This window comes from Sapajus apella, unplaced genomic scaffold (assembly GCF_009761245.1).
Source record: "Sapajus apella isolate SASKATOON/1434 unplaced genomic scaffold, GSC_monkey_1.0 scaffold69, whole genome shotgun sequence".
NCBI classification, from domain to species: domain Eukaryota; kingdom Metazoa; phylum Chordata; class Mammalia; order Primates; family Cebidae; genus Sapajus; species Sapajus apella.
Window position 1 is genome coordinate 8,578,410 of NW_022437009.1, and position 68,355 is coordinate 8,646,764.

The window sequence follows — 68,355 nt, forward strand, 5'->3', positions numbered from 1 at the left end:
TAACAAAGTTTAAAAGTAACGTAATTACGTTCCAGAACAAAGCTTACAAATATTTATAGTAAGCCAGGCATAATGGCACATTCCTATGGTCCCAGCTACCTGGGAGGCCGAGGCAGGAGGATCACTTAAGCCCAGGAGTTTGAGTCTAGCCTGGGCAACATAGAATCTGTCTCTTAAAAAATAAATATAAACATTTAAAAAAGAATATTTAGAGGAATACAAAAATATCTAGCACTAACAAGGTAAAATTCACAAGGCCTATCATCCAATCCAAAAATCATTTGGCATGTAAAGGAACAGAAATGTAATTCACAGTGAGGAGCAAAATACAAAGAAGCAGACCCAGGAATGACACAGTTCCTAGAATTAGTAGACAACATTTAATAGTAGTTATGTATTCTATATGTTCAAGAAAGCAAAAATAGAGCATGTTAGATAGAGACATAGAAGACATAAAAAAAGATCTGAATGAAGTTCTGGAGATGAAAATGACAACATCTGAGATTCAAAATGCAGTAGATTAAATACTGTGAATAAAAGATCAGTAAACATGAAGACAGCAATACAAATGATACTGAAAAACATAAAAAGGAAAAATAATATTTTGGGTTTTTTTTTTTTTTTTTTTTTTGAGATAGGTGTTGCTCTGTCACCCAGGCTGGAATGCAGTTGCATGATCTTGGCTCACTGCAACCTCTGTCTCCCAGGTTCAAGTGATCCTCCCACCTCAGCCTCCAGTGTAGCTGGGACTAGAGGTGTCTGCCACCAAGCATAGCTAATTTTTGTATTTTTTGTAGAGACTGGGTTTTGCCATGTTGCCCAGTCTGGTCTCAAGCTCCTGAGCTCGAGCAATCTGTCTGTCTTCACTGTGCCTGGCCTAAAAGAATGTTTAAAAGCGAGACCGGGTGTGGTGGCTCACGCCTGTAATCCCAGCACTTTGGGAGGCCGAGGTGGGCAGATCACAAGAGGTCAGGAGTTCGAGACCAGCCTGGCCAACATGGAGAAACCCCATCTAAAAAAAAAAAAAAAAAAAAAAAAGTGAAAAAGCATGGGTAGGCTATGACACAACTTCATTCAGCCAAATATTCTTGTAAATAGAGTTCCCTAAAAGAGAGGAGAAATAGGGATGGACAACAAAAATATTTGAAGAAGAAATGGTTGAGGAATTTCCAAATTTGATTAATACTGTAAAGTCAAATATCCAAGTTTAACGAACCCCAGGCAAAATAAACAAAAAGACTCATGAATAATTACATCAAGAAACATCATTATCAAATTGCTCAAAAGTGGAGATAAAGATAAAATCTTAAAAACATTCAGAAAAGGCGGGGCATGGTGGATCACGCCCATAATCCCAGCACTTTGGGAGGCTGAGACAGGTGAATCACAAGGTCAAGAGATCAAGACCATCCTGGCCAACATGATGAAACCCCGTCTCTACTAAAAACACAAAGATTAGCTGAGCGTGGTGGCGCATGCCTGTAATCTCAGCTACTCGGGAGGCTGAGGCAGGAGAATTGCTTGAAACTGAGAGTTGGAGGTTGCAGTGAGCCAAAATCACGCCACTGAACTCCAGCCTGGTAACAGAGTGACTCTGTCTTAAAAAAAAAAAAAAAAAAAAAAAAATCAGAAAAAATCCTCTACATTACATATAGAGGGACAAAGAAGACATTATGTCAGAAATAATGTAACAGCATCTTTAAGGTACTAAAAGAAAAAAATTTATGAAAACCTAACAAAAATATCTTTCAACAACAACAATTTCAGATATTTCAAAACGGCTTTTCCAGACATATAAAAAGTGAGGGAATTCATAGCCAGCTGAGCTGCACAACAATAAATGTTAAAGTAAGTTCTATTGGCAGAAGGAAAACAGTATCAGAAGGAAATCTGGACCTATACAAAGAAACAAAGAGCAATGGAAATGGTAAATATATAGATAAATGTAAAAGATCTTTTATTATTTAAAAATCTCTTTAAAAATAATAGACTGTGGAAAGATTTGTAAGATGAAGTAAAATGTATAACAATAACACAAAAACCAGGAAGAGGAAAATGGATGTATATTGTTTTAATATTCTTATGCTATGTGTGAAATGATATAACATTATTTGAAGGTAGCCTGTATACTATAAGCCTTTTGTTACAAAATAACAAAGCAAGAGTTATAGCTAATGAGCCAACAAAAAAATAAAACAGAATAATTTAAAATACTCAATTTTAAAGACAAGGCAAGAATGTCTCCTATCACCACTGTTTTTCATTTTTGTACTGGAAGTCCTAGCTAAAGCAATAAGACCAGAAAAAAGAAAACAAAAGATATAGAGATTGTGAAGAAAGAAACGAAACTGTCTATTTTTGCAAATGACATTATTATAGAATATTCCAAAGAATAAACAACTACAAAAAAACCTCCTGGAATTAATAACCAATTATGAGAAAGTTTCAGGATGTAAGATCAATATTACAAAATTCAATTTCTTTCCTATACAAGGAATAAACAAGTTGAATTTTGAAATTAAAAACATAATACTTATATTATCATCCCCAAAATAAAATACTTAGGTACAAATCTAGCAACATAAGTACAACACCTATGTGAGAAAAACTATAAAACTCAGAACAAAAAATAAACACGGCCAAATATATAAAGAGATATTAGAAAGAGATCAAAAAAGAAAAAAAGAAAAACAAAACAAACAAACGAAGAGAGATATTCAATAATCATGGATAGTAAGACCCACTAATATCAAGATGTCATTTCTTCCCAACTATATCTATAATTCTGAAAATTCCACCAAGTAGTTATTTTGTGGATATTAACAGATTGATTCCAAAATTAATATGAAGATACAAAACCTCAGAATAGCCAACACGATATTAAGGAGAACAAAGTCGCCGGGCGCGGTGGCTCACGCCTGTAATCCCAGCACTTTGGGAGGCCGAGGCGGGTGGATCACGAGGTTAAGAGATCGAGACCATCCTGGTCAACATGGTGAAACCCCGTCTCTACTAAAAATACAAAAAATCAGCTGAGCATAGTGGCGCGTGCCTGTAATCCCAGCTACTCAGGAGGCTGAGGCAGGAGAATTGCCTGAACCCAGGAGGCGGAGGTTGCGGTGAGCCGAGATCGCGCCATTGCACTCCAGCCTGGGTAACATGAGTGAAACTCCGTCTCAAAAAAAAAAAAAAAAAAAAAAAAAAAAAAAGGAGAACAAAGTCAGAGGACTGACACTACCTGACTTTAATCGGCCGGGCATGGTGGCTCACGCCTGTAATCCAAGCACTTTGGAGGCCAAGTCGGGTAGATCACCTGAGGTCGGGAGTTCAAGACCAGCCTGACCAACATGGTGAAACCCCATCTTCATTTAAAAAAAGAAAAAATTAAAAAAAAAAAAAACTATAATAATCAAGACAGTGTGATATTGGCAAGCAAACAGAAAGGTAGATCAGTGGAACAGAATACAAAAGCCATAAATAGACATATATACATATGGTCAATTGATTTTTGACAAGGGAGCAAAGGCAATACAACATCTCCATTGTAAGAAATATAGTCTTTTCAACCAATGGTGATGAGCAAATGACATCCACATGCAAAAAAGTAAAATAAAATCTGGACACAGACCTTACATCTCTCACAAAAATTAACTCAAAATGGATTATAAATGTAAATGTAAAATGCAAAACTATAAGACTCCTAGAAGGTAACACAGGAGAAAATCTAGATGACTTTTGGATATGATGGTGCCATTTTAGATACAACTCCAAAGGCATGATCCATGAAAAAAAAATTGACAAGCTAGACATCATTACAGGTAACTTCTACTTTTCAAAAAACAAAATGTCAAGAGAGAATGAGAAGATAAACCACAGACTGGGAGACAATTTTTGCAAAAGACATGTCTGATAAAGGACTGTTATCCAAACTATGCAAAGAACTCCGAAACCTCAACAATAAAAAAATGAACAACTCAATTAAAAGATGGACCAAAGACCTGAACAGACAGCTCACCAAAGATGACGTGAGGATGGCAAATAAGCATACGAAAAGATGATCCATTGCATATGTCACTAGGAACTGCAAATTAAAACAACAACAAGATAGCACCACACAACTATTAAAATGGCCAAAATTCAAAACATTAATAGCACTAAATCCTGGTGAGGATGCATTCATTATTGGGGGAAATGCAAAATGGTGATGCCACTTTGGTAGACTGTCTGGCAGTTTCTGACAAAACTAAATATATTCTCATATATTTATAAGCAATCATGTTTCTTGGGGTATTTACCTAAATGAGTTGAAGACTTATGTCCACAGAAAAACCTACACATGGGTGTTTGTAACAGATTTATTTATAATTGCCAAAACTCGGAAGCAAATAAGATGTTCTACAGTAGGCAAATAGATAAACTGTGGCACATGCAGACATTAGAATCATAGTCAGTGCTGAAAAGAAATGAGCTATCAAGCTATGAAAACACATGGAGTGCCAGGCGTGGTTGCTCATGCCTGTAATCACGGCACTTGGGAGGGCCAAGGCAGGTGGATCACTTGAGGTCAGGAGTTCAGGTGAAATCCCATCTGTACTAAAAATACAAAAAATAAGCCAGTTCTGGTAGCATGTGCCTGTAGTCCCAGCTACTCAGAAGACCAACGCAGCCTGGGCAACAGAGCAAGACTAAAAAAAAAAAAAAAAGGAGAAAACTAAAATGTATATCACAAAGTGAAAAAAGCCAATCCAAAAAAGCCACATGCTGTATGATTCCAAATATATGAAATATATGACACTCTGAAAAAGACAAAACTATGGGCAAAGAGCAGTAACACTAAGTAAAACATCAGTGGCTTCCAGGGCAAGGAGAGATGAAATGTTGGAGCACAGAGGATTTTTAGTGCAGTGAAAATATTCAGTATGATTCTATAACAGTAGATACAGGTATGATGCATTTTTCAAAACCCAATGAATAAAAAAAAAAACAGTGAACCCTAATATAAAGTACAAACTTTGGGTGATAATGATGTGTCAGTGCAGGTTCTTTCTTTATAATACATGTACCACTCTGGTGGGGGATGTTCTTTCATTGTAACAAATGTGCCATTCATGGGAGAGCATATTAGTCTGTTTTCATGCTATTAATAAACACATAATAAAGACTGGGTAATTTATAAAGGAAAGGGGTTTTATTGACTCACAGTTCCGCAGGGCTGGGGAGGCCTCAGGAAAGTTACAATCATGGCAGAAGGGGAAGCAAACATGTCCTTTTTTACATGGCAGCAGGAGAGAGAAGAATGAGAGCCAAGCAAAGGGGGAAGCCCCTTTTAAATCCATCAGCTATCGTGAGAACTTACTCATTATTACGAGAATAGCATGGGGAACTACCTTCATGATTCAATTATCTCTCAACAGGTCCCTCCCACCACACATGAGTATTATGGGAACTACAATTTGAGATGAGATTTGGGTGAGGACACGATCAAACTATATCAGAGAGGTTGTGTGTGTGGCAGGAAGGTAGGGGGACATATGGGTACTCTGTACTTTCCACTCAATTTTGCTGTGAACATAAGATTGCTCTAAAAAATAAAGTATATTTTAAAAAATTATTCAAAATGCTTAATTCTAAAGAAGGCACAAAAAGAGGAAAAGGGAACCCGAGAACAGATGACATAAGTAGAAAAGAAATGCCCAGATGATAGATTTAAATCCAATCATATCAATAATTACATTAATTCTAATTAAAAGACAGAGATAAAAATCAATTCTATGCTGCCTCCAGACAGATTAGTTTTGTTTTAGTTTGTTTTGAGACAGAGTCTTGCACTGTCGCCCAGGCTGGAGTGCAGTGGTGCAATCTTGACTCACTGAAACCTCTGTCTCATAGGTTCAAGCGATTCTCCTGACTCTGCCTCCTGAGTGGCTGGGACTATAGGCATGCAGCACCATGCCCAGCTAAGTTTTTGTATTTTTAGTAGAGACAGGGTTTCATCATGTTGGCCAGGCTGGTCTCAAACTCCTGACCTCAAATATTCTGCTTGCCTTGGCCTCCCAAAATGCTGGTTTTACAGGTATGAGCCACCATGCCTAGCCAAAGAAATTAGTTTTAAATATAAAGACACAAATAGGATAAAAGTAACAAGATGAAAAGTCATACAGCATGGTAACACTCATCAACAGAAAGTTGCAGAAGTTCTATTAGTATTAAACAAAATAGATTTCAGTGCAAAGAACATTACTAGGGATAATGAGAGTAATTTCATAGTGATAACAGGGTCAATTCATCAAGAGGAGGACTAGTAATTCTGAACATTTATGTACTTAATAACAGAGCTTCAAAACTGTTAGAAATGCAAGAAGAAACATACAAATTCACAATTATAATGAAAATTTTAAATCCCCTCCCTCAGTAATTTGAGAACAAGTAGACAGAAAGTCAACAAGATATAGAAAAACTGGATAACGCCATTAATAAACTAGGCCTAACTGGCAGTTATAAACCTATCCACACAATAACAGTAGAATACATATCCTTTTCAAGTGAACATAGGGCATTTACCAATTAAACATAAGTTGCAATACATTTAAAAGGATTTAAATCATATAAACTGTTCTCTCAACACCTGAAATTAAATCAGAAGTCAATAATAATAACAGGAAAATCCTAAAATATTTAGAAATTAACACATATCTAAATAATCTACAAGTCAAAAAAGAAATCAAAAGGTAAATTAGAGGCTAGGAGCAGTGGTTCACACCTGTAATCCCAGTACTTTCGGAGTCCAAGATGGGCTAATGGCTTGAACTCATGAGTTTGAGACTAGCCTGACCAACATGGTGAAACTCTGTCTCTACTGAAAATACAAAAATTAGCCAGGTGTGGTGGCACGCACCTGTAATCCCAGCTGCTCAGAACGCTGAGGCAGTAGAATCACTTGAAGCCAGGAGGTGGAGGTTGCAGTGAGCTGAGATTGCACCACTGTACTCCATCCTGGGTGACAAAGTGAAACTGTCTCAAAAAAAAAAAAAAAAAAAAGGTGGGGGAGCAAATTAGGAAGTACTTTGAAATAAATAAGTGTAAAGTAAAAATATAACATAAAAATTTGTAGAATACAGGCCAGGCGTGGTGGCTCACGCCTGTAATCCCAGCACTGTGGGAGGCCGAGGCGGGTGGATCACGAGGTCAAGAGATCGAGACCATCCTGGTCAACATGGTGAAACACCGTCTCTACTAAAAATACAAAAAATGAGCTGGGCATGGTGGCGCGTGCCTGTAATCCCAGCTATTCAGGAGGCTGAGGCAGGAGAATTGCCTGAACCCGGGAGGCGGAGGTTGCGGTGAACCGAGATCGTGCCATTGCACTCCAGCCTGGGTAACAAGAGCGAAACTCTGTCTCAAAAAAAAAAAGAAGAAAGTTCTCAAATCAATTTCCTCAATTTCACTATAAGAAAGAAAAAGAAGGGGGGCAGGGGAGGAGAAAAAAAAAAGAAAGAAAAAGAAGAGTAAACTCAATGCAAGCAGAAGAGAAAAAATAAAGATAACAGAAATCAGTGACATAGAAAACAAAAGTATAATAGAGAAAATCAATGAAACAAAAGCTGGTTATTTGAAAATACTAATAAAATTGATAAACTTTAGTCTGATTGATCAAGGAGAAAGACTAAATAATATCAAGAATTAAAGAGAGCACATCACTACAGCTCCCACCCACACTGAAAAGATAATCAGTAAATATTATTTACAATTTTTTGCCAAGAAATTCAACAATTTAGATAAAACAGAAAAAAATATTTTAAAGACAAACTGGTTAAAGCTAAATAAATTAAATTTATAATTACAAATTTTCACATAAAGAAAATTCCAAGCCCAGATAGGTTTACTGATAAATTTTATCAAACATTTAAGAATGAAAGATTACCATTTCCAAGGCTGGGCGCGGCGGCTCAAGCCTGTAATCCCAGCACTTTGGGAGGCCGAGGCGGGTGGATCACGAGGTCAAGAGATCAAGACCATCCTGGTCAACATGGTGAAACCCCGTCTCTACTAAAACTACAAAAAATGAGCTGGGCATGGTGGCGCGTGCCTGTAGTCCCAGCTACTCAGGAGGCTGAGGCAGGAGAATTGCCTGAACCCAGGAGGCGGAGGTTGTGGTGATCCAGCCTGGGTAACAAGAGCGAAACTCCGTCTCAAAAAAAAAAAGATTACCATTTCCACATAAATGCTTCCAGAAATTGAAGAAAATACTTCCCAGCTTGTTCTATGAAATCTACTCTTTATGACAACCTGTTTAGTTTCCAAAATTGCTTTGGTACTGAAATCAGACAGACTTACAGGAAAAAAAAAAAAATCATAGGCCAATAGCCTTCATTAGATAAATGGGGAAAAAAATCCTCAAAATCTTTTGCAAAGTTGAGTCTAACATTATATAAATAGGATAATACAGTACATAGTGTCCAAGTGGGGTTTATCCCGGAAATGAGAGGTTAATTCACTGTGCAAAATCCAATTTGTAATCCATATATTAAGATCTAAAATAATAAAAAACCATATTGTTATGTCAATAGATGCAGGAAAAAATTTTTGACAAAATCCAATATCACCAATATAAACTCTTAGTGAAGTAGGAATAGAAAGAAACATTCTCAATGGGATATAAGGTCACCTAGGAAAAACCTACAACAAACATCATAGTTAATGACAAAAGACTGAATGCTTTCTTCCTAAGATCAGGAACAAGTAAGTAAGCATAGCTACTCTCACCATTTCTATTTAACATTGTACTAAGGTAAGAAAAAGAAATAATAGACATTCTGATTGGAAAGGGATGAGTAAAACTTTTTTTTTCTTGCAGATTAAATGATTGCCTATGTAGAAAATATTGCATAAGTTCAATATACAAAAATTAATTGTATTTCTCATTCTAGTCATGAACATGAGAAACTGAAATTTAAGAATAATACCATTTGCAATAGCAACAAAAATATACAAATAATGGCAATGAACAATACTTAATAATACATTTAATAAAAAGTATGTAAAATCTGAACTCTGAAAATTACAAAGCATTGCTGAGAGAAATTAAAGAGGGACAAATAAAGTGGAGAGATACGATGTGTTTGTTTGCAGATTATAAGATTATGTGTTGTTGAATTGGCAATTATCTCCTAAACTGATCTGTCAATTTAACACAGTCCAAATTCCTAGAAGGCTTTTTCTGAAGAAATTGAAAAGCTGATTTTAAATTTATGTGAAAATTCAAAAGACCTAGAATAGCCAAAACAACTCTGAAGAAGAACCAGGTTGGAGTACTAACACTACCTGATTTAAAGACTCCATAAAATGACAGCAATCAAGATGATGTGGTATTGGTATCAAGACAGAGAAATGGATTGATGTAACACAGTAGAGCAAAAATAGAAATAAACACATACCTATATGATCAATTAATTTTCAAGAAAGGTGCCAAAACAACTGAATGTGTAAAGAACAATCTTTTCAACAAATGGGGCTGAAGCAATTGACATCCCATATGCAATAAAATGAACCTCAACCCTTACCTCACACCATATACAAAAACTAACTTGGAATATAACATTAACTTGAATATAAGACTAAAACTATAAAATTTCTGGGAGAAAACACAGGAGAAGGGCTTAGAGGCCTTGGGTTTGGTAAAGATTTCTTAAATATAATGCAAAAGCACAAAATATAAAGCAAAAATAAATAATAAAAATGAAACATTTTGTCCTTCATAAGTTACTCATAAGAATATAAAAAGGTTGACCACAAACTGGGAAAAAAAAGATTTGCAAATTTTTTTTTTTTTTCAACAGAGTCTTACTCTGTTGCCCAGGCTGGAGTGCAGTGGCGTGATCCTGGCTCACTGCAACCTCAGCCTCCTGGGTTCAAGTGATTCTCTTGCCTCAGCCTCCCAAGTAGCTGGGACTATAGCTGCATGCCACCATGCCCAGCTAATTTTTTTTTTTTTTTTTTTTTATTAGAGACAGGGTTTCACCATGTTGGCCAGTATGGTCTTGATCTCTTGACCTCATGATCCGCCAGCCTTGGCCTCCCAAAGTCCTGGGATTGTAGGTGTGAGCCACCGCACCCAGCTTGCAAATCTTATATCTGACAAAGGACTTATAACTAAAATATACAAAGAATTCTAACAACTTCATTAAGAATATGAAAACCCAATAGAAAAATGGGCACAAGATTTAATAATTACTTCACCAAGGATGATATACAAATATCAAAAAAGCACATAAGAAGATGCTCAGTTTCAATGGTTAGTCGGCATATGCACATTAAAATGAGATACCATTATGTAACCACCAGAATGCCTAAAATGAAAGCAACTGACCATTCCAAGCACTGGTAAGGATCTATGTGGAGAAACTGGAACTCTCGTTCATTGCTGGTGGGAATGTAAAATGGTATAATCATTTTAAAAGAAAACTTGGCAATTTCTTGAGAAGTTATACATCCACTATATGATCCAGTCATTCCATAATCAGGTATTTACCAAAAAACATGTCCTCACAAGACTTCTTCATGAATATTTATCGCAATTTTATTTGTAATAGCCCCAAAGTGGAAACAGTCCAGATGTCCATCAATAGGTGAATGCATAAGCAAATTATGATAGATCCACACAATGGAATCCTGCTCAACATTAACAATGAGTGAACCAGTGATGCACATAACAAATGGTTGAATGCCAAAATTATTTAGAAAGTGCAAACTAATCTCTAATAACAGAGAGCAGATCAATAGTTAAGGGATAGGGTGGGGAGGTGTGGGGAGAGATGGGAGGGACGAATTGCAAAGATGTATGAGAAGACTTGGGAGCGACAGCCATGTTTATCGTCTTGACTGTTGTGATGGTTTCACAGGTGTATACATATGCCAGAACTTATATAAGTCAAACTGTGCACTTTAAATATATGCAATTTGTTGCATGCTAGTTAGACTTCAGTAAAGGTATAAAACAAAAAGAATTCATTTCAGATTGCTACCTACCAGCACACAAACATATAACTGAAACAAAAATACCATTACTATGTACAATGTAATCTGACATATCCATTCTACTCCATTTAACTGAAAATATAATGTGATCATGATCTACTAAGTTGATTTCCGGATTCCTGAATGAGTTCATACCTGTAGCTTGAAAAACACTGTTTTCAGATATATTTGAAAAATGAATGCTTCCACCCAAAACAGTCTCTTAGTTACATTGACAAGCCCCTCTGAGACAATTTCTGTCTTTACTACTAAATTTCATCTCCCCTTCTATCACCTGGTTGAGAAATTATACAGCCTTAAAGGAAAAGTCCTAATCTTCCAATTTCTTGCATTGGAGACTGAGATTTACTCTCACCCTTTGGCCATCAACACCTTATTATCTTGTTGGGGACATTGTTGATTTTATGATCTTGTAATAAAAACTTTTTTCTGTGATGACTCTAGTCAGGAGGAACAAAGAGGGGCTTTTGGTGAACACTGAGATGGCAGCTACCTGACTGCACGGGTACTAAGGTTGCCAAAGCCTTTGGACTTCACTAACATGGGTAGCAGCTGCTATTAACTCTCATTTCCTCCATGAAAGAAAGCAAGCTGGCTCTGGCAGTGAACCCACTCTTTGTGACAACCTATTTAGCTTCCCGAAGAATTTGCTCTTGGTTGTTGTTTTTGCCTGTGCATTAAAGACCATAGGGAAAGACGTTCCTGTTTGTCCTGTTTGCTAATATACAGTACATTAACAGCAGTTAACTGTGTCTGTGTACAACAGGGCCCAGAAAAGAAGAGAAAAAGGCATTAAGCTAGAGGAGGGGAACTGAACAAAAAAATGATAAAGAAACTCGGGCTCGGGTTAGTTTCAATTCTGCTATGAATGAGTCTTCCTGTATGCAACTTGAAAATTATGTGCCTGGTGGTCTGTCTTCAATTACACATCTCTCAGTGTCAGGGGTTGTGAATTCATTTGCAAATTCAGTCCATTTTATGTTCATAAAGATTTTAATAAATTAATCTGGAACTGAAAGGAAATGAAACTCAGGCAGAAGTTTGAGTTGTGATTCTGCCCTCAGCTCTTTTTAAACAATGGCTGAAGATAAGCAACACAAAGTGCTGCCATTATTTCCCAAGACCATGATCTTCTCAGTGGTTCCAGAAAAACCAATGGAGTAGATGCTGAAACGAAGCCTCGTAGCACACTCAGGGGACGCAGGACTGTAAATGAGAGCTTCAATTCCTAGTTGGGAAAGGATGGCCTAGGTCACTGTTGATTTAGCTCCAAAAATCTTACATCTAGTTGTGCTCTGTTAAGTAGCCAGAGGTTGTAAATTCAGAATTTGAACAGTTGCGGGAGAAGAGAATCAGAGTGCATTAATGGTATTGCTTCCAGACAAGTAGATTTCAGAATCTAGTTCACACCTTCCTTATTTAGGAACTAGGAGAGAGTATGATGTAATGATAATACTTGGACCTTGGTGTTAGGCAAAGCTTGGTTCAGATTCTACCTCTGCTGCCTGCCCGTCCTGTGACCTTGGGAAAATTGCTTAACCTCTCTGAACTTTAGGCTGCTCATTTAGATTACTGTTTCTCAACTGGTAGTGATACCCATCCTCCAAATTCTCCCAGGGAACGTTTGGTAATGTTTGGAGACACTTTTGATTGCCATGACTTGGATGTGGGGGTTGCTACTGGCATTTAGTGGGCAGAAGCCATGGCTGCTGCTAAACATCCTGTAGTGCACAGACAGCTCCTCACAACAAAGAATCGTCCAGGCCAAAATGTCAGTAGGGCTGAGGTTGAGAAACCCTGGTTTACAGATAATGTATGCAAAGTGTCTGACTTAAAATAGGTATAGGTAGATGCTGAATGAATGGTAGCTACCATTTTCAAATGATCAATTCAGTGTGGCTGATTAAAGCCCAGATTCTGGGGAAGGGAAGACCATCTCCGTCTGTCTTATAGTCAGAAAAAGTCCCTAACAGTGGGAACTGCAATCTATCAAACAGCCCAGGTATAGCAAAAAGGTTAAAAGTGGTGGCTCTGGAGCCAGCCTGCTTGGGTCCAGATCCTGGCTCTACCATTAACTACACATGTGTTCTTGAGGAAGTCACTGAACCTCAGCCTACTTATCTACAAAATGGGTGCAAAATAATATCCGTCTCACAGGGATGTGTTAAGATCCAGAAAGAACCCAATCTGCATAGAAAGTCCTCAACTAGTGTTTGCTGTTATTACTGGGGGTGTTATTATGAAGCGAATGCTAAGAGGGGCACTGGTTTTATTAAGAAGCTCTGAAGTGTTTGATGTGAAGTGTGAAGGAGAACACACCAAACAGAAATAGATATTAGTTGTTGGGCAAAGTGCCAGGTATCTATAACTAGCATCTCATTGAACCCCCTTCATAGCTCTTTGAAGCGGCTTTTATTAACCTATTTCAGTCGCACTTTACAGATGTGAAAATAAGCTCAGAACAATTAAAGTAACTTGCGAGAACTCACACAGCCACTAAGTGGCAGGGCTGGGGTTATGAATCCTAGTGTGACTCTGGTGTGCATTGTTCGTGGATTGAAATTCAGAAATGCTCTACACAGGGCAAATTCTCAGAATAGGAAATATTTAACCAGTTTTCTATATGTAAGGAAAGGAAGACAAATTTAAAACGAAGCCTCTAGCTCTAGTAGCTTGGCTGCAACAAATGGCCTGGGGTATGTAGAGAAGAGAGTGACAGGCAATCTGGACAGCAGGATGCCATTAACAGGAGCTGTCCTTGATTTTTTTTTTTCCATTGACAACAGCTAAATCCAAGGAAGTCACCCTGCATTGCCATAGTAGCATAAAGCTACTTAGGAAGAACATTTCTTGGAAACGTCTGAGGCCTGGTAGTCTAAGAGAAGGGATGTGGACTCAGTCTCTCCAGGAGAGATTTTACTGAGGGTTCCTCAAACATCCTGCATCCCACTAAATGTTTCATGAGGCTAGCATGTGTGTGTGTGTCTGTGTGTGTGTGTACACATTCCCAAGCAGCAGCTTGTGCTCCTGCACTTGGGAGGGAGAGAGTGAGTAGGGGGAATGGGATTGTAACAGCCTGGGACTGAGAAGCCAGCAGAACCAGGAAAGGTTCTAGGTGGTTGCTGTGGCCTTCCCCTAAACAAACAGCTCTGTTTGGATAAGGGTGGGAATGGTGCCTAGAAAAAGCGGAAAGGTCTGATTTATCCCAAGACTAGCTGTGTTAAGAGGTTTATGCATCAACACTCTGGGCTGGGGCTTCGGAGCAAGTGTTGTCTCGTGGATCCGTGGCTTTCCAGAGGGTCCCCTTCACCTTATCCCGTGTTGGAAGTCATCACACACTGCTCACACTGGGACAGCCCACCCATCTGGCCTGCACACCCTCTTTCAAGCTGAGGTCTTCTTCAGATTTCAGCTTTGGGGCTTACTGCCTGGAATAATGGGAGTTGAGGCTTTATCAGAAACCCTGGGCCCCACTCACCCAGCAGAAGCTGAGGAGGAGTCAAGAACAGGTTACAGGGCTCGGTCATTGTCACTGTGTGTCCTGTGTGTTCTGTTGAGGGGGTAGGAGGGTCTGTTCTTCCCTGGGCAGAAATGCTCCCTCAAGTTCACTAACCTGGTTGTTTAAATATAGGAGAGGAAACAGATGCTGGCTGGGGCGGAAGTCTAAGGAGAAGAAGGGGTCTTGGCCGTGGTTTGCTGAGGCTGATAAGAGCATGAGATGCGCTCCAAGCCCGGCCCCTGCTGATTTGCTTTTGGGCCTTTCTGACGTTGTCCCGAGCTGTCGCCATCAGAACTTGGCTTTTCTGCAAGTTCCTCCTCCTGACTGACCTGGAGGGGGACTATTTTTAAGTTGATCTTTGTGACTTCCTTTTGGCTGGCATTCCCACTCCCCTCTCTCAAATTCCCTGAGAGCAGCTTCCTGCTTAGGCCAACTTTAGCACAAAGTGCTGCCTGCAAGGCCCCGGGAGGTGAGGGCTGCCTGTCCCCGGACGGTGGCCCTGCCGACGGGCGTGCTGAGGGCTCTGTCCTGGCAGCAGAGGGCAAACCCAGTCCTCTCATGATGGGGCTCTGCAGAGGAGTCCCAGCCTCCCAGGACCGGCCTCGGATCAGGAATCACGCGGTCCCACCAGCAGCTCCCGGCCGCCCCATGATATATAACCGGTAGGAACGCCGTGGTCAGTTCCTCCAGTCTGGGCCGGGGCTGTGCTGACCTCTGCGGGCTGCGGGGAGCTCCCCTCCCTCGGGCCTCTCCGGCTCCCCGAGATCCGGAGGAGCGCGTCCGGCCCGCGCAACACTGGCATCCTCAAATTGTGTCTCGGATGAATCAGGTCGACAGTCCCGCCCCCTCCATCAGCCGCAGTGGAGCAGAGGAGAAGAGCCGACGACGCTGCGACTTCTGGGGGGTTGCCGGGGCCACAGTCCCCGGCGCCAGGGCCCCCTCAGCGCTGCTCCTGCGCCGCCTCTGTGTCCCCGTTCCCAGGCGCAGGGGAGTGGCCAGAGCAGCCGCGGAATCCAGACGCTGCCAGGAGGCCCGGCGCGCATCGCCTCTGGCACAAGGGACAGCTGGCTGCTGCAGGGACCTCCTTCCTTGTCATCTGCTGAAAGGGGACTGGCAGTGTCCCCAGCTCCCGCCAGGGAACACGAAGCCCCTGTCCTCTCCCAATCTCTACAGCCAGGGCAAGAACACGCCTCTCAGCGGCGACTCCCTCCTCACACAAGCAGGGCTGAGAACTGCAGCCCACAGTGTGGGACTGGCACTTCCCCAAGGCGCAGGAGAAGCCAGGCTCAGTTTTTAGTAGGTGGGAGTTCTGGTTCAGCCGCCCCAGTGAAATCAGGCAGGAAGAGCCAGTCGATCACCCCCTGTGCCCGCCAGTGTGATGCCCAGAGCATCATTTCCAGGTTAGTCCGGGTCGAGAACTAGGTCTCACTCTAGAGATCCCCTCTGCAGTGGAAGAGCTAAAGGCTGTCGTTCTGTTGAATTCAGGACTCTAAACTCTCAGCCTCTGTTTCCCATCTGCAGAAATGAGCAAATCCCACCTCTCAAGGTTGCAACTGGATTCAATGAGGGGTTCCAGGCAGTGTCACACAGGCGGCTGGGCATGGGACTGCCTGAGGTCCAGGCCGGCTCTACCCTTTGCTAGCAGTGCAAACTTGGGGCAAGTTACTCGACCTTATCAAGCAATAAAATGAAAATGGCAGGCTCTGTTATATGGCTATGCCAAGGATCAAGCCTCTGACAGAGTATTCCAAGGTTAATGAAAGATTAGAGGATGTGCTAGTGTGATCCAGGCCCAGAGAGAGCCCTGGAGTGTTACCGTTATTGTGTTACTGCATTGGGAAGTCTCAGCATGGTGCCTGGCTTTAAGAGAGGGATGACTCTTTTTACTGTGACTTTAAGGGAGGCAACATGGTATGGCGTGTGTGTGTGTGTGTGTGTGTGTGTCTGTGTGTGTGTGTCTATGTGTTCTCACACTGCACACACACTCATATACTAGCAGTGGGGTGATGGCGGTTCTGGGTATGGTTCAGACTGCTGGTGATTTTTTTTTAAGATAGGTCTCAGCCTGTCACCCAGGCTGGAGTGCAGTGGTGACGTGATCCTGGCTCATTGCAGCCTCAACCTCCCAGGCTTGACCTCACTGACCTCCCAAGTAGCTGGGACTACAGGTGCAGGTCTATAATTTTTTATGCTACACCCAACTAACATTTTCTGGTTTTTTTTTTTTTTTGTAGAGACAAGGTCTTGCTATGTTGCCCATGCTGGTCTTGAACTCCTGGGCTCAAGCAATCCACCTGGCTCCACCTTCCAAAGCACTGGGATCACAAGTGTGAGCTGTCGCACATCCCAGACTTTACTTGTACATCTGCTCCGTCTTTGGGCCTTTGTCATCATCTCTGAAACGGCAAGTTGCTCCTATTGTTTTCTAAGAGCCATTTTGGCTTTACTGCACAAGAGTTTAACATCTTAAGTGGCCAGGCATGGTGGCTTACGCCTGTCATCCCAGCACTTTGGGAGGCCAAGGCGGGCAGATCATGAGGTCAGGAGTTTGAGACCATCCTGGCTAACACGGTGAAACTCCGTCTCTGTTAAAAATATAAAAAAATTAGCCGGACATGGTGGCATGCACCTGTAGCCCTAACTACTTGGGAGGCTGAGGCAGGAGAACTGCTTGAACCTGGGAGGCAGAGGTTGCAGTGAGCTGAGATCGCGCCACTGTACTCCAGCCTGGGTGACAAAGCGAGACTCCGTCTCAAATACAAAAACAAACAAACAAACCAAAAGCCATCTTAAATGATAGTTATAAAAGGTATGTGCCTCCTCCGTTCATTTGATCCAGACACAGCAAAGAGTGAATGTTTGGAAAGTAAAAGAAGGGGAGGGGCTGTGAGGCCTGGGTGCCCATGCGCAGTTTTCTGTCGTGGCTTCACCCTTTGCCCTCCTCCCTGAGATTCCTGGACCTTCCTCCCACAGCCCCTCCCACCAGCTCCCCTGCAGCCCCACCCCAGCTAGGGGCTGCCCTGCCTCCCTGCAGATGTTTCCAGTTTGCAGACTGCATGGAGTTCGTGTTGGTCATTTGTTCCATTTGCTCAGAAACAACAGCGAGCATTATTGGCAGGAAATGAAGAGGGTGCCAACTCCAAGATAACACAAAAAGCCCTAGTCATGGCACTGGGCGTGGGTGGGGTAGAGGGAGGAGCATCGGCTGGACCATCTGCAGTGACCTAGGGTTCTGCTGAAGTCATGGTCACTGAAGCAGTGTCTAACTTTCCTCTGGGAATAAGCAGGCCAGTTGACTTATCTTAGAGGGACAAAGACAGAATGAGATTTTATCTTGGAGGCCTGGGAGAGACCGGAGAGCCTGGCTCCCCAACTCTGAGGCTAAACTCTCAACCTAGAATAAATCCTTTTTTTGTTTGTTTTTTTGAGGCTGAGTTTTGTTCTTGTGGCCCAGGCTGGAGTGCAATGGTGCGATCTCGGCTTACCGCAATCTGCTTCCTGGGTTCAAGTAATTCTCCTGCCTCAGCCTCCGGAGTAGCTGGGATTACAGGCATGCACCACCACACCCAGCTAATTTTGTATTTTTAGTAGAGACGGGGTTTCACCAAGTTAGTCAGACTGGTCTTGAGCTCCCGACCTCAGGTGATCCACCTGCCTTGTCCTCTGAAAGTGCTGGGATTATAGGAGTGAGCCACCGCGCCCGGCTCTACAATAAATTCTATTTCTATACTCCTTTGAAAGCAGAAACTATTCCAGGGTTAATGAAAGATTAGAGGATGTTTTGTATTTCAGGTCAAGGGAAAATACAAATAAATGTAATGCAAATTAAATTACTGGCCTCACGTGCGCTTGTGTTTGCCGACGTGCAGTTGTTTGGGCTGGAGCGGGCTGTAATATCCCCCCTTGTTGCTGTTACTCAGCAACCCTCACACCCTCAGCAGGAGGTGGCCCCTGGATAGTGAGTAGTGTTGAGTGATCCACCAGGCCTTCTAAAATGAGTGACACTCAAGAAGCAGAAACTGTGATTATTGCTCTGAATACCCTAGTTCTCGATATCTGGCCCTTGGAGGGCTTTGCCTGCAGCAACTGAAGGGGTCTGGGTGGCTGTTGGGGGCTGGGGCCTGGGAGACTACATGTCTGAAAGCTGTGAACCATCAGACCTGGGCAGCTTTTCCCCGAGGTTCACAAAGTCCACCCAGCAGGCCTGCTTGTGCTGATAAACCACTGCTTCCTGGGAAAGGTGGAGAAGGGAGAGGAAGAAGGTATAGGCTCCCACAGTCTCTTTTGGAAACTTCTTGTTTCTAAAGCTAGAGGTACCACTGGGGCAGCTGGAACAGGGATAGAGCACCTCCAGAGAAAGACTGAGACCATCAGCTCTGCAGAAACACAGGGGAACACATCCCTGCGGCTTCCCAACAAGCCTGTATCTCACAGTTCAGTAGTCCACAGGGTGGTGAGTATGGAATGATTTTCCTTGATTTCAACCTCTACCAAGCACCTTGTAGGTGGAAGTGGAGCACCAGCTGGGCACTGGAGTGGCTCTGATTGCGAAGCATCACCCCCTGACGCTACCCAGCTGCAGCACTCACATTCCTGGTAGCTGCCCAAGGTGGTGGTGCTGTGCCAACTGCCATGCCTAGGTTACTTCATCCAGTCAGCAGAGAGGTACCTTATTAAAGGGGGAAATGAAGACACAGAGATTGAGCAATTTGGCCAAGGTCATCCATTCAGAAACAGAGTTCAAAATAAGAAAGATGCAGCATATTCTGAAACACATGGCTGGAAGCTGATAGTGATTTCTCCTGTGGAGCACACTGGGGAAAGTGGAGTGGGGCGGGCCTGATGCCCAGTGAGGAGGCGTGAGAGTGTGTGCTATGCTGAACGCACAGGTGGTGGCAAGTGTCTCACTGCAGCTGGACATCCATTAGGCACAGCTTGAGAGGGCCTGAAAGGCACTGCCGATGTGGGTAGTGTAACTGATTAGCACCCACCATTCTACCCATTAGCATGGGTTGACGGGCTGACTGGTAAAGGACAAGTGCAGTGATGAAGAAGGAAGGGTCAGCCGTGTGCTTGATCGGAGGGCCCTAAGCATTTTAGCCCAGGTTTCAGAAAATGGAGACACAGTGACAGAGGAGCCAGTGATGGGGGCTTGCTAGCAAAGAACCTGGCTGCATTTCCAGGTTTGACCTTGAACTAGCCACTCTGGGCCTCTGTTCCCTCTGGTGTTCCACCTCACTCCAAATGTGTTGTGCCCTAAAAACCTCATCACGAACACAGCGATTTGGGGCAAGATCAGTGGTCAGGGATCAGGAGTAATGTGCCAGACTAAGCTGGCAACGAGGGCCAGAGGTGGTTCCAGGTCTGGCAGATAGAATTGTGAACAAGACAAGCAAGGGGACAGACCAAAGGCAAATAAGTGAACAAATGAGCTCTGATTGTGAAAGGTGTGGCATGGGAAATAAACAGGATGGAGAGCGCATATGCACGTGTGTGTATGTGTGTGTGTATGTGTGTGTATGTGTGTATGTGTGTGTATATATGTATGTGTGTGTGTATGCGTGTGTGTATGCGTGTGTGAATGTGTGTGTGTGCACGTGTGTAAGGGGCACCAGTTGGGATAGATCACAGAGATGAGGGAATGAAATGGGTTGTTACGGTAAAAACGCTGAAATAGCAGCTGTAATGTCAATAGTAGACATTCTGTCTGTGGGTTACTTTAACTGGATCCAAATAGGTCACATGGTGTTTTCTATCTGTACTGGGTTGCCATTCAAGTTAGAAGATGCAAAAATTTTTTTTTTTTTTTTTTTTTTTTTGAGATGGAGTCTCGCACTGTCACCCTAGCTGGAGTGCAATGGCAAGATCTCAGCTCACTGCAACCTCCACCTCCCAGGCTCATGAGATTCTCCTGCCTCAGCCTCCTGAGTAGCTGGGATTACAGGTGTGTGCCACCACATCCAGCTAATCTTTCTTTGTGTGTGTATTTTTAGTATTTTAGTATTTTGTATTTTTAGTAGAGACAGGGTTTCACTATGTTGGCCAGACTGGTCTTGAACTCCTGATTTCGTGATCCGCCCACCTCGGCCTTCCAAAGTTCTGGGATTACAGGCATAAGCCACTGCGCCCAGCCACAAAAACCTATTTTTTGTTGACAAAGAGGTCTTCTAATATCCCTTCTGATTCCTCACTGAACATAGAGAGGTATAGTTAGCATTCCTACAGGTAAGGAGAAGACAGACCTGAGAATGATACATAATACATCCAACTGCAATTTATTGCAAGTCTTTTATGTGTCAGGTATATTTTAGACTTTTCATGATTTGGGGAGAAGGAAGTAGGAGGAAGATACAAAAATGAATAAAGCATAATTTGTTCACTTAAGGAGCTTACCAGCTAGTGGGAGAAGCAGTCATGTAAATAAATAACTACAGAATTGTGTAGTAAGTGCTCAGAGAGAGGAATGTGTAAGCTGATGTGGGAGTGCAGAGGAAGAAGCCATCAACTCAGTGTGACAGTAACTTCAGTCCTTGGTGGCAATAGATGGGGTGCGCATCAATAAAAATAAATTCTCCCTGGGGGAATCACAGCATTATGGTTTACACAGTTCCATTCCTAAGAGAGCATTTCCTAAATATTGCTGGATGTGGATGCCTGAGTGCTATATTAAAAGAAATCACTTCAAATGAGGGGACACTGCCAGTCTTATTTTTTTTTCTTTCACTGAAATTGATAATCTAAAACATTATTTTCAACCGCTTGTGGGAGAAAAAAATCCTCACCCCCAAATCAATGGGGTATTGACAGGCATCCCTGCCTGACGGAGTGGACCAGTCAACTTGCAATAGGCCTGGAAATGAATGGGTACTCCCAACGTGAGTTCTATGGAGTTATTTCTTACACCTTGCATACTGCCAAGAACGATGAGTAACTCCTCATGAAAAACAGGGCCTGACAGAATTACTAAAACACTGGTCGCCAAGGGATGATATGGGGTTCACAGACATCCTAGAAAACCTAAGCAAAGTGTGATTACTGAGGCCGAACATAGGCTCCGCCACTCCTGGCTGCTCACACACAAATGAATGAGACAAAGCTCTGCCACTAACCAGATGAACAAGGCAGTCTAGTTTATTAAGAAAAATGACCATTTTTCTAGCACTAAAACTGCTTGGAGAAATTTATCCTATGAAACTTTATGCAAGAGACATAGCAGCAGATAGTATCTTCGATCATGGTCTCTTAGATCATGTCTCGAAGCTGAGACATACTTCACAGGGCAGTTATTTTTATTAACCTTTCATAAAAGGCGGAGGGACTAAGGTCATCTGGGAAGACATTTCAGCAGGGAACGAAAGTAAAACAGTTTCGCAGTGTCGTCTTCTATTCAGAGACTAGGTGCAGGAGTTGCTGGTAGGGAGTGCAGAGGAAGGGCCTGCTGGCTGCTCTCCATGAGCCTGGAATAAAACTCTTGGCTGAGCTTTGAGAGGGGCTGGAGAGTACACAATTAACTCAGAATACACTGCCTTCAATAGCTGGCCCAGCCTGTGAAGGAAGTCTTACCCATTAGGATACTGAAGAATGTCTGCCCAAAACGGCAATTTGGGTTTTAGCATAATTGACATTGGACTGTTTTTGTATGAATCACTGAAAGAGCCAGGGTTTGGCAGCCAAGACAGACTTGGGTTCAGGCCCTAGCTCTGCCACTTGCTGCTGTGCTGCCCAGAGAGAGTCAATTGTCTCCTAACCTTCGTTTTCCATCTGTGAAATGGAACCAATAATACTTTCAGGATTGGTATAGAATTGTGAGTGATGTGTGTAAAACACCTGGCAAAGTGCCTGGCACATATGAATTGGCATTTTACCAGTGGCAGCTGTTACAGTAATAATCATGAAAGGACCTTGTGCAGTAGCAGGGGAAGACACACGCATCAAAATCAGGAGGTTGCGTCTCTCCCACTGCGGCAGTAGGGTTTGCATGCAATTCCTTAAGAAGTTTTGTCCCATTTGGTAAGCAGCAGGTTAAAAGAAGGAAGCCAGGACATTGCCCTGCTGTAAACATCGGCCTATTCAGACCTCATTCCTACACCTTCCAGTGTTTAGCTATAGGGCATGAGGACCAACATCAGGATCCAAAGTCTCCTGAGTGAAATCAAGGGATGAGGCCCGACCACTGTGAATAACCCCTGATGGGTGGGGACACCTGGCCTGAGTGCCCAGAAGCCTAAGGCTGTGATAAAGAGGAGGCTGGGTGGCCGAGAGGCATGTGGGCGTTTAGAGAAATCTTGGAAGCTCCCCAGCAAAGGCTGGGAAAATTGGCCAACGGGCCCTGTGCTCACAGGAGGGGAAGGATAGGTCAGAGGCTGACAGGTGCCAAGGGAAGGATCAATGATGTGTGTGGCAAAAAATCCCAGTGCAACCCCCTACTGGCAAATCCCTCCGGGTCTTCTCCATTCTCATCTTAAGCGAGGAGACCAGAAGCTGGGCGGCTCCCATCCCGGTGCTGCTTTTACCAGTTGTGTAATCCTGAGCAGATCACTCGTTCTCCCCTGCCTCAGTTTCCTCCTCTGTGAGATGAGATTGAGGACACCTGCCGTGTGGGATTGTTAATTTAATAAAGTTGATTGTGTGAGGAGCTTTGCACTTGACAAAGAAAAACATAAATGTTGCGTTTATTGGAAAAGTCACCGATTTGAAAGGCGAAGCTGATTCTCAGCCTTCTTGAGTCAGGGGGACTGAAGTTGGTACTGCCCAGGAATATTCTATGGGATTGGATTAACTTCAGGCAGTTGGCCACCTATTCTTGTTCCCCTTGCCTTCCCTTAGTTCTCACTTCTTTCATTTTCTGCACCATCTGAGGTTGCTGGTTAAGCAGTTTCAAAGGAGCGTTTCAAGTTCTCCTTCCCGTTTTCTTTTTCTGCGGCAGCCTGGGTCCCGAATGACAGCAGAAACGTGCTGCCCCCTGGTGGCCACCATCGAGCATAGCGCGTCAGGAGGGACGCAGGAGTAATTCTTGCAGAAGCTTGAAGCTGAAGCTACCCTGCTAAGACTCCGGCAGTTGAAACTCTTCCTCACCCTCTGAGTGCCTTGAGTTCAGTTAGCTGAACTCTCCTCTTTCCCCTGGGGTCTGGAGACCTCCTGACACACTCGGTGTGGATGGAGGCCTGGTGGGTGAGGCTGAGCGCCCAGAGCAGTTCCCCTTCGTTGGGCAGGATTTCCTGTTGCTCAGAGTGAAGGAACCTTGACCTCCCTTTCCAGGCCTCGCCCTCCCTCCCACCAATACTGGCACGGAGTGAAGCTCCGTGTGCTCAGACTGCAGGCTGTGAGTCTTGGGCTCCTTGGAGTGGCTTCAGTGGCTGGGCCCTGGTTAGGAGGCCCCTGTAGACGGCGGCCCCAGGTCAGCCCCCTGCGCAGCGCGGGAAAGCCCAGCCTCTTCCCTGGGGCTTGATGGAGAGGCAGAGCCGGGAGCGTGGAGGGGACTACGGGAGCGCCACCTTCAGGGCTGACTCTGAGCACTTGTTTTTTCTAAGCCCCTGCTGTCAGCTAGCAAACATGAAGCTCTGTAAAAATATGTCTTTGGGGAAGTGGTGATGGGGTTAAGAGGAAGTGAGCAGGCTGATTTTGTGCAACTCTGCAGGCTGCCGTGGGGTGGGAGAGAGCCCTGGGCAGAAGCCGCCACCTTTCGCCTGCCTGGCATCCTGTCTCAGCTGCTCGTCGACCAGTTCTAGGGCTCCAGAGGTCTTTTTCCTGGGCTCCTGCTAACACTGCGTCTTGCTGTTTTTGTAGGCCGGCGGCTGGGGTTTTCTAGGCTTTTCGGAGAAGCTGCAAAGGATCAGACGAATCATCTCTCCTGCCAGCCTCTCAGATGGTTAAGCAGAATCGCAAGGACAAGGTTGCACTCTTGTAGTTGAGCCCCGTTGCATCAGCCCCAACTAGGCCCCAGGCCAGGGTTTGGGACAGATGAGGCCTTTCCCTTTCCCCTCCAGTCACTCTTCCCGTGATTTAAGCCAGTGGTTTCTCCCAGACCTTTGCTTCCCTAATGGAGTTCAGGTTCTTTTAGTAGAATTTTAAAATTTATTTTTAATTAAAAAAAAATAGAGATGGGGTGTCTCACTATGTTGGCCAGGTTGGTCTTGAACTCCTGCTCAAGCAATCCTCTCACCTCAGCCTCCTGAAATGCTAGGGTTACAGGCTGAGCCACCACACAACCAGCCTCTTCTAGTAGAATTGAAAAAGCCATGGCCTTTCTTTTAGGTGGGAAATTCTCCTGAACCACAGTTAATTTATATATCTTTTTATTAAAAGAAAAAACTGGCACCTTGATCTAATGAAAATGGTTTCCTTTCTGGCCCAGAGCACCCCAGACTTACCAGCAGCCTGCTCATGCAATCATCTGTTTGGTCCTGCCATCTCTTCCTAGCTCAGAGCAGCTGCCAAATCTACATTATACTTGTGCTTTGTGCCCATAGTCTTGGTGGCTACTTTCTTTTTTAGATCTGAGACTACTTTTAATCGCTACTGATTTTGATAGCATGGTAACATCAAACCCGTGGACTCCTTGTACTTTTGAAAGCTTTGTGTAGTTCATTTGCTCATTTACTTACTGAGAGCTGGTGTTCGGAATCTGGGCTCTGAAGCAGAAGCCTGGGTTTGAATGCTGGCTTTGCCACTGCCCAGCTTACAACTTTGGGCAGTTATTTAACCCTGCCAAGCCTCAACTTGCTCAGCATAGCGATAGTATCTATTTCATTAGGGAGCATTGAATGAGTCTGTGCATATAAGCTGCTTAACACCTAGTAGTTGGTATGATGGAGAGTACTTTAGAGTCCTTGCTGATTTATTGTTTCCTTATATACCCAGTGCCAAGTTTATGCCACCTGATTCACTGAAGTGCCTTCCTATTCATTCATCGAAAAGGTACTGAGCACCTACGATCTGCCAGGCATCATAGCAGGGGCTAGAAACGCAGAAATGGAAAGTGGTGGTCCCTGTCCTCCAGGAACTTACAGGCGAAGTGAGGAGGTCATATACACACAGCACAGGGGCGTCTCAGGGGAGAGGCGAAGTCTGGGAAGTTGTCTTCAAGGTCCTGTTGGGGAACAGTCTTGAAGGAGAAGTATTTGTTTTCTAGGTGGACTTGGGGGAGAAGGGTCCTGCAAACCAGGCAGAGTGTGGGCACAGGGGAGAGGAAGTGAAAGAGGATGACTCTGAGCTTCGAGTTGCTCAGCATATTGGCGCCTGATGGTGTCTGTGGGGACCCAGGTGACAGGAGACTGCAGAGGCTGGGAGACCCGCCACGAAGGGCGTAAGCCACTCCAAGGAGTCTGGACTTGATCCTGAGGCAATACGGAGACTAAATGGTTTAGAAGGGGCAGGGAATATCCTGAGTATTGAGCTCTGGTGTGGTTGCTGTGGCTGCCTGAGGCGTGGGGTAGGAAGCTGCAGCGTCTCCTACTTGAGATGTGATGAAGCACGTGACCAAGAGTGGCCATGCGCCATGGGCTGTGGGTACAGTGGGGGAGAACGGGCAAATGAGGTGACCTGCTGCCCCAGACTCTCCGTCCTCTTTCCCAGATTGCCTTTTGGTTTTCAGTCCAGGGCTGGGCCGAGTTCTAGGCCAGAATGTTAATTGACTGTGAAAGTCCTTCCCCTCTGTTCTCAAATCACCCCCCACCCACCGCAGCAGTGATGGACCTTGTCTATTCAGAGAACATGAAGGAAGGGCTTCCCTTGTTCACAGAAAAGAAATTCCCATGGTGCATGCAGAGAATTCTGAGGGTAGAATTCCCAGGTGGGCAGAGGTGGCTAGGTTGGTGACCCTAAGTAGGTCTCCTGCCTTTCTTCTCTCTAGTGGGTCATTCTTTCATGTGTTAGCTTGCCTGCAGCATGCTGTGTTTAGACACAAGCCTCTTTCCTTGGTTTCTCTGACCCAGCTGAGATGGACTGATTCCAAAGGAACTTACCTATGTACTGGAGTAGGGGAGGGAGGGTTATCTGCAGTGTTTAACTGGGATTCAAAGAGTGCTATACAGTGAGAAAGGCTGTTTTGTTTTCTCTTGGTAGCATGCAGCCTCCTAGAAATTTCTCTCGGCAACTTTCTTCTCTGAAGCACAGATAAAGAAAGCGGTTACAGTAAAAACATTTATGAGAGGCCACATTGGAGGCTGGTGAAGTTTTTCAAGTTCCAGCAGTGCAGGGATGTGGGCAGAACTGACACTGGGAAATACTAGAATGATGGAAATTCATTTGGAGAGAACTGCCCTTTTTAATGTCTGGGGAGTTTGCTCAGGGAGAAATGACAAGTCTGGCAGGGATGAGCATGGGATTTGGTAAGACTTGGATCAACTTGGGATACAGCAGTGAGGGGAGGGGGCAGAATCAATGAATGATGCCAAAGCAGAGCACCCAAAAGGAGGACGCTGACCGGCCCCAGGCAGAGGCCTCTCCCTTATGCCCGTTTCCAAAGTGCTTGTTAGTGAACACCAGAACACCATTGTTGTTACTGCTGAATTTTATTTTGGGCTGTACATATTTAGATGCTTAAGGTAAAGATGATAAAGCTCTCAAGCTCCTGTGTGGCCTCAGTCCAAGAGTTCCTTCCCGCTGCCTCTCTAACATGCCTGGTTAAAACAATCCCTTTGTGTGGTGTTGAGACGCACCTGAACCAGACAGGATCCCCAAATAACAATTGCTTTCAAGTGTCTGGTTCCCAGAAGTTGACGACTAGGTGAGGCATTTTCAGGGAGAGGGGGCTGATTTCCAGACTGTTGCCTGTTCCTGTAGGGTGGGGCTGAGGCTTGGGGAGTGTGGGCAGGAGGGTATGCCATGTGATTCTGATGCACACCTTCCTTTTCCTTCTTTCTGTATGTCTGGTCATTCTGTTATCCTGTCGTTCCTCACATAGGCTGGACACTGGCCGGCTGCCAGTGTAAGGGCCAGCGTGATTTTGCTGGGGTGTGGGCAGCAGAGAATCTTTGCTTATCCCTTTGACCAAGCATCTCTGCTGCAAAGGCTGGGTATTAGCTGTGCTCATCGAGGCGTCAACTCATGCAAACACTTAGCAGGAATAGTTCTGGCTAAGGTTAGGAGGCTGCCACCAAAGTCTCTTTTTTGTTCCTCTTCTTCCGTTTGCCTTTTTATCATGAGATCTTTTTGCAGCTGGCAGAAAGATTGCATAGTCAGTGCTTCCAGCTCCCCCAATCCTGCACTGTCATCTGGTCCTTGAATAAATGAATTCTGATACCCGATCTCGTCTTGAGCCTTCTCCATGCTACTCCTGACTCCTCCTCTGCTCTTTCCATCTTTTTGCTGAGAGTTCCTGGCTCTGTACTTCCTCTTGGCCCATCTCACTTCCTGAAACACCCTGAAGAGGGTTGCTTATCTCGATGGAACTAAAAAAGCTGAAGAGGCCTTGACGGACTCTGTTTGGGGAACTAGGAGCAGCAGCGCTTTCAGATTCAGTCCATGTAGAACTGTCCTCCAAGGTTCTGGGAACTCGAGGACGTGTGGCACTCCAAGGGGCTGGAAGTGATCCACCTGTGATGAGCCCTTTCTAAGGAGAGGGGTCACCAAGAGATCACCCCACCAGAAGAGTAGGAATGAGTGAGTTGTGAATTTTAGACTGTCACTGCACATGGACCTCTGGGAAGACGTCTGGCGAGAGCTACACCCATTGACCCTACGGACGGATCTTGCTGGCTCACCTGACCCCGTGGAGGTTCCCCTGGGACGGCAAGATGTCCATCAACAGCACTGCTGTGTCATTGGGCAACATTACCTACATCACCATGGAAATTTTTATCGGACTCTGTGCCATAGTGGGCAATGTGCTGGTCATCTGGGTGGTCAAGCTGAACCCCAGCCTGCAGACCACCACCTTCTATTTCATTGGCTCCCTAGCCCTGGCTGACATTGCTGTTGGGATGCTGGTCATGCCTTTGGCCATTGTCATCAGCCTGGGCATCACGATCCACTTCTACAGCTGCCTTTTTATGACCTGCTTGCTGCTGATCTTTACCCACGCCTCCATCATGTCCTTGCTGGCCATCGCCGTGGACCGATACTTGCGGGTCAAGCTTAACGTCAGGTAGCCTGCGGGGTGGGGTGGGCAGCGATTGAGGCACATGGGAAATGAGGCTACAAAGCCCAGAGCCCAGACTTTTTGAATGAAAATGAAACCAGATTGGCCCTTGATGCTGAAAGAGGGCAATAAGTGTCTTTTTCTGATATGGTCTGCGAGGGGGTTAGCAACAATGCGTTGGAATTCAGGAGCTAGAATCAGAGGAATGCTCCGATCTTGTCTCCACTGACTAGGGGTGGGTGCTCAGTCCCCCCAGCTATAACCACTAATCACTGGCCAAAAATGATGAAATCTTGATGCATTTTTAATTCGTAAAAAGTGCTCTTGAATTTTAGAAATGATAAAAACCTGCTAGATAAGACGTACTATTTTAGGAGAAGCAGGCAGATAAGAATAAGAGGAGATAAACTGATGGTTTTGTTGTTTTGCAAATGTAGGTTGTTATTTTATCTTTGCTTCCTGTTTTGTACCCACTTCAGTTTGGGTGTGTGTGTGTGTGTGTGTGCATATATATACATATATATTCCCCCCCACCCCGAGGTGTGAGAGCTTTTTTCCCCCCAAAAATGTTCTTCATTACATGTGACCATATGAAGAGAAGGGACTGCCAAATGGAGAAATCTCCTTCCCCGGGTGACCTAAATTGCATTGGTCTCGTGTTTCTTCTCACTTCTCTTGAGGAAAGAGCACAGTGAGGGAGCTACAAAGAAGCTTTAGATGTAGACAGGTCTAGGTTCAAGTCTCAGATTGTGAGATCTGATCTTGGACAAGTTGTTTGACTTTCTGTCCTTTGGTTTCCACTCTGTGTCACGGTGGCTACGATGCTTGGAACTCAGACTTACCTTGTTTAATTTTAGCCCCACCACTTCTAACTTGTGTAAATTACTTCTTTATGTTTCACTTTTTAATCTATAAAATGGGGATTAATTGGACTTTCCTCATAAGATGAAATGAGTTAACATATGTCCAGTACCAGTCACACGATCTGTGCTCAATAAATGGTAGGTATCGTTACTATGATTTTCACAGTTGCATCAATAAAATTGAGATTGTGTCCGGGCGTGGTGGCTCACGCCTGTAATCCAAGCACTTTGGAGGCCGAGGCGGGTGGATCACGAGGTCAAGAGATTGAGACCATCCTGGTCAACATGGTGAAACCCCGTCTCTACTAAAACTACAAAAAATTAGCTGGGCATGGTGGCGCGTGCCTGTAATCCCAGCTACTCAGGAGGCTGAGGCAGGAGAATTGCCTGAACCCAGGAGGCGGAGGTTGCAGTGAGCCGAGATCGCGCCATTGCACTCCAGCCTGGGTAACAAGAGCGAAACTCCGTCTCAAAAATAAATAAATAAATAAATAAATTAATTAAATAAAATAAAAATAAAAAATAAAATACAATAAATAAAATAAAATTGGGGTTATAATAAAATAGCTCCCATTTTTGTTGTGAGATTTAATTGAGTTAAAATCTGCTGATACTTAACTATATTTGTTTCCTTTTTATGGCCTGTGTAGGCTGTTGTCAGGAAGGACAGTTTAAGGAGAAATGGGGACTCTTACTGGATGAGTCTTTTAAGGTCTCTGAAACACTTCAACACAATTTTGTAACTTCATTGAGTCATTTAACTCAAATACCAAGCATGGATGCCCATGAAGGTAGAGAAGTAGGAGCAGGCTGCAAAGCTCTCAGGAAGTGGAGCCCCGAGTGGGGCACATAAGCACTTGACTCTAGGCAACATCTTCCTAATCTATTCAAGAGTGTCCTTCTTTAGACAAGTCCTCAAAGGAGTTTGCTGGATCTCTCTCCAATTATTGTCTGCTCATTTTGACTTCATATCCAGTGGAGTTTAGCTGGAATCACCGTAGAACATCAATACTATCCTCTCTTAACAGAAGATTGGAGAATTAAGAGAGCGTATGCCTTACTTCACCTTCTCTCTCTCCTTTACCAGCTCCATCTCCCCCTACCCTTTAGCAGTTCCTGCTGTGGACTCACTGACTCTCTTCATTCACACAGATACAGGAGGGTTACCACTCACAGAAGAATATGGCTGGGCCTGGGCCTTTGCTGGCTGGTGTCATTTCTGGTGGGATTGACCCCCATGTTTGGCTGGAACATGAAGCTGACCTCAGAGTACTACAGAAATGTCACCTTCCTTTCATGCCGGTTCCCTTCCGTCATGAGCATGGACTACATGGTATACTTCAGCTTCTTCACCTGGATTTTCATTCCCCTGGTCATTATGTGTGCAATCTATGTTGACATCTTTTACAGCATCCGGAACAAACTCAGACAGAACTTCGCTAACTCCAAAGAGACAGGTGCATTTTATGGACGGGAGTTCAAGACGGCGAAGTCCCTGTTTCTGGTGCTTTTCTTGTTTGCTTTGTCATGGCTGCCTTTGTCCATCATCAACTGCATCACCTACTTTCATGGTGAGGTACCACAGCTTGTGCTGTACTTGGGCATCCTGCTGTCCCATGCCAACTCCATGATGAACCCTATCGTCTATGCCTATAAAATAAAGAAGTTCAAGGAAACCTATCTTTTGATCCTCAAAGCCTGTGTGGTCTGCCATCACTCTGATTCTTTGGACACAAGCATCGAGAAGAATTCTGAGTAGTTATCCATGAGAGATGACCCTCTGTCTCATTGACCTTCAGATTCACCATCAACAAATATTCGAGGGTCTGTCTGCCTGGGCCAAGGGATTTTTACATCCTTGACTACTTCCACTGAGGTGGGAGCATCTCCAGGGCTCCCCAATTATACCTCCCCGACTCCACTGCTCTCCATGTTTATTTCCACTCCATTTTTTCCTTGTCCTTCTTCTCTAATTCAATGTTTTGGAGGCCTGACTTGGGGACAATGTATTATTGATACTACTGTCTGTTTTCCTCCTTCCCAAATAGAAGAATAAGTCATGAAGCCTAAAGGATGCCTCGTTGACTTACTGACAAAAGGTTCTAGGTGGGCTGAACATGTGTGTGGTGGTGATTCAGTTCCATGCCATTGCGGAATTGAGCAGAGAACCTGTTCTCAGAGGGTGCCTGGGAGATGCTGGGAACAGAAGGAATAAACTGAGTTTAAGGAGGACTTAAACTGCCGAATTCACCTGTGGATGTTTTGAGTAAATAAAGGACAATAGCTAACTGTCGTGTAGCTCTTTGCTGGGGTCACTTGGGGCTTAGAAACCCAGCTGGCTGCCTTTGGCACTCAGCCTGCTTGCTACTTGGAGCCGTGTGGTGACATAGGCACCCTTCTTACTCTTTGCCCCAGAACACCCTGCTCCTTAATCTCAGGTTTGTCAGACCATTTGCTAATTTTATGAACCATTCATTCATCTATTGTGAGAGAAAGAATCCTGTTCATTTCTCCTGGTGTTTCATTCTCGTAGGAGTAGTGGGGGAAGGGCAAAAAGAGACAATGGATAGCTATTATTTGTTGAGCACCACTTTTCTTTCCTTTTTTTTTTTTTTTTTTTTTAGAGACGGGGTTTCACCATGTTGGCCAGGATGGTCTTGATCTCTTGACCTTGTGATCCGCCCACCTCAGCCTCCCAAAGTGCTGGGATTACAGCCGTGAGCCACCACGCCTGGCCTCTTTTTCTTTCTTTCATTTTTTTTTTTTGAGACAGGGTCTTACTCTGTCACCCAGGCTAGCGCATAGTAGCTTGATCACAGATCACTGCAGCCTCAACGTCCCTGGCTTGAGGGATCCTCCCACCTCAGCCTCCCAAGTGACTGGGGCCAGGTGCATGCCATCAAGCCCAGCTATTTTTTAAAATTAGTTTTTATAAAGACAGGGTCTCTTTATATTGTTCAGGCTGGTCTCGAACTCCTGGGCTCAAGTGATCCTCCTGCCTTGGCCTCCCAAAGTGTTGGGATTACAAGTGTGAACCACTGTGCCTGGCCTGTTGAACACTTTCTATGCACTAAGTTCTTTGGATGCATTATCTCCTTTGATCCTGACAATCTGTGAGGTAGGTTCCACCATAATGATCATCTCCATTTTGCAGAAGAAAAAACTGAGGCACAGAGAAGTGAAGTAACTTGTCCATCGTTTCCTAAGTAACAAATAATAGAACCAGAAATCAAGCTTAACCCTGCCTTACAGGGCAACTCAAGTTTCTTGCCACCTATTCTCAGACATAAAGAGGAACTTGTAACTTTAAAGCCCAAACTTTCAAGATCATCTTATGTACAATTAACAGACAGACAGGTACGAACTACACCTTTGTACACTTGGGGACTTCCAGTGTTTTGCCTTAGCTGCTATTGCTGATCTCTAATTAATCAGGATACCAGACAGGATAGAGTGCCAGTCACATCTTCTGAGCATTGACTGTGGCTTTAGAGATTCAAGGTGGCATCTCCCGTTTGGTCTATCCAAATTTGCTGCTGTGAACTCTAACACCCAAGACAATATTTAGCTTGACAAGAGCAAAAAGATGGATATTTCAATTAAACAATATCAAAGAGAATAAGTGTATCTGAAAATGAAATTAATTCTTAGCCAGTCCTGAAGGTTTATCCTAAACCTAATTTTAGGCCAGAGCCTGATAACCAAATTTATCTTGTTAACACTTCATTTCAGTAAAGGAACCTTGCTTCTCCTCCAGTCAGCCAAGGAATCCAGAATTCTAGGTGTTTCCCCTCTAATTTGTGGTGGTTAAAAGACACCTCCAGGACGAGGCCCTAGGTTTATTCTATGGCTTCAGGTGTCTCAGACACACTATTCACCTTGGGACAACTCTTGCCCCATTTGGAGAAATGAGAGGAAGGGTCTTGCAGCCCTAGTCTCCTGGTAATCTTCACACAATGCTTCTTAATTTACAAACAGTTTCTAATGTAGTTGCCATAGAAACACTTAACACTACTCTGTCTTTCAAAACATGATTTAAATGGACCACTTCCCTCAAGACAAAACAGCATTCTGTCCGAAGCCGATTGGTATCCTTAGCTCCTGAGTTTCAGAACCTCTTTTACCTTTTTTCTTTTCTTCCCTCCTCCTCCTCCTCCTCTTCCTCCTCCTCCTCCTTTTCCTCCTCTTCCTCCTCCTCCTCTTCCTCCTCCTCTTTCTCCTCCTCCTCCTCCTCGTCTTCCTCTTCTTCCTCCTCCTCCTATTCCTCCTCCTCTTCCTCCCCCTCTTCCTCCTCTTCCTCTTCTTCCTCCTCCTCTTCCTCCTCCTCCTCTTCCTCCTCCTCCTCTTCCTCCTCCTCCTCCTCTTCCTCCTCCTCCTCCTCTTCCTCCTCCTCCTCCTCTTCCTCCTCCTCCTCTTCCTCCTCCTCCTCTTCCTCTTCCTCCTCCTCCTCTTCCTCTTCCTCCTCCTCCTCCTCCTCGTCTTCCTCTTCTGTCTGTCTCTCTCCTTTTACTGATTGTCACAGCTTAGCAAGTCCACTGATAGCTTGCTGGGAGTTGTGTTTTTTATTTTTGTCTAATGGGAGTCTCCTGAGTTAAGGTGTTCCATAAGCCCAGGAGTCCTTATAGTGAAAGTAAATGTCTTTCAAAGTAAACTCAAAGAAGATGAACCAAGAATCACTGGTGGGGAGCTTGATTAGAAGTGATAAGATTCACCCTGGCTTCCGGTTTAGAGAGTAGCGTCATGGGATTAGTGTCACAGGCCCCTCTTCTGGCTAGCTGTCTTTCAGCTAAACAGTAAAAGAACTGTAGGCTTTTATTCTAAAGGAATAAGATCACAAAGGCCACCCAGACAAAACTGAGGTTTGCTTCCTCCTTCTCCCTATGAATAAGCTGGAACAAGGGTGGATGTTGAGTAACTGGGTTTATTTGCCTTTAAAAAAAATCAAGTCAACTGGGGAAAAAAGTAGAGGCCAACCTAATGAGAAGAAGCAAAGGCTATTTGCTCTGAGCTTCTATATCAAGGGAGTCAGCTGTAGCCACTTGCATTTTGGCAGAGACTCAAAGGTAGGCAGAAGAGTGGGAAACATGTATAGTAGCATAAAGATACAAACTTAGGCACATTAAAATTTTAATGAGTTTATTTCAGCATTCAATGATTCATGAATTGGGCAGCACCAGACTACAAGTGGTTCAGTGCACCACCAAAGGAGGTGAGAGAGGAAACTTTTATGAGGTATTTGTGGAAGTTAAGACAATGAAAATATATTGTATTGGTTAAAGTGGAAAGTCCCTAGTTTGAAATTAGTTTGGTGGTTTCTGATTGGCTTAGCTTAAGTTTTGTTTTACTGTTTGCACTGAGTTGGGTTTCAGTTTGTGTTATTTAGGAATCCAAGGCACCACAGCCCTCTTTGACTAATGGCTGTCCAATTAATTTTTTTCAACAGTGAGAAAAGGGAAAGGCTTTAGGTGAGCCTTGATTAGAGGCTGTTGGGATGGGGAAGCTGTAGGCAGGCTAACTAGAAGTGAGCCATCCTATGTGATTAATTGGGGACACATATTTGGCTCTCTTGGTTGGTCCTAAGTTGAAACTGGGAACAAAAATTAGGGGAGTTTTTAGGAACATGGATGGAGCTGGAGGCCATTATCTTTAGCAAACTAATGCGGTGACAGAAAACCAAATATTGCATGTCCTTCCTTATAATTCCCCTAATTTTTGTCTTCCGTTTCAATTTAGGACCAAGTAAGAAATCCAAATATGTTATTAATCAAGTCCTGGCTATTTTTTAATGCTGCTTTAAAAATTTTAAAAATATTTTTAGGTTTTAAACTTCCATTTTAGGTTCAGGGATACCTGTGCAGGTTTGTTATATAGGTAAACTCATGTGACGAGCGTTTATTGTATAGATTATATCACCACATGGGTACTAAGCCTAGTACCCAACAGTTATTTTTTTCTGCTCCTCTCCCTTCTCCCACCTTCCACCCTCAAGTAAGCCCTTGTGTCTGTTGTTTCCCTCTTTGCCTCCATGTTTTATCATTATTTAGCTACTGCTTATAAGGGAGGACATGCAATATTTGGTTTTCTGTTACTGCATTAGTTTGCTAAAAACAATGGCTTCCAACTCCATCCACGTTCTAGCAAAGGACATGATCTTGTTCTTTTTCATGGTTGCATAGTAGTCCATGGTATATATGTGCCACATTTTTTAAAAATCCAAACTGCTATTGATAGGCATTTAGGTTGATTCCATGTCTTTGCTGTTGTGAATAGTGCTGCAATGAACATACACATGTATGTGTCTTTATGATAGAAAAATTTATATTTCTTTGGGTATATACCCAGTAATGGAATTGCTAGGTTGAATGATAGTTCTGTTTTTAGCTCTTTAAGGAATTGCTACACTGCTTTCCACAAATTGAACTAATTTCATTTAGTAATTGGTTCAATTCGTACACTAGTTGAACAATTTACACTCCCACCAACAGTGTTTAAGTGTTCTTTCTCTGTAACCTCACCAGCGCCTGTTATTTGTTGACATTTTAATAATAGCCATTCTGAGTGGTGTGAGATAGTATCTCATTTTGATTTTGATTTGCATTTCTCTAATGATCAGTGATATTAAGCTTTTTTTCACATGCTTGTTGGTTGCATGTACGTCTTCATTTGAAAAGCGTTCATGTCCTTTGTCCACTTTTTAATGGGACTGTTTTTTTTCCTTGTAAATTTGTTTAAGTTCCTTATAGACGCTGGATATTAGATCTTTGTCAGATGCATAATTCACAAATATTTTTCCAATTCTGTAAGCTTTCTTTACTCTGTTGATAATTTCTTTTGCTGTGCAGAGAAGCTCTGAAGTTTACTTAGATCCCATTTGTCAGTTTTTACTCTGGTTGTGGTTGCTTTTGGCCTTTTCATCATGAAACCTTTGCCAGTTCCTATGTCCAGAATGGTATTGGCTAGTTTGCCTTCCAGGGTTCTTATAGTTTTAGATTTTACATTTAAATTTTTAATCCATTTGAGTTGAATTTTGCATACAGTGTCAGGAAGGGGTCCAGTTTCAATATTCTGCATATGGCTAGCCAGTTATCCCAGCACCATTCATTGAATAGGGAGTCTTTTCCCCACTGCTCGTTTTGCCAGTTTTGTCAAGGATCAGATGGTTGTAGGTGTGTAGCTTTATTTTTGGGTTCTCCGTTCTATTCCAATGTCTGTTTTTTACCAGTACCATGCTGTTTTGCTTACTGTAGTCCTGTAGTATAGTTTGAAATTGAGTAGTGTGATATCCTCTAGCTTGGTTCTTTTTGCTTAGGATTGCCTTAGTTGTTTGGGCTTTTTAAAAAAATTCCATATCATTTTTTAAATAATATTTTCTAGTTCTGTGAAGTGTCATTTGTAGTTTAATAAGAATCACACCAAATCTGTACATTGCTTTTGGAAATATGGCCATTTTAATGATATTGATTCTTCTTATCTATGAGCATGGAATGTTTTCCTGTGTTTTGTAATTCTCATGATAGAGATCTTTTGGCCGGGCGTGGTGGCTCATGCCTATAATCCCAGCACTTTGGGAAGCCCAGGTGGGTGAATCACTAGGTCAAGAGATCAAGACCATCCTGGTCAACATGGTGAAACCCTGTCTCTACTAAAAACACAAAAATTAGCTGGGCATGGTAGCACACACCTGTAGTCCCACATACTCAGGAGGCTGAGGCAGGAGAATTGCTTGAACCAGGAGGCAGAGGTTGCAGTGAGCCGAGATTGCACCACTGCACTCCAGCCTGGGTAATAAGAGTGAAACTCCGTCTCAAAAAAAAAAAAAAAAAACAAAAACATAGAAATCTTTGACCTCCCTGATAAGCTGTATTCCTAGGCATTTTATTCTTTTGTGGCAATTGTGAATGAGATTGCATTCCTGATTTGGCTCTTGGCCTGGCTGTTGTTGGTGTATATGAATGCTAGCGATTTTTCTGCATTGATTTTATATTCTGAAACTTTGCTGAAGATGTTTAATAGCTGAAAGAGATTTTGGGCTGAGACCATGGGGTTTTCTTGATATAGAATCATGTGGTCCATAAGCGTGGATAGTTTGACTTCTTCTTTTCCTATTTAGATGCCCTTTATTTACGTCTCTTGCCTGACTGCTTTAAGCCCTGGCCATTTTGGGTTGATTGTTAAAGGGGCTATTGTTTGGCTTTCTGGCTTAAGAAAGCAATCTGACTTCCTACAAGTCTGACTTACAGCAGACTGGCTTACTATTTATTGATTAGCAGTTGGTTTTCTGAGCAGGTTGCTGCAGGTTGTAGGTCAGAATTCTATTTTCATATATGGTCTGGCTTCCTAATAGTTCACTTGTATATTCAGTTTCTTATAACCAAATGCACATTTTCTAGAGAAACTCTGCTCTTAGCTGCTATAGCTGAGTATAATTGGAATAAGAAAATTTGGGCTGCATGTTTTCCCAACTACTCAGTGACAGAATTTCTGTAAAGACCCTTTGTAAATTCTAACATGCTCTACAATTTTACAGTATTGCAACTATCATGAAAGCAGCACAGTGTGACGAAAATAGTTTTTGTTTGTTTTCCTCCCAGATTTGCCATGAAATCATAGTGGCTCTACTAGGTGTGTGAATGTGGGCAAGCTACTTAAACTTCTGAGCCTCAATTGTCTTCATTTGTAAGATCAGATTAATAATATCTGTGTCAAAGTTGTTTTTGTGTTTTGATTTTTACTTTTTCTTATGGAAAATTTCAAACACACAAAAGTGGAGTGACTATGTCTTAGTTTGTTTGTGTTGCTATAAGAGAATACCTGAGGCTGGGTAATTTATGAAGAAAAGAGGTTTATTTGGCACACAGTTCCACAGGCTGTCTAAGAAGCATGGGGCTGGCATCTGTTTGGCTTCTGGTGTGGGCCTCATGCTGCTTCCACTCATGGTGGAAGGCAAAGAGGAGCCAGCATGCACAGATGACATGGTGAAAGCAAGGGAAGCAGGGTGGGGGAGGTGCCAGGCTCTTTGAAACAATCAGCTCTCATGGGAACGAATAGATTGAGAACTCACTCATTACCATGATGACAATGACGGCACCAAGACATTGATGAGGGATCCACCCCTATGATTCAAACACTTCCCACTAGACCCCACCCCCAACATAGGGGATCAAATTCCAACATGAGCTTTGGAGGGTCAAATATGCAAACTATAGCAGACTAAAAGAAGGACCCCTTATTTGTCTATTATCCTGCTTAGTAATTATCAACTTACGGCCAATCTTGTTTCATTTGTGCCCGTATCCACTTGCCCTGCCCTAATTATCTTGAAATTTTCAGATATCAAGTTATTTCATCTATAAACATTTCCTTTGGCATTCTAAAAGATCTTTTAAAAATTATTTGGTTTATTCTTATTGCCTATTTACCTTCATATTTATACATCTAAATAGAATGAAAGTTAATTCTATGGAATTACTACATCAAGCAATATTCAAAATACTAGCAGACACATCATTCATTCTCTGTAACCCTTACACCTTCATTTACTTTAGAGTTACTTTTTTGTGTCTTGGACATTTTGCTGGTACCTGTGCACAATACATTTCTCTTTTTGCTGGTTTCTTTGGCTTCATGTTGCCATCTCTGAGCAATGCTGAGTGTGTTTGTTTTGCATGCAGTATTGTCAGAGGTAAGGACTGCTTTTTAAAAATATAACCACAATATTTGCAGTAATTATCCATTGTTGTGCAACAAGTTACACCCAAAACTTAGAGGCTTGAAACAGCAATACTTTATCATCTCTTATGGTTTCTATGGGTCAGGAATTCAGGGGGCATTTTGGTTGAGTAGTTAATGCATGGTCTCTTATGAGGGTACTAGGTCTGCAGTCATCTGCAGGCTTGACTGTGGCTGGAGCATCCACTCCTGAAGTGACTCTCACATGTCTAGTGAATTGTTTTTTCCATATAGGCCCCTCTACAGCCTGCTCAAGATTCCTCGCAGCATGGTGGCTGACTTTCCCTAGAGGAGCAGCATGAGAGACTAGGGTGGAAGCTGCACACCTTTTATGACCCAGCCTCTGAAATCACATGCCATCACTTCTGCCATATTTTATTGATCACACAGGCCAGTCCTGATTCAGTGTGGGAGGGGACTACATAACAGCACGAATTCCAGGAGCCATTGTGAAGGTTGGCTACGACAATGCCATTATCACATCTCAAAAAATAAATCGAAGAATTATATCCTAATCATATCACTGTAAATATATTCTGAATTGTTTGCTTCAGTCAAGATCCAAATAAGTTCCATATATTATAATTTGTCAATATGTCTCTTAAGTCCCTTTTAATCCATAGATTCTCCTTTCCTTCCTTCCTTTTTTATTCATGTAATTTATCTGTGGAACTCATGGATGTTTTTGATGAGGAGCACCTGAGGTGGTGTAGATAAAAACCTACCATGATACAGGCTTGCTGCTGGCCCACATGCTGACTACACATGAATTAGAGACAGGCTCTCCTTCCTCCAGAGAGGACATTATTGCACAACCTGGCCAATAATGTGTATGGACAATCCGTGTATGACCCTTGGTGGGACGTGCTGACTCTGGGGTGTGATAAGTAGCACCCTGCTTAACTTCACCTGAGAGGTGGTTCAATAATTCAGACTTTTAAAGCAGTGGTCAGAGCACATGAGTCTCATTAGAATCAGGAGAAGCTGCTGCAGCTGCATAGATGGATCTCCCTGATTTGTTCCAGCTCTTCTCAGGAAAGCTTTCAGGAAGTCTGAAGACTGCAGCCCAAACTGTGGTCATCCAAACACCCACACTTCCGCTTGCTCGCATGTTTCAGGTCCCAGGCATGCAGGCTACTGACAGCTGGCATGCTCCACCCCTGGCCATACTCCCCATATGAGCCTGCAGTATCCACTTGGGAGCTGGGTTAGTTGAGAATCTGATTACTAGGATTCCTCTCAACTATATAAGAAATTGGGCCTCCAAAAGTGGTGAACAGACAAAACGAGTGGCCTCTGATGAAGCCAGGACCATTGGCAGCAGAACAGGGTACAGTGGAGCACATACAAATGGGGGCCAGTGATGGTTGTGAGCATGTGCTTTTCTGAGTGTGGGCCAGAGCCCATTTATCCAGGAGGGACATCTCTCCTGCCCAGAATTTTCTTAGTTGCCCTGTCAATAAGTTTAAATCTATGAAGAGCATCTGGTGTGGTACCCTTGTGCAGTGTACCTATACATGGCAGCACTGCTTGGATTAACTGGTTGTTTTCCCTTTCCACTGGTCTCATTAAACCAGGATAAAGCCATATTAAGCTCAAGCATATCTGTTTCCCTTAAACAGATTTGGGATTCCTGTGCTCCCTGGGTGCATTCTATCCATCCAGTGGATGGCTTGCCTCCGTCGCGTCATGTGGCTTGTCATTCTACTCCCGTTGACTCTCTTTTCAGGTAGGATGGGGGAAAGAACAGTCCCAGCCCTTTCAGCTGTGGCCTTCCCAGAGATTTTGTACTGAAATCCTCTCCTACTTGGAGTCCCTGCTTATTAGTTTGAACCGTCTAAGGAAGGGGATGGGAAAATAAAAGAAGACAAAAATAGGTCTTGTCCATGTTAGTTCTTGTTCTTAGCTCAGATAAGAGACTTTGTGAGGAAATTGGAAAGCTTGGCTAAAATGATGGCTCTCTGTACACACGTTGGCAGCACACGTACTAAAATTAGAATGATACAGGTAGATTAGCATGGCCCTTGTGCGAGGATGACATGCAGATTCATTATGCATTCCATATTTTCCCCAGCATCTCCACCAAAATAAAATAAAATAAGAGCTCTGTATTTTCTCTTTTAGCTCATCCAAGCTCCCCTTCCCCCTTCTCCCCTCAAAAATATATGTGCAGATATATGAGGACACAACTTTCCTTTTTCCGCTCATGCCTGACCCCACAGAGGAGACTGGGAAGACGGGCCTTTTCCGAGCTCTGTCGACCTTCATTTGTGCAGTGTCTAGAGTTGCTGAACCTTTCTCTGGGTCAGCATTCATACTTCTAAACTGAAGATCATGTTGTCTTCCTTGTGGGGTTGTTATAAAAACACAATGTTATAAAGAACATGAGCCTGCATTTGAGTGGTCTCTGCTACACATCTGGAAGGCTGATGGAAGGATGGGCTGTGCTGTCCCGTCTCTTCTCCTTGGTCAGACATTTTCCGTGCCACAGTCCAGCTGGACATGGTGTGCGTGACTTTCTCATTGTGCAATATCTGAGATGACAGAGGTGCCTATGCTGGTCTTGCAGGAGGGAACATGAAGTTCTTATCCCCTAAAGACAGAATACGACTTCCTCTATTTTCAGCCCTGCGCAGTCAGCAGAAGATAAGTTCAAGATCAAGGTGTTTGGCGAGTTTGGTTTCATTCTGAGGCCTTCCCTTGGTCTGCAGATGACTGCCTTCCGGCTGTGCCCTCACGGGCCATTCCTCTGTCTGTATGTCAGAGTCCTAATCTCTTCTTTTTATAAGGACACCAGTTAAATTGAATTAAGGACTACCCCAACGACCCTGTGTTAATTCATTATCTCTTTAAAGGCCTTATATCCAAATACAATCACACTCTGGGGCACGGGAGGTTAGGACTGAAACATATGAGTTTTGAGGGCAACATAGTTCAGCCCATAACGGTTGCCAATCAAATAGAGGCAAAAACCAGTCTCCGATTCTTTAATTATCCTTCAGGAGGGCAGGAACTGCAATGTTTTGAGAGAACAATGATGCGCGCGTGTGTGCATGTGCGCGCGCGTGTGTGTGTGTTTTCACAGATGCCATGGTCATGGATGAAAAGGTCAAGGAAAGCTTTGTGCTGGACACGGCTTCTGCTATCTGCAGCTACAATGCCCGCTACAAGGACCACCGCAAATACTGGTGCCGAGGCTATTTCCGTGACTACTGCAACATCATCGCCTTCTCCCCCAACAGCACCAATCATGTGGCCCTGAGGGACACAGGGAACCAGCTCATTGTCACTATGTCCTGCCTGGCTAGGGAGGACACAGGCTGGTACTGGTGTGGCATCCAGCGGGACTTTGCCAGGGATTACATGGATTTTACAGAGCTGATTGTAACTGACAACAAAGGAACCCTGGCCAATGACTTTTGGTCTGGGAAAGGTAAGGAGCATGCTGGGGTCTGGGTGGAGGTGACCCACGGCCACAGGTGTTTGCTGCTGAGAGAGAATTCACTGAAGCTGGTGAGCCCCAACTCGGACTCCCGCTGTGTTCTTTGGGGCTGCGTGGCCTCTCTCTTCCTCCAGCAAACATGGGTGGTCATTGACAGAGCTGGGGAATAGCTGGAAGTTGGGGACAAGGAGAATGTCTGTGGCCTGGGGCGTATTTAGAACATCTCTTTCCTTGCAGCAATCTGGTTTAAGGACCTTGGAAAAGGCTAACAGGGCCTAGTAGATGTGAGATCTTTGTATTGAAAGGCTTTGAAGTTGTTATTAAATGTCTGTGTGCCTTGTGGGTCTAGAATTTTGAAGATTAATTTCTTGAGAGGTGTCTAAGGCTGCAAAAAATGACCCCGGTGCCTGGTAACTGTCAACTTAAATAATTTGATAACGTACCAAGGTAGCCAGGTAATGGTGGCTCACTCTTGTAATCCCAGAACTTTGGGAGGCTGAGGCGATTGGATTGCTAGAGCCCAGGAGTTTGAGACCAGCCTGGGGAAAAGTGGAGAAAGCTCATCTCTACAAAAATTAGCTGGGTGTGGTGGTGCCCACTTGTGGTCCCAGCTACTTGGGAGGCTGAGTTGGCAGGATCATCTGAGCCCCGGGAGGTTGAGGCTGCAATGAGCTGTGATTGCACCACTGCACGTCAGCCTGGATGACAGTGAGAACCTGTCTCAAAAAATAATGATAATAATTTACAGAGATAAATGCCGTGGCCCAACTAGTAGCCACCCTCTTTTGCTTTTAAGGAATGTGCAGTTTTTATTCAGAGACCACGGGAAAGGTGTGGGTGGAACTGGAGTCCATAGCAGAAAAGTCTGAGTTGACCAATTGTGACTTTTGGCTGGAGCTAAGACACAGGATTTCCAGATGTTCCCCTAAGTTCTTTCTGCTGAATGATGAAAACCTCCTTTTGCAACAGAAAACCTCTGTCTCTCAGACAGAGGACTTATGGAAGGCACTAGCATTTCTTTCTTTTATTTTCCTGTACCTTCTCCTTGTTTCCATTTCTAGAAAGGATGTCCTTTTCTATCACAGTTCAAAGCACAATGCTGGTAGGAAAACAAACCAGAAGGGCTTAAGGGCTGCCTTGGGAAACCTGTCCCCATGCTGGAAATAGAGTTTTGCTCACACTTTGCCAGCTGGTGATTGATTCAGCCAGGATCTTACTGAATGTGACATCTTTCACGCCCACAGTGTTTCTACTTCGTGTGGTTCTGCTTTTAGTCAACTGTGCAGCTTGACCCGAATCTTAGGCTCAGAGAAGAGAAGTCCCACCTGAATGTACTCCTTAGTTTAAATGAAGCACAGATCCCTCCCAGGTCTTATCAGAGGAGACATTGTAGGTGGTGTGGCGCCATTGCTCCCATTGGGTTTTCGTGGCTGTCATAAGAAACATACGGCAATTATATCACCAAATGAGCAGTTCTTTAAAAATAGGATTGGCCCTCTGGTGCTTCTGGTGTCCATCCCCTCCTATGGGGAAAAGACCACAGTGTGGGACTCTGGGCCACTTCTAGTCAACATGGGAACTTTGTCCAAATCTGGAAAAGGGACCTCTTCCTTCAGGTGCATAGAGGCAGGGTGCATGGCTTAGCAAGCAGAGTTCAGGCTAAATGTTGGCCCTTGTTTGTCCCCTCAGCCTTGCTCCCTGTGCAGGGCACATTTATACAACTGCACTTGGTGCCTCTGCTTTACTCTGAAGTCAACCAGGGACCCACTCTCTGGAGGTTGAGAGAATGACAGGCAGAGCTGCAGCTGAGAGGCAGAGGCGGGGCCTGGCTATGGGCCTCACCTGACTTAACAAATCCTTTCTGATTCAGACCTACCAGGCAACAAAACCAGAAGCTGCAAGGCTCCCAAAGTTGTCCATGAGGCTGACCACTCCAGGTGAGTCATAGTCTCAGGGGATGAATGGGCGTGGGGCAGTGGGGTGGAGGTAGGGGCTAGGCTGACAATTGTATGATATGACAGTTGATTTGCATTGACAACTTTTCTGCTGCACATTATTTCTCCATTTGAACTATGTATCCTTAATATGAGTATTTGGTTTCTTTCAAAAATATATATATAGTTTTGGACTCTTGGTTGAAAGCCGAAAAAAATACTCTCTAGCTATTTTCATTAAAAGGGAGCATTTATCATAAGGAGAAAATGGTGTTTCAAATGCAGGAGCAGGGATGTTGGCCACCCTTGAAAATCGTCAGGAGCTTCCTCAGGACTTTACCTCCATCTCTAATCTGCCTTGAAACTGTGTTTGCTTCCTTCTCTCTCTGTACTGACCTTGCATATTTCTCTTTTTTCCCCGAACAGTCATCCATTTATAGTTCCTGAGCTTATTTCTCCCCCCATTCAAGAGGCTGGCCAGTCTGAGACTGGATTCTCCTAGTCCCAATCCACAGTTAATTTGTGAGGAAAGTGTTCATTGGCTCAGCTTAGTCAGATGCTCAGCAGGTCCCGAGTGTGGTTCAAAGGACGGGGTCACTCTAAAGGAATACAGCTGCCAGGAGCTACTGTAACTGGATGGGGGGGCGGGCAGGTGTGCAAATCCCAGAGAAGGGGATCCAGAACTGAGAACCAATAGGTAGTTTCTTCCAAGGAACATAAAATCTGCTGTGGTTCCTTCCAGGACATCCATTCTCATCATTTGCATACTGATCACGGGTTTGGGAATCATCTCTATAATCAGTCATTTGACCAAAAGGAGGAGAAGTCAAAGGAATAGAAGGAGTAAGTAGCTGCTGTCGGGGGAGGGGTGAGCAAGAATTAGAAAAAATTAAAAGAGGTCAAGGAGCATCTTTCAGATGAGTGATGTGAGCCTCTTTGTATTGCCTGGTCACCTGAGAACAATCCAGCCAGCCATGGGCCAGCGTAGATATCTACTTGATGGTGACAAAGCATCATGAGAAGTAACAGAGGGAGCCCTAGAGCTTTCTTTCTTTTTTTTTCCTTTTTTCTTTCTTTCTTTCTTTTTTTTTTTTTTTTTTTTGAGACAGTGTTTCACTCTTGTTGTCCAGGCTGGAGGTCAGTGATCTCAGCTCACTGCAACCTCCACCTCCCAGGTTCAAGCAATTCTCCTACCTCTGCCTCCCGAGTAGCTGGGATTACAGGCATGCACCACCACACCTGGCTAATTTTTTGTATTTTTAGTAGAGATGGGGTTTCACCATGTTGGCCAGGCTGGCTTCAAACTCCTGACCTCAGGGGATCTACCCACCTCACCCTCCCAAAGTGCTAGGATTACAGGTGTGAGCCACCGTAACCAGCCTGGAGCTTTCTTTCTTTCTTTCTTTCTTTTTTTTTTTTTTTTAAAAGATAGGGTTTCACCATGTTGGCCAGGCTGGTCTTGAACTCCTGACTTCAGGTGATCCACCCACCTCGGCCTCCCAAAGTGTTAGGATTACAGGCGTGAGCCACCGCGCCCGGCCTGGGGCTTTCTTAAGTGGATACATGTGTAGATCAGGAAGGAGGGAGGCCCTGAGACCACACCACAGGTTCCACATCTGCAGAACCACCTACCTCCCTAGCTCACAAACTCTGGGTTCCCATCAAAGGAAGGAGCTTCTGGGACCCCTGGGTAAGCAGGTGTAGAAGAGCCTCCTTTTTCTTTCTTTTTTTTTTTTTGAGACGGAGCTTCACTCATGTTACCCAGGCTGGAGTGCAATGGCGCGATCTTGGCTCACTGCAACCTCCGCCTCCTGGGTTCAGGCAATTCTCCTGCCTCAGCCTCCTGAGTAGCTGGGATTACAGGCACGCACCACTATGCCCAGCTAATTTTTTGTATTTTTAGTAGAGACGGCGTTTCACCATGTTGACCAGGATGGTCTCAATCTCTTGACCTCGTGATCCACCTGCCTCAGCCTCTCAAAGTTCTGGGATTACAGGCGTGAGCCACCGCGCCCGGCTGAGCCTCCTTTTTCATATACACAGGGTGTGGCTCTGTTGCCCAGGCTGGAGTGCAGACGTGTGATCATAGCTCACTGCAGCCTCATACTCCTGGCCTCAAGCCATCCTCCCACCTCAGCCTCTCAAGTAGCTGGGCCCACAAGCACCTGCCACCATGCCTGGCCAATTTTAATTTTTTTTTTTTTTTTTTTTGGAAACAGAGTCTTGCTCTGTTGCCCAGTCTGGAGTGCAGGGGCTCGATTTCGGCTCACTGCAACCTCCGCCTCCCAGGTTCAAGCGATTCTCCTGCCTCAGCCTGATCTTTAGGTCTCCCCATTCCTAAATAGAGAAGGGACTGTGTGCCCACCTTTCCCTTTGAGGCAGCACCAGAGACACAAAGGCTGGTCTTACTGTTTAGAGAATCCTCTGAGCCAACATGTGGCGAATCTGCCAACCTCTGAAGTGTACACAGAAGAGAAAGAACCACACAGTTGCCACTGTTTGGCCAATGGTAGTTTCTCATTTTTCTTTTTATGCTCAGAAACCACAGGAACACCTTAGGCGATGAAGAGACTGCAGGCATAATTATAAAACAGACTGCAACCTCCTTTGGGTATAGAAATGCAGAAGAACAACATTTCAGAGAAAGAGAGAAAAAAAACTCCTAGTAACCCTTGCTAGTGACACACCAGGATCCGTAGCCAGAAGAATCTGAAATGCAAAGCAAAGGCTGCAAGGCCTCGTACTTCCCCTGTGATATTTTCTTCCTGTGGTCAGAATAGGAGCCCTAAAAAAAGTAGTGGCTCCTACAACATTGTTGACCTTTGTCCTCTCGCAGCCTTGAACTACAAAGCTGGGGCATGTGGGCAAGGCAATACCTTTCTCAGGTCTGCCCAAGGCCATTCCCTCTGGGACACAATTGTAGTCTAGGTTTCTGCTAAAACCATTGTCACTTTTTAAAGGTGTGACCTTGGGCAACTTTATACTTTTCTGGGCCTGTTTTCTTCTCTATAAGTTGAGGGTCTCATTTTCATACTCTCCAATATTTTTATTCATTAGTTCAACAAAAAAGGACCATGCTAGCTAGTGCTGGGGATACAAAGATGGGCAAAAGAAACAGCGTCTGCGTTCGTGGGACTTGTAGAGGGGGAGGAAGACACACTGTCACACATCAACACCCAAATGTAGCATTGCCAGCTGGAGCTGGTGCTCGAAAGGAGAGGCACACGATACTGTGAAAGTTGAGGCAGGAGAATCCAACGCTCTTCCTTTTTAGCAAGAAGTTGTACAGCCTGTTGTAGCCAGGCCTGCTTCCTCAGACTCAGGCAGTTGAAAGGTGGCAGCCTGAACGAAGGCTTTGAGATTCTTGGATTCTGAAATTCAGTTGTGTTCACATTGCCAAAACTTGGTGAGAGGTGAATGCAAGCCCCGTGTACCAAGCTTTCCCACTGACTTTCCCACTGATGAGCTTTGCAGTAATGACCTCTGATCTCAGCCCTGAAAATAAACTTGTGTTTAGTCCCCATGAAACTCCCATGATAGAGTTTGCAACTTTTGCTGCAGAAACACTCCTCAGAGGTAGGCAATACATCTCAACTCAATTTTTCTCTTTCTATTCCCCAACGAAGTAGGCAACTCTTTGAAGCCCTTCTCACGTATCCTGACTCCAAAGAATACGGCTCCTACTGAACAGATGTGACTGAAGATTTCTTTTATTTAGTTCATAAATAAAGTGATGCTACAACAGAACAGCCCCTATGACAACTGCCCCACACCTCAGAGACTGATTCTGGTCTCCCAGGAATTCTGAAGGACCCTCTATCCTTGCCAGCAGTCATTTGCAGCCTGGTAACAACAATGGTAGTCAGAGGAGCTACGATAGACCGTGTCCAAGCAAGGCTGCACTCAAATAACATCTCAAGATCTAAGTTCACATGCATTCCATCAGTCAGAAGTGAAGAAGAGGTGAAGAATTTGCATCGGGGGGCATGAAATCACTTATTTTTCTTAGCCAATAAATTCCTATCTAGTGTTGAATGAACTCCGAGATACTAGTAACTTCTTCTAGGGTATCACTGGAAAAGTATTTCTGGAAAAGTTTCTTTCAAAGAATAACATTCTAACTCATTTCTGAATTGGTATCAAATGCTGTCCAATCCAAAGAAAGGGAGATAGACTAAATCAGTAGTTCTCAGGTTCTCCTGGTGAAAGGACCATTCCTCCCATCCTTTTTGGGAAACTGCCACCTGACTAAAGGGATGCTGCTTTTGATCAGTGAGAAACCAAGGTGTGACAACTTAAGTGAAATATTCATTCAAATCGAGAAACACAAATCAAGAACAAGGCATCAGCAGCCATAGATGCAAGTGAGGGCATATTGTCATTCATGCCAGAATTACCAACACTCTTCGCTCCCACCTGCATATCTACACCCTCTCTCCCCATATAGGATCTCTCTTGCTATTTCTGGGAGCTCCCAGGGCTTCCCCATCGCTGTCTGTGCTGCCCATATCATAATCCTGCTTTTCACCATGTCATGATCTCTTCTAATGGGGGTACTGACCAGCTTCAGTCCTCAGGATACTCAAGTGGCCTTCTAGTCTGAGCAGAGTTGGAACAGGGAGGTTGCTGATATGATTCTGCACATGCCCTGCGTGTTTACACCCAGACTCCCACAAAGTCTTTCATGAACACACTTCCTTCAGCTTCCACCCTAACTCCTCTCTCCAAAGGTAGGGAATTCAAAGCTACTCAACAGCCTGATGGGAAGGGGTGAGGGAGTGGACACCACACCTCTGTGTTTCTGTGCAACCCACCTCCCTGCCAGATACTCAGATCAAACGACATCAAAAGTGCTCTCTTTTTCCTCAGCCGCAAAACAGCCCTAGTCCCTCCGCTGTGGCTCTGTACTGAATTTAAACAAATGGGATCATTAACCCACCATTTCTGAGAATAGCAATTCAGTTTGGGTTGTTAGGACATCCCATTCTACCAGGTGAGATAGCAGATGTAGATCTTCTGCAGCTGATGAAGACATCTACAGATGTCTTGGAAGATTTACACTCATGGTGTCTGGAGAGCTATTTCCCTACACGTCTGTTCTGATTCCACGATCTAGGATTCAAAAGCCTTTGTTCTGCTCTTACCTAGCAAAGATCTATGAATCTGGGATCAATCTTTTATCCTCCACCAAGGCTGGTTGCATAATGTGAAGACAAAAAACAAGACTTGGTATAGGGCTGCACTGTTAAAAAAAAAAAAAGGGGGGGGTCAGCTTCAAGAAAACAGGGAAGAGCAATTAATTTGATGTTTCCTGTATGAGTGGATGGCCGTGGGAAAATGCTTCCTCTACTTTTGCAGCTATGTTTATAAGGTGCCGACCCTGCACTGATATGGCCTCTAGCTTCAGGGTTGACAGAATTGTTTGATGTCAGCCTCGAGTTTGGGAACAGCTGAAACCTCAAGAGGCCTCCCTGTGTGTGCTTCCTACAGTGAACGAATGGGAGAAGGCCATTCCTGGGTCTCTGCTGCCCTCGTGGGGCTAGCCGCCCTAGTGTTGCTGTGGCTGCTTCGCTGAACTAGCTCCCTTAAACCCGCCTTTCTCCTAGACCTGTTCACTTCCACAGAGAGACTATGTTTAAAAAAAAAAAAAATCATACTCTCTCCCACTGGCCTCTCCCTCAAAATCCAGCTTCCAGGAGCAGCTGCTCTCTCTCAGAAAGAGCATGCTGTCTGGATCATGTCACCTGACTCTTTGCCTGTCTCGTCTCTTTGCCTACATAGGTGCTATGGGGCGGCTTGGTGTGGAGACTAGATGCAAGGAATTTGAAGTCAGAGGACGTGATTTAAATTTTTGTTCTGCCATTTTTTTTTTTTGCCAGATGTCATTGAGCAAATTATTTCATCTCCTTGGACTTCAATTTTCTTAACTTGATTTTGCAAATTGTTATTATTAATATTATTAAGGCAGAGTCTGACTCTGCCACCCAGGCTGGAGTACAGTGGTGTCATCTGGGCTCACTGCAGCCTCAGCCTCCTGGGCTCAAGCAATCCTCCCACCTCTCCCTCCCAAGTAGCTGGGACCACAGGCATGCACCACAATGCCTGCCTAATTATTTTATTTTTTGTAGAGATGGGGTCTCCCTATGTTGCCCAGACAGGTCTCAAATTTGGGGTTCAAGCAATCTTCCTGGCTTGTCCTCCCAAAGTACTGGAATTACAGGCAACAGCCAACACACCCAGACCCCAAAGTATTATTTAATATATTTTTGAAAGATCTGTGATGGATGCTTCTCTCCCACTCCTGCTTCCTTTGGTACTCATCGAATCCTCACAGAACACTATGAGGTTACAACTATTACTCATTTTAGATACAGAAATGGAGGCACAGAGAGGTTAAATTGCTGAAAGTGTAAAAAGCCTCAGTAAGTTCTAGCCAATTTGGTGTAGACTGAGCTCCATTAAGGCAACGCTCCTCAGTGACTCCCCGTGGGAGGTAGACGGGACTGTCTGACATTGCAGACTGGGAGGAGGAACTGGGCATACGTACTTTCTCTCTTCCTCTTCCTTTTTTGCTCTTTTGGGTGCAACTTTGAAAGAGCACATGATCTCTTCTGCAAATCCTTTTGGGCGGGCTGAACAATCGCATTGTTTGTGGGAAGGGGTGGGGCTTGCATATAACTCAGTTCTGGAGTTCAGTATTCTGAACTTCTTTGCAGCTGTCATGTACGCACTGTTCTACAATGTTGACCATATTCATAATAAAGATGATATTTTGGTTTCTGTCTGCTGAGTCCTCTTATTTATGTCTGTCTATTTAGGGATCCTCGGTGCCCCAGGTAACAATTTCTCCTCCCCAGAGGCCGTCACTAAGACCTGTTAATTGTGTTTTCTTCTGGACATATACTAGATATATAGATACACATATACTTTACTACATGTGAGTAGAGCATATTCAGAATGCTGTTCAACAGCTTGCAATATATCATAGATATCTTTTTAAATTTGAACGTATAGAGCTGCCTCGTTCTTTTTAATGGCTACGTTGCACCCGACTAACCAGTCCCCTCTCCATGTACAATGAAGATTTTCTCAATCTTCGCTATTTCAGAGAATTGAATATAGTGGATAAACGTGCAAACTCGGGAGCCAGCCTACGTAGGGTTGAGTTCCGGTGCCACTACTTACTAGCAATGTGAACTTGGGCAAGTTACTTAACCTCTCTGTGCCTCCATTTCTGTATAAAATGAGTAATAATTGTAACCTCATAGTAGCTGGGATTACAGGCAAGCACCACCATACCCCATTAATTTCATAGTGTTCTGTGAGGATTCGATGAATACTTGCCACACACTTGGAATCATGCTGAAAGTGCAATAAGCATCAGTAAGTTCTAGGCAATTTGATCACTGCTGCAATTCATGTTATGTAGGCAATTTTCCATGTATTTGAGCAGGATAAATCTTTAGAAATAGGATTTCTTATAAATTCTTAGAAAAGAATTTAGAATATTGTTGGCTATTGCCAAATCATCTTCTGTGGTAGCTGTACCAATGGGCCGTCCCACCAGTAGTGTATGTGTGTCTTAGTTCCTCCCAATCTTTTATTTATTTATTTATTTTGAGATGGAGTCTCACTCTGTTGCCAGGCTGGAGTGCAGTGGCTCACTGCAACCCCCCACTCCCTGGTTCAAGGGATTCTCCTGCCTCAGCCTCCCAAGTAGCTGGGATTACAGGTATGCACCACCATGCCCAGCTAATTTTTGTATGATTAATAGAGAGAGGGTTTCACCATGTTGGCCAGGATGGTCTCGATCTCCTGACCTAGTGATCCACCCACCTTGGCCTTCCAGGCCTTCCAAAGTTCTGGGATTACAGGCGTGAGCCACCGCGCCTGGCAGTTCCCCTCAAGCTTGTTCACACAGTTCATTAGCAAACTTTTTCAATTTTGCCAGTCTTATTGATGAAAAAATTACCTAATCATAGTTGTGATCATTATTTCCCTTATAATGAGTGAAGTTGCGTATGTTCTCATACATTTTAGCCATTTATATATTCTTTCCTACAAGTTGCGCACCTCTATCCCTTGTCCTTTCTATTGCGTTGTTCATCTTCCCCCTATTGATTTAAAAGGAATCTTTAGTTGTCTATAAGATGCTTTGCAAGTGTTTCCTATGCTTGTCATTTGTCTTTTGACTTTTTAATGGTACTTTGGAAATCAAGTTAATCTCTTCCGGTTTCTGGGCTTTGTGACATACATTCAAAGGTATGCTCTACAGAAATATTTTTTAAAATTCTCCCATATTTTCTTCCAATGTTTTATGATTTTTTACACTTACATTTTTGACATATCTGGAATGTATTATCATATAAGAAGTGAAATATGGATCCTACTTTATTTTCATTTACATGGTTACCTATATATCTTAATATCATTTATTGAATAAATCAATTTCTCCCAAATGATTTCATATGCCATCCTCACCATACTCTAAATTTCCTTATGTGTTTTTTGGTCTATTTCTGGTCTTTAAATTCCATTCGATTGATTAATTTATTCATGCACCAATAACATATTGCTTTAATTCGTCATGCTTAATAAAACAGGCACTTTAGTTAGCTGCAAGGGCTAGCCTTCCCACATAACTTTTATTTATTATTTACTTATTTTTATACATTTTCCTGAATTTGCTGTTTTGTTTATTGTTTACATAGAAAATTTAGAGTAAGCTTGCCTAGCGAAAAATAATCTTATTGATATTTGGTGGTTGTTGTTCACCTTTGGGACTCATCTGATGATTTTTTTCCTTCTTTTATTTTTGTGGGGAGATTTCTGGCAAAAACCGGAAAGCCTGCTATAAAAATGCCATTATAAATATCACCAAGTGTGTTGGGCACAGGGAAGGGAACAGCACTCACAGGGCTTGGGGGGGATGGAGCGGAGGGGAGGGACAGTTCGTGGGGGAGGATGGGGAGGGATAACACCGGGAGAAATGCCTGATGTAGGTGATGAGGGGGCTGGGGTGGACGGAGACAGCAAACCACCATGGCATGTACGTACCTATGCAACAATCCTGCAGGATGCAGGACATGCACATATACCCCAGAGCCCAAATACAAAAAAAAATAAAAAATAAAAATAATAAATATCATCAAGTATTACAGCTCTTTTATAATGGCATTTTATATGTGATTATTCATTAGGATTTTGGGGGAATTAATGTTTAATCTTTATCTTTGGTTTTCATATAATATTGTTATGCATATCTCTTATGCTATAGGACGGAGGTGGAAATCTCCATTTACGTAGTGCTTTTATACAGTAGGGACCTTGTATTTGTGTAGAATTCTGGGATGTATACAATGCTTATGTATATTTCATTTAATCCTCACGCTAAATATTAGTGTTAAGTGTTATCTCCATTTTCAAGATGAAAAATGTGAGGCTTGAAACGTTTAACAAGTATCCTAAATGAATACAGCTAGTTAGTAGCAGAGTTTGAGACCTTCACCCCAATCAAACCTGACCTTGTTTCCAAGTGCCATCACCTTTAATGGCTGTGAATGAGCTATGGACTTATAGTCTTGATCTCCGGAGAAGGTGGCAGGAACAGACAAATAAATAATAAAGAGGGAGGCAGCGCTATGGGGGGTTTGCTTTTATTTGGAATTCCTGGTAGATTGTTCATTTGGTTGACTCCTCCCAAGCTGATTCATGATGCTGGGAGAATATCTGCTCACTGAGCTCCGTACCACACACTTTGGAAGGGTACAAGGAAGGCAGTCTATGCCCCCAAGGGCCTCACAGGCTGTCAGTTCAAGTGGGAGGGCCATCAGTCTTTTCTCTGTCCAGGAAAAGACTGACCATTGGTATTCAGAGCTGCTGGACAGCATCACCAGATCACACCTAAACACCCCCGACTGCACTTTTACACAGGTGTTGCTCCAACATTTGTAAAAAAGGGAAAGTGATGTGTGAAGATGGAGCTGAGAGAAGAGGAAGTGGATTCAAGCCTCATTGGAAAAGCGGGGTTAGTTCTTTACTTTAATCTGAGCATAGACAATCGGGTTGAAGTCTGCAGAACAGTTCTCAGCCAAGTGATTGCTCTTTTCTTCTGAGTGTTTGAAAGTCATGTTAGCACAGGCAAGTGATTGCTCTGGGATGCGTGAAAGCTGCCGTGGGAGAAAAAGGAGGAATGAGTGAGTTCAGTTTGGAGCAAAAGGTTACTCTCTTTTTTTTTTTGAGACGGAGTTTCGCTCTTGTTACCCAGGCTGGAGTGCAATGGCGCGATCTCGGCTCACCGCAACCTCCGCCTACTGGGTTCAGGCAATTCTCCTGCCTCAGCCTCCTGAGTAGCTGGGATTACAGGCACGCGCCACCATGCCCAGCTAATTTTTTTGTAGTTTTAGTAGAGACAGGGTTTCACTGTGTTGACCAGGATGGTCTCGATCTCTTGACCTCGTGATCCACCCGCCTCAGCCTCCCAAAGTGCTGGGATTACAGGCTTGAGCCACCGTGCCTGGCAAAAGGTTACTCTTTAGAAGCAACCTGAGCACTTTGGTCAAAGAATCACTTGCCCAGTATCTGGAAATCAATACCACCATTCTAGTAGATAATGCAGAGTGTGCAGGGGAAATCCAATGATGGTAGCCCTTCAGTGTCCTCAAAACAGTGTGGTTATCTTACCGTGGCTGGAGGATCTGTGTGAGGATCCAGGGCTTGGGGCTTGGGGTGACCTGTCACAGTGCCAGAAAGAAGAAGGACCCATCTTAGCAATGAACCTCGACAAATGGGAAGCCTCTCCCTTCAATCTTGGGTGAAGGGTGGGGTGGGGAGGAGGTGTTGGCAGGTGGGGAGGGCAGGGTAGAAGAAAAATGAAGGGTTTCGAGTCCTCAGTCTGCAGACAGGGTGGGCTAAGCAGGTTTTATCACACTGCACCCTCCCCCACCTCCTCCCAGTACTCACTCATAGCTAATTCTAGTCTCAGTGGCAGAGAAAGAAGGGCTGTCCTATCCCCTGGAGACTGCTTACATTTTCTGTAGCTCTTTATGATTAGGAAGATAAAGGCCATCAGCAGCAGCGTCAGTAGAACCCCAACACAAAAGGCAAGGATTAAATGTTCTTTGCTGTTTTGGCAAAGAAAGGGAGAGGATGAACTGTTGGGCTTTTGAAGGCCTTTCCTAAAGGTCAGAGTGTAACTTTCCTGCCTATGGATGGACTCCTGAAATGGTTTTCATATTGGTTAATAGACGCAGTGGTTTTTAGCTTTTGCTTTTGAGTTTCACATCCATTTGAGGCCCCAGTGAAAGCTGTGGCCTCTCCACCTCCACCTCCGTCAACCCACACAATGTTCATCATTCCCCACCCAGCAAATTTTACTTATAAGCTTAGGGGATCCATGGGTCTCCTGAAGCTTAGGGGATGCCAAGTTAAGAGCCATACTCCTGAGATCACAAACTGACTTTGTTCTTTTATGGTTTCTAGTCCTTTCTCCCCAGACTCCCTGACCAAGGCCCCAAGCCAAAGCTGTCAACACAACATCAAAATCCATGTGGTACAAGATGAAACAGATGGGAGAATGCTCATTTACTTGCGGTGGTTAGAGAGACAGGGTGCAGAGCTAGTTGTTGGGGCTGCTGTGGAGAGAGTGCCTTGTCTTTCTACAAGAAAACACAAAAGGAATTAGTGTATCTGCCATTTTTCATGATATCCTTCCAGCTTAAGTGTCCCCCGGTGCCCCATTCTGCCCAAGCAACCGGTGGAAATTAAGGATGGGGCTGTAACTCTTATAAAAATGGGAAAACATTATATTTTTTAGATTCCAAGTACTTCTAAATGAAAATTAGAACTGGAACTTAAAAATCAACCAGCTACATAAATGAAATACAAGCCTAGTGTCCCTTCGAGAAACAAAAACATCTCAGGTGTTGCCCTTCTCAAAGATGTTAATAGGAATCCCTGAAGAGATATGCTCCCGACCTAAGGAAAGCCTCTCCTAGCTAGGGAGAAACAGAATAAATGTTTCCCGAAGTCTTGGGGAATTTGACCTTGAAACTGCTGCCCTTTTTTGTTTGCTTTTTTTGCAGGGCAGCTATTAACAGTGCCTAGCCCAAAACAGCCACAGCGGTTTTCTCAACGCCTACATCACAAATAGGGGAGCAGGACCCAGCTAGTTTGATATCAAGCAGAGACACCTTTTACTCAGGTTTGGAGGGCCAGGTAGTTCTCTATGGTTCCCCCTTTCACCCCTCCCGGCATTAGATTCTGCGTCATGGTAAAATCGGATTCTTCCAACTTCAGAAATGCCAGTGCCTTTCCATTACAGCCCTTCAGCACCATTTCTAGTTCTTTTAGCTCAGAAGTGAAGCAAATAATTATTCCTGTCGTAAACTCACCAGTGTCGGGTTTAGGTGTGGAGTTATTTCCTCCCATGCTGTCATCCCCTGAGAATAAAAAAGGTATCTCTTAGAAAACTTGGAAAGGAGGGGCAGCTGAGGGGCCAGCTCCGAGACTGTGATTGTCACATAAGAGTAGTAACAATGAGAGGCAATTTGTAGGTGTTCTGGCGCCATCAGTGCTCACAGACCACTCATCAGTGGTCAACAACTCTGGGGTGTTTCTGCAGCTCAGCAGCCAGCCTTCAGGTTTGCAGATCCAGAAATTTGATCTTATCAGGGCACCAAGAATTGACTGATTTCTCCAGAACTGATTCCCACCAATCAACTCACAGGAGACTGATGTATAAGCTGAATTGAATTAACGTAGGTATATGTTGGTGCAACCAGTGAATTTTGCCTATCAGAACATGTAAGAATGCCAATTAAAAATCATAATTTTGCTTGGTAAGCACTGAAGTGAGTATGAGAGAAAATGAATGGATGAGTTTTATATTGACTGCCAACTAGGTCTGATGTATCAACCTTACTCTTCCCTGGCATTGCTGCATAGACTTTGATAAACCTGCTCTTGGAGACCTTTACTCTAGGCTTCATTAGACACTTCTAATCTGTTCATGTATTGTCTTCTCAAGTCTGCCAATATTCTTGTTTAGGCTTTATATCAAAATGTATAAAGTATCTAAAGACAGAAAACTGAAATCACCCAAACTCTCTACTACCTACTAATATTTTTAGTGTCTTTCCCTTTAGTCATACTTCCATGCATTTTTTAAAAAGCTAGTTGAAATGTTTCTTTATATAAGAAGTTATATCTTCCTTTCTAAATCAGCACTTTATCATACGCGTTCTTCTATGTCACTAAAAACTTTTTATAACATTTTTAGTGGCAATAGATCTTTCCATTATAGCTACTTGCTTAACGGATTCCCCACTTATTGATAGAATTGTTTCCATTTTTATTTAAATCAATAACAATGAAACAAGATATTTTTGTGCATAAGACATTGTATGCCTTTTTTTTTTTTTAGGAGGCCACAATTTTACTTCACAGTTAGGCAAACTCATGGGAAAATGTTTTGACTTTGTTATTTATTCTATATTTTAAGGTCATTTATTTAAACAAATGCCATCAATTATTTATTGTTATATTGTTCAGCTCTCAAAAGTTAACTTCCAAGTCCTTGGGCCTGTGGGAGGGTAGGGAGGTTACCTCATCTCCATGTACCTGTTACAACAGCGACATTGCCAAGTACCTTGCAATTCACCAAACATTTTTAGATCGGGCAATGTCAGATAATAAGAAAGGAGCCAACAGGAAAATGTGATGAGGCGTCTGAGCCATGAGAACAGGAAGGCCACAGTCCACAGCAGAATCGGTAGTGGTAATTTTTCTTACCTTTTTTTGCTTCTTTTCTAACTTGTAAGTCAGTGGTGCTCTTTGCAGACCATCAAAAAATATTGAGATAATATTTTTAAAATATTGAAATATATGTTGGTGCTAAATAGAATATGAGCTTACACTAGGCTTTGTCACTGGGGAGGTGGAAGAAGATTGGATCATAGGTTTCCGTAAAATCCTGACCTTCACATCAGCAGTTCTGCATTTACAAAAATGTTACCGTAGCCTTTGTAAAAGCATTAGGCCACCCCACCCTAACTTTCACATAAATGGACAAAATCATCACACAATACCACAGGGAAATAGCTACTCACAAATCCACGCCAAAAAAAGCAGGAAACACATTTCCCTTTCAGCACAACCCAAACATTTGGCAGAAGCATACATTAAAATAGATATGGTGCTATATTTACTTTTTCACGTTTCATCCAACACTGGAGAATCTTACTGATTGCTGTAAAACACAACAACTAAATAGAACCATTCAAATATGGCCCTTCCCACATCAAATAAAACAGGTGATAGAAACCACTAACAATTAGATGACACTTACTTTTGGTGAGCGATTATTTAATCTAGATTAAAGGCATGTGGTAAATGCATTTACCTTTCAAGAAAACGTCCGGTCATAAGACGCAATCGTATGAGACTGAGCACTTCATTTGCTTCCGTTACTATGTTTGCTTCCTATGTTTCAGAAATGACGAAATAAAGATTACTGTCTCTGCCACTGCCAGCATCACGTTGTGTGTCACAAAGATCTAAACTCAAGGGTAGACTTCCTCTTTGATGTCAACGTTATGATTTTTTAATCTTTCTTTTGTGTTCCTTTGCGTCTGACACATGAATGCCAGAACATAAGGAGACAGGACAGGTTTCTTGCTAATTAAATGTTTATTATTTACTTTAACCACCGTGCCAGATTTTCTGTGGAGGGTGCATCATTATGACATTATCATTGTCATCAAAAGCCTTATAGTCTCATCTATTCCAACCAGGGAGATGAGGCTGATGATGAAAAATGAAGAGCAAACAGTGTTAGGAGTTAGGTACTAGCTGTGCAGACTTCAAATGTGTTCAGAGTGTTGAGATCCCTTCAAAGGGAAGGTGAATCATTTCTTTATAAATATTTATTTGTAAAATAATATTAATAATATACTTATTAAGTAAATGCTATAGGCCATACAGTGGGCTGGTTATAGGATTATTATTTTTTTTTTTGAGAAGGAGTTTCACACTTGTCACCCAGGCTGAAGGGCAATGACGCCATCATGGCTCACTGCAATCTCCACCTCCCGAGCTCAAATGATTCTTTTGCCTCAGCCTCCCTAGTAGCTGGGATTACAGGCATGAGCCACCGCTCCTGGCTGATTTTGTATTTTTAGTAGAGGTGAGTTTCACCATGTTGGTCAGGCTGGTCTCAAACTCCTGACCTCAAATGTTCTACCTGCATTGGCCTCCCAAAGTGCTGGGATTACAGGCGTGAGCCACTACACCTGACCAGGTATTATAGGTTTTTTGGAGAGCAAGGTAGAAAAGTTCCTTGCCTCGTGGACTCTACCACTTAATTGAGAAGAGAAATGAAAAACAAGCAGAGGTATTGATCTACTTACGACCTATGCAACTTACGACCATTCGACTTTACGACCACAATCGCTAGCCACGACTGCTCCGCTGTAGATTTTTGGAAACACTACAACATTTTGATGTGTATCAAGAATATCGCTACCGCCTGGGAGGCTGTGACGACAAAGTGCATGAATGGCATCTGGAAAAATTGTGTTAAGCGCTATGTTAATGATTTTGACGGATTTGACAGTGAACATAATCTTGAAACGATTCGGGAAAAAATAGTAAAACTCGCTAAAGACCTTTCTTTGGAGTGTAAAATGGAAGATGTTGAAGAGTTGCTGGACAAAGAATCCGGAGAACTTACAAATGAAGAGCTAATCGAACTGGAAGAAGAAAGAGTGGCAGAAGAAGAAAGAAGAGAAGCAGAGAAAGAAGAGGAGGAGCCAGAAAGAAAGTTCACCACTAAGGGATTATCAGACAGTTTATCTTTACTGAATAAACTTCTTATACATTTCGAAGCAATGGACCCAAACATCGAACGATTTGCAAGGATTGGACAGATGGCGCACAATGTGTTTCATCTGTATCGTGAAATTTATGAAGAAAAAAAGAAACATACAATTCAGACAAAGCTCACCATGTTTATGAAAAAACCAACTCCGGTAACCCCAACTGCTGCCTCAGATGATGACATCAACGATCCGTAGCCAAGCACCAGCAGCCAATAAAATGTTTCATACATGTTTATATATTTTGATATGTTTTGCAATTGGCAAAATGTTTCCTATGCTATTTTTTAACCCATATTTTGTATTTTTGTATGCACCTGTATTTTGTAATTTTGTATGTTTTGCAAATATTAAACCAGTTGTACTGGTAATGCAGTGTTTTACTTAAACCTGACGAATGTAAAAATAAGAAACAAAATGGTGTAGAGATGATACAAATGGCATAAAATGAACCAAGAATTATGATATATAACAATAATGAAAGAAAATCATGATAAAATATGACTTAAAGATTTTTATAACATCATTTCACAGTACTGTACATATAGCCTACTCAACTTACAACCAAATCGTGTTACAACCGGTCTGTCGGAACCAATTGTGGTCGTAAGTCGAGCGCTAGCTGTAAATAATAAGTCAATGACACATTGCATTAAGGACCATGAAGGAAAGAAACAGAGTGCTAGCTAGAGAGAATAAACTGGGTGAGTGTCTTTAGAGAAGATGGAGGACTGGGGAAGGCTTCTCTAAGGAGTGGGCATTTCCACTTAGAGAACTCGAGGATGAGAAGGAGCTGGCCAGGCATAGAGTCTGGGGAAGAGGTTTTCAAGTGGAGAGAAGAGAAACTCACAGCTGGTGGAACTGGAGAAATCAGGCAAGGATGCATGCAGGTAAACCTTGAGCACGGATAGGCTTTAGGTGGATGGAGGGAGAAAGGGCTGCGGGAGGGGTGCCCAGGCCCAGGTTAGCTGCTGAAATTCAAGTGATGTATTTCTGGGATATCAGCACAGTTCAAAAGTGGGACATTTTGAGTGGGTGTAATGGTTGACTCCTGTAATTCAGCACTTTGAGAGGCTGAGGCAGGAGGATCCCTTGAGCCCAGGAGTTTCAGGCTGCAGTGGGTCACAATCATGCCATTGCACTTCAGCCTGAGTGACAGAGTGCTTAAATAAATAAATAAAATAAATAAATAGACTGGCGCATTTGGAGAGGGTGGGAGATAAAAAGTAGTTTACATAGATGGATTACAGCCAGATAGTGAGGAGCTTTAAATCCAAGCAAGATATAGTTAAAATATTTTTTAAAAAAACCACTAAATCTTTTTGATTGAGATATAACATGATAAACATAGCCTTTATGACAGATGATACAATATCATATAAGATAAATTGTGGATAGAGACAAGCTAGAGGGCATGGTGATATTCTGGGTATTGTGTAGTAAGGGTGTGGGCTGCAGGAGTGGGAAGGAAACCACAGGGATCACAAAATTGGGGGACATATAACTTGGGACCTGGATATGGGGCATAAAACAGTAGGATGAGTCAATGATTACTTCAAGTTTTTGGATCTCGGTTGCTGAGATAATTCATTTCTTCATTCACTTACTCCAAAAACATTTACTGAACATTTACTATGTGCTATGAGGACATTATGATGAGCATGAGGGCTTGCCTTCATGGAACTTTCAGACTAGTAAAGGAGGCCCTTACCACACAAAGAAATGGTAAATTGTGACTGTTATGTGTGGTGTGAATGATCAGGGCCCCGTGCCATCAATGCCTACAATAGAGGAGAAGAGGACCAGGGAAGACTTCTTAGAGCCAAAACACAAAAAAACAACCCAACAGAAACCTGAAATGTGAGGTGGAGCTCCACTAGACCAATAGGAAGGGAAAGTTCAAAGGAAACAGAACATTTAAAAGCCCTGTGCCAGAAGGAGGGTAGGGAGTTGAAGGTGGAGTGAAGACTAGTGTGACAAAAGCTGAAAGAGGAAGTATGTGAGGTGGCACTGGGGTGGGGACAGAGGGTGGAGCACGAGGAGGCTGAGGTTGAATAGGCAGGAAGGGGCCGGTCCCCCAGGACTTTTGACTTTAAGAGAAGTGGGTTTATCTGTACTAATGATATTTAAACAAGGGTGACAAGATCAGGTTTGCATTCTGGAGCAATCACTAAAACTGGAACAAACAGACTGGAAGTTAGCCAGAATAGATATGAATAGACCAGTTGAGAGATTACTGCAGTGATCTAGTTGAGGAGGGTAGTAGTGATGTGGACCAGGATGCTAGCAGTAGAGAGATGAAAAGATATATATGGATTTGAGAGATATTTAGAAAAGTGGCAGCAAAAGCAATGGGGGATAAAAAAAATCAGACTATGGTCAAAGATACCACCAAAGGGCAAGAAGGTGGAAGAGGAGCCAGAGAAGGAAATAGCTGTAGTTCAAGTCTTAGAGGGAGGATTAACTAATTAATCAGACATTTACTGAGCACCTACCCAAACACCCTGTCAAACTCTGGAGATTCAGTAATGAGTAAGACATAGTTCTTGACCTACAGGATCTGTCTCTTGTAGAGACAGATATCTTCGTTCATGTGTAAAAGTATGTTCCAGATTGGCCAGTCACATAAATAAGCATAATGAAATGTTGTAGACGTGAGACATCTGTATAGGATAGAGTGAGACGCAATGAACAAAGGGATCAGGCTGCATGATAAGGAGGGAGGATAGGTGTCAAGAAAAGCCTCGCAGAGGAGACAGTGTTTGAGTTGTACCTCAGAAGATGAATAATTTTCTAGGCAGACCGAGGGTGGAAATGTATTCCAGGTAGAGGAACAGGGTGAACAAAGGCATGCTTTGGCACATTGGTTGAGTTTAGGGAAATGCAAGTATTTCACCATAGGTGATTCTATGGAGAACGAGGATAGGCTAAGGGTGGGAATGGAAGAGGAAAGGCTGGAGAGGAAGGATAAGACCAGGTAATGGTGGGCCCTAAACATATTTTACCCTTAAAGGCAATGGAAAGACTGCTGAAGAGGACTAACACAAGCACATCTGGGTTTTGACAACAGAGCTAGGGGGCACTGGTGAGGTACCAGACAGTGGGTGAAGAATTCTTTGGTGTTGCAGAGTTCCACGTGAGAAACTAGTGAAAAGAGGCAATGGCCATGGAGAAGAGGCAGAGCAGACAGGTGATGAATCTAGTCATTTATTAGGGGTGAGAGGAAAGTAAGAGAGAGAGGGGAGGTGGCGATTACTACGTTTCCTGTATTGTATCCATCAACTAACGTTGAGAATATAAAAGCAGGGGTTATAGGACTGGCGAAAAATAATGAGTTTAATTTTGGACACATTGGGCCTGGGGTGCCTGTGGAACATTCAGGTAAAGATGTTGAGAGAGCAGTTGGATGCACAGATCTGGGGTTCACAAAAGAGATCTAGATTTGTGTGGTAGTTCTAGTTCTCACCAATAACCAGTTCTCTCCTTGTGTGGACCTTCCCTTGTGGTTGGGTAATGTCATTTGACAAGTTCTGGACAATGGGCAGTGAATGAAGTGATACACGTCCCATTTAGTCAAAGCATTGAAATGCTGACACAAGACCTCCTCTGGCCCTCTCCCACAACAGGGCGGTTATGGAGATTTTGTGATGGGAAGGTGAAGGTAAGAGTTCTAACCCTGGATCATTGAGTCAGCATATGGAGGACAGTTTCTTTGGGGAGTCACTTGGACCTGCAGTAGACTCTATATGAGCAAAAAGTAAATTTTTCCAAATTAAGCTACTGAGATTTTGGGTATATCTTTTCTTTTCGTTCTTTCTTTCTTTTTTTTTTTTTTTTAAAGACAAGTCTTATATGTTGCCCAAGCTGCTCTTGAACTCCTGGGCTCAAGCTATCCTCTCACTTCAGCCTCCCTAATAGCTGGGATCATAGGCATGACATTGCTATGATCTCATCTCACTTTCTAATCTATCTTTCCAAATACAATTTGATATATGGATTAGGCAGTCACCAGCATATACATGATAGTAGAAGCCACAGGAATGGATAAGGTAATCCACATACAGCATGTATTATAGAATGAGAATAAAATTCCTAGGATAGAACTCTGAGGAGCACCAAGATTTAAGAGAGGGAGGCAGAAAAAGTGGAGTCAGCTAAGGAAATTGAGAAGAAACAGTGACAGCAGAAATAGCATAAGCATATGTGATTAGAAACTAGAGGAGGAAAGGAAGGAAGGAAAAGCTGTGGCCAACAGTGCCAAATGCTGCTGATAGAGAGGCCAAGTAACATGAGGACTAGAAAGAGTTGACTGGATTTGGCAATTAAGAGATCATAACCTCTTGCTTAAGTAGCTTGGGTTGTGGTAGTAGTTAGGAGATTTACCTTCAATGGGCTGATGAGTAATGGAAATTCCCAGGCATATAGCAGATGGGTATGTAAAGAAATCCTCTTGTCATCCACACTTGTTAGATAAAATATTTTAAACACCATAACTTAAAAGCACATGGCTAAAGTAGATGTGGGAAATCCTCAAAGAAATAAGAAAGCTGATTGAGACCTGCAGTGGGTATTTGCCCTGGGTATAGCTACCAATTTTTGGTGACCTGAAGGTTGGGTTTAAAGGCCATGTGTGCAAGGTTAGGAAACCAAGTCTAAAGTCTGCACAAATGTGGCGATTTGGATTCACTCTCTGAAAAGGGACCCCTGTTGGATGAATGAGGAAAAAAATCCATGCCACAGATGGAGATGGTAGAGGCCTTTGCTGTATTCGTTTTCTATTGCTGCCTAATATATTATCACACATTTAGAAGCTTAAAACAATACACATTTATCTTATAGTTTCTGTGAGTTAAAAGCTTGGACATGTTTTATCAAGGTTCTGTACATCAGGGTCTCACCAGGCTGTAATCCAGATATTGGCTGGGGTTGTGGTATTATCAGAGGCTTGACTAGAAGATATGCTTCCAAATTCCCTCTGGTTGTTGGATGAACTCATTTCCTTGTGACTTATATGACTGAGGGCCCTGGCTTCTTACTGGTTGTCAGCTGGAGTCTGTTCCCAGGTCCTAGAAGCTGTCTACAGTTCCCTGTCATGTGGTTCTCTCCACAGGCAGTTTACAGCATGGCAGTTTGAATGCCACGGAAGAGTCTCTCCAGTCTGTTAAGACAAAGTTGTATATAACATAATGTCATGATGGGAGTGACAGCCTGTCACCTTTGCTATATTCTATTGATTAGATGCAAGTCACAGATCCCACCCACATTCAGGGGACGGAGGATAATACTTGGGGTAACACAAGGGAGCAGCGGTCATGGGGCATTGTAGAATTCTACCTGTCATACTTGCTTACCTCACGCTTGGCTCTGGGTAGAAGGTGATAAAAAGAAAAACAAAACAAAATACCTTTTCCTTGTACATTCCTAATCACAAACCTAACTTTAGGAGATTTTAGGCCAGACTTTGTACTCTATATGGACCTCAAATTTCCAAGTTTACATTAGTTGTTTAAGTTGGACCCTGGGAGAAGAAAACACAGATTATCTGTAGAAAAATGCCTCTTCTACCAGATGTCAAAGACTTCCAAAGACGCATTTCCAATAAATATGAGTTAATGACAAGACAAATCACAAAAACACAAAAGTAATCAAGCTGTCATGGAAGACATAGCAGAAATAACAAACCATAAATGTTAGAGACAGAAACTTGCAAAGACTGTAGGTATAAGAATGATCAGATCCAAAATAAAAATATGCTTAATATTTTTAAGTAAATAAAGTAGATATTGAAAGTGTAACAAAGGAACAAAAAAGTACTAAAATAATCAGGCAAATTTGAAAAGAAATGCATAGAATGTAAAGATATTAAACCTATTGTAGAAAGTAAAAAGTTCCTCTTCAAAGTCTCCCTTCTTGCGAAAGAATAATAACAATAAATGTTAGAAATACCAGTTTGTTTTAAAGACTAACTTTCTTTAAAACCTTCTTGCTTTTTGCTAATAACTCTTTGTTAAGCCCTAGCCTATGTAGCTGTTAGACATGCTCACAGGCATATAGTACATTCCATGTCCTTGTACTTTAATCAAGATATCTGTGCTGAATGTGCTCACAGGCATGTCCTAGCTTGCAGCCTATGCCCCTTCCTTATCTGGACTTCCTCTTTTCCTTTGTTCTCCATTGCCTTTACCTATTTAGAAAAGTTTTAAGTTGTTAGCCAATTGGGTTCAGTTTAGATTGTGAGATCTCGCTGCAAACAATGGAGATCTGATATAGCAGTAAGGACCCAATGCATAAGAAATAAATATTCCTGCCTTTCCTTTGTTCATTGTACTCTCGTGGCAAGATGGCTAACAGGAGCACCCTTTCTGCAGAAAGTAAAATTGCCTTGCTGAGAAAATTTTTTGTCTGAATGATAATTTTTCCTTGTGGTACCTGGAAACAAGCATTCTGTCTCAAACACCTACTATTGAAATTAGAAATTGCTATGTTTAAATGTGTCCCCTCCAAAATTCATGTTGAAACTTAATCTGCATTGTGATGGTATTGAGAGGTGAAGCCTTTTGGTAGATGATTAAGTCATGAGCACCTTGCCCCTGATTGGATTTAGCATCCTTACAAAAGGGCTCAAGGTTGAAGAGAGTCCTCTCTTGCCTTTCTGTCTCTTCTGCTATGTGAGGATACAGTATACCTTCCCACCAGGAGATATAGAAGCAAGGTACCATCTCAGAAGCAGAGAGCAGTTCTCCCCAGACACTGATCTGGCTGCCACCTTGATCTTGGACTTTCCAGCCCCCAGAATTGTGAAAAATTAATTGTATTTTATTTTAATTTTAATTTTAAAAAGAGATGGGATCTCTCTACGTTGCCCAGGCTGGAGTGCAGTGGCTATTCACAGGTGCGATCCCACTACCGATCAGCACAGAAGTTCTGACCTGCTCCATTTCTGATCTGAGCTGCTTCATCCCTCCTTAGGCAACTTGGTGGTCCCTCGCTCCTGGGAGGTCACCATATTGATGCTGAACTTAGTGCGGACACCCGATCGGCAAAACACACTACAGCCCAGAACTCCTGGGCTCAGGCGATCCTCCCACCTCAGCCTCCCAAGTAGGTGGGACTACAGGCATGCACCACTGCACCCAGTAATTAATTGTATTTTCTTTTTAAATTAACTGGTCTCAGGTATTCTGTCATAGAAGGGTAAATGAACTAACACAGACATTCAGTAGTGGGGACAAATAACAGGTTTAAAACATTTGAAGAGAAAAACAGTGGACTGGAAATATAACGCAGAGAGACAACAAGATAAAAACATAAAAGAGAGATTAAAATATTAAAATTTCTAATGTGATCACTAAAATAGAAATAGAGTAACTCAAACTATTAGAGAAAAAAAAGTTGGAATTAGATTAGTTAATTCCAAAACAATGAATAGCAAAAACCAGAATAGACTGCAAAACAGAAAACATAAAATATATTAGAGGGAATGAATCAGAAAAGAACAGTAATTGCTAATTACAATAAATGAAAATGGACTATACCGTTTAGTTAAAAGTCAAAGATTGCCAGATTGAATAAAAAATCTGCTATATGCTGTTTGAAAAGATGTATCTAGAACTTAAAGAGCCATAAAGGTTGATAGACGAAGGATGAAAAGTTACACCAAGAAAGGGGGAACAGCCGGGCGCGGTGGCTCAAGCCTGTAATCCCAGCACTTTGGGAGGCCGAGGCGGGTGGATCATGAGGTCAAGAGATCGAGACCATCCTGGTCAACATGGTGAAACCCCGTCTCTACTAAAAATACAAAACATTAGCTGGGCATGGTGGCGTGTGCCTGTAATCCCAGCTACTCAGGAGGCTGAGGCAGGAGAATTGCCTGAACCCAGGAGGCGGAGGTTGCGGTGA

The 68,355-nt window shown here is 43.2% G+C and overlaps 2 protein-coding genes and 1 non-coding gene across 6 annotated transcripts; 2 read left to right on the forward strand and 1 right to left on the reverse strand.

Annotated features, from left to right (window-relative positions):
* Nucleotides 1-23,554: 23,554 nt before the first annotated feature.
* On the forward strand, nucleotides 23,555-48,620 carry LOC116531110 (adenosine receptor A3). 4 transcript variants are annotated; one of them, XM_032249767.1, is made up of 7 exons: nucleotides 23,555-23,855; nucleotides 24,320-28,619; nucleotides 40,828-40,934; nucleotides 42,291-42,638; nucleotides 44,518-44,584; nucleotides 45,324-45,424; nucleotides 48,208-48,620. In XM_032249767.1, exons 2-7 carry the CDS (start codon nucleotides 28,270-28,272, stop codon nucleotides 48,276-48,278), a joined length of 1,044 nt encoding a protein of 347 aa, XP_032105658.1. In that variant the 5' UTR covers nucleotides 23,555-23,855; nucleotides 24,320-28,269; the 3' UTR covers nucleotides 48,279-48,620. The 4 variants fall into 4 exon arrangements, with proteins under 4 accessions (XP_032105658.1, XP_032105657.1, XP_032105661.1 ...); XM_032249766.1 differs by lacking the exon at nucleotides 23,555-23,855 and having other exon boundaries at nucleotides 23,904-28,619; XM_032249770.1 differs by lacking the exons at nucleotides 23,555-23,855; nucleotides 40,828-40,934; nucleotides 42,291-42,638; ... (1 more) ...; nucleotides 45,324-45,424; nucleotides 48,208-48,620 and adding an exon at nucleotides 30,564-31,764 and having other exon boundaries at nucleotides 26,596-28,619.
* LOC116531237 lies at nucleotides 41,169-41,274 on the forward strand. Its single transcript, XR_004260326.1, has one exon. It is a non-coding gene; the product is annotated as a U6 spliceosomal RNA (small nuclear RNA).
* Nucleotides 48,621-54,221: 5,601 nt separating the features above from the next.
* CUNH1orf162 (chromosome unknown C1orf162 homolog) lies at nucleotides 54,222-59,591 on the reverse strand. The gene is made up of 6 exons (XM_032249771.1): nucleotides 58,983-59,591; nucleotides 56,974-57,021; nucleotides 56,169-56,238; nucleotides 55,610-55,704; nucleotides 55,265-55,314; nucleotides 54,222-54,750 (listed from the first exon to the last, which is right to left on the reverse strand). Exons 2-6 carry the CDS (start codon nucleotides 57,008-57,010, stop codon nucleotides 54,610-54,612), a joined length of 393 nt encoding a protein of 130 aa, XP_032105662.1. The 5' UTR covers nucleotides 57,011-57,021; nucleotides 58,983-59,591; the 3' UTR covers nucleotides 54,222-54,609.
* Between the last annotated feature and the right edge of the window lie 8,764 nt (nucleotides 59,592-68,355).

Excerpts from the sequence above, each read along its gene's own strand:
- CUNH1orf162 (XM_032249771.1), bottom strand. The coding sequence starts at position 57,010 with ATGGGAGGAAATAACTCCACACCTAAACCCGACACTG. Across the intron at positions 56,239-56,973 it reads CACACCTAAACCCGACACTG|AAAGACAAGGCACTCTCTCC; the intron begins GTGAGTTTACGA and ends GTTTTCTTGTAG. Across the intron at positions 54,751-55,264 it reads ACACAGATCCTCCAGCCACG|CTTTCACGCATCCCAGAGCA; the intron begins GTAAGATAACCA and ends CTCCCACGGCAG.
- LOC116531110 (XM_032249767.1), top strand. The coding sequence starts at position 28,270 with ATGTCCATCAACAGCACTGCTGTGTCATTGGGCAACATTACCTACATC. Across the intron at positions 40,935-42,290 it reads CCCGTTGACTCTCTTTTCAG|ATGCCATGGTCATGGATGAA; the intron begins GTAGGATGGGGG and ends GTGTTTTCACAG. Across the intron at positions 44,585-45,323 it reads CATGAGGCTGACCACTCCAG|GACATCCATTCTCATCATTT; the intron begins GTGAGTCATAGT and ends GGTTCCTTCCAG.